The 72,089-nt window shown below is 43.4% G+C and overlaps 1 protein-coding gene across 1 annotated transcript; it reads left to right on the plus strand.

The window, feature by feature from the left end:
* Positions 1 to 14,061: 14,061 nt before the first annotated feature.
* SSPN (sarcospan) lies at positions 14,062 to 51,883 on the plus strand. The gene is made up of 3 exons (XM_014607321.3): positions 14,062 to 14,540; positions 33,979 to 34,065; positions 43,317 to 51,883. Exons 1-3 carry the CDS (start codon positions 14,067 to 14,069, stop codon positions 43,680 to 43,682), a joined length of 927 nt encoding a protein of 308 aa, XP_014462807.3. The 5' UTR covers positions 14,062 to 14,066; the 3' UTR covers positions 43,683 to 51,883.
* Positions 51,884 to 72,089: the final 20,206 nt, after the last annotated feature.

Genomic DNA, 72,089 nt, shown 5'->3' on the forward strand with positions numbered 1-72,089 from the left:
TACTCCTTTGCGTGAAGGGGCACCAGCTAAATGAGGATGCTTTGTATGGTAGAGTGCATCAAATCAGATCCATTCCCAGAGATGTAGGTATCTCTGGCTGAGGCACTTGAGCCTCACATTCTCTTCATGATAGAAGGGAGCACTTCTGTTGTCCCTGCCATTGCCAAGGTGGGCGGACCTCTGCTATCACTCCTGAGGGCAAACAAGCAGACTGTGTTACTATGTATCCCTCTCTGCCTCTGCCACTCTCACGGATTAATGACAAGAGCTGGGCTGAGGCTAGCGGGCATTGCCACTCTTACTAGATTGCTGGCATGAATATTTGGCCTTGCTCTTTGACTTGAAAGGAAAAAAAGATTTGCCTGCATACGGTCCAATCTCTTGAAAGGCTGGTTGTGGGCAGTCTAAAGGGGGTGTAACATATCCCCATCAGGAAAAAAAAAACACCAGGCTGAGGAGACAGGTAAAACAACAGCTGTTTCTGAAGATGTGTTGGCACGCACAGAACAGAATCCAGTGTGATAGAGGACAGGAGAGAGACTTGGCAGGTCTGCTGCCACCACTACCATGCCTCTGTATCAACTGTCTGCCTGAGCCTAGGCAGCAGCAGCAGCTTGGTGAATAATACTGCAGGCATGTGCTCTCTGCCAAACAGATTTCCAAAAGCTTCACAGTCCTACTCTCCAAGGCCTAATTCAATATACCCCTTAGAGACAGAAGGCATCTCCTACCCCTCTGGCTCTGGAAGCAAGGTGCTTTCTGGGACAGGACAAAAGTGGACATTCTGGGTGTAGTAAAGAATGGGAAACCTAGTGGTTTGGTAACTACTTCCCACTTGTGCTAAGGTCCATATGTACCATGAATACAGTGGCAATTTAGGGCAGCTCTAAGGGTTATCTTATCCTGTGCTTGGGGCCCAAGTGGAACCCAGCAATCCTTACAAATTCCTTAAACATGTAACAAGAAGACAGGCTGGAGCCTCCAATGCAGAATCTAGGTAGAATTTCTAGAGTAACACAGAGTGATACCTATCCTAGCATTAGGAATAAAGCTGCCACTTCTTTTGACCCAGCCAGTTAGTAGTAGTTAGTCAAAAACTCAGGGGGAGGGGAGAGAGAGACTTTTCCTTGAATCCTTGAATGTACAATATACAAACTCCCATTCCTGTTAAACAAAGGAAGAATCAGATAACAGGAGACAGTATTCTTCCAGACCCCTTCCTGACAGCATTCAAGCCCAAAAGCTCTGACCAGGCATTTACCTCAGGCCCATGCATGCAGTGTTTGTGTCAGGATCCAGAACGGAACTGGCAACTAGGCCTGTCCCAGAAATCAGAAATTTGCCTCAGGACAGAGGTTGATTATTCCACTGCTGAGCTGTCCTTCAGACTAGGGCCAGTCAGGCAAGCTGGTTAAACAGGCAGCCTGCTCAGTCCCAGTTGGGTCTGGCTAGCTCATCAGCAGGGATCCAGGTTTCCCACAGAAAAATGGAGAAAACTGTGGATTTTAACCTTTACTGGAGGCCAGTGCAGATTTCTCATTTTACTGGAGAAACCCACAGATTTTGCAGTTTTGTAGACATCTCTCTGCAAACAGGCAGAATTCCAGCCTGCAAGGGGCTGGGAGGGAACGGAAGGAGGGTGGTTAGGCAGGGGGCACCATGTGCATCCATATGCACATGGCTGCCAAGCAGCCTGGAGAGCAGCTCCAACAGGAATGGAACGGGTGGGGGGAATTGAGGCCACCATAGGGATGGAGTTGGGCAGGGCTGGGGCTGTTGCCCAACTGGGTAGTGTGTGGGGATTGGGGCCCAGGGCCACAATGTATGGCTGTAGGGCCCCAGTGGGGAGAAGGACAGGGTCACGGGCAGCCTGTCCAGAGGAGGGGGGGGGGGTACTGTCTCTCTGCCACTGCACACACTCCTGCAGTGGAGCACTGCAGCAGAGCACTCTCACGCCCCAGCCAGCCCCTCTGCAGCATGTTGAGCCCGGCTAGAGCAATCCTGAGCTGCCAGGCTGATCCCCCAGGGCCAGGCCTCAAGCCAGCCAGGACTGTTGTGACCCAGCTCAAAATGCTGCAGTCCCGGGTGCACATTCAAACAGTGTGCCCAGAAGCAATAAACTCTGGCATGATATGCACCAGAGTTTACTGCTTTGAATTAATCATGAACAGTAATCATGTTACCTCTCAACTTTCATTTTGCCAAGCTCTTTTAATCTCTTCTAATCAAATAGATTCCCCATTCTCCCCATCATTTGTACATGCACTAGTTGGAATTCATGATGCTGCTCATGATGGATTTCCTGGGGGATGGGGGGTTTAAATTTGTTAAAAAAAACTTAGGTAACTACATACCACATAAAATGAACATGATTCAGATTGCAAAGTCAAATACTTATAAGAGTAGAAATGTCAGAATTAAGGTGACAATATTGATATGTCCTTTGACTTTTTATCTCTTCCTGTGTGTCTGTATAGTGTCTAGCACATCCCTTTGCAGCAAAGACCTTGGCTAACCACTTCACTCTTCTGACATAATGGAACTCTTTACAGTAAGAGGAAAGTGAATGTGTGCAGGAAATGGAGTTCTCTTCAGTGCTTGTCATGACCTCAAGTGGAATGAACAGGAACAAAGGACCATCCAAACCTAGCCTCCTTCTGTTCTAAGTGCACAGTGAGTTCTTTACCTACTTTCTCTTAAATAAACATAGCATTATGTGTGTGTTTGCATATATTTTATTTAAAAGAATTCTAAAACCAAGTACTCCAAGGTGCACATCTTGAGAACAGAAGAATTAACATGTGATAGATGCCATATAATGTGCTACTGGAAGGTGCTCACATACTATAAGCACTAAGCATGAAGTACTTAGAATAAAATAAGGCCATGCTATAATATAAGTAGTAAAAGATGGTTAATAATTAAATTAATAACAAATTCCTGGGAAGCCAGGGTGAAGGGAGGTAGAGAACACAGCAAGAGGGACAGAGAATGAGGCAATTGCATCTATAAATGTGTTGATTTATGAGTTAAAAATTCAGCCTTGATTCATTAACATGGTTTTCTTTTTTTTTAATATACAATCCCCTGTGTTTCAGGGTTATTATATATTAATGTCTGAGGGATCTTTATGGGCAAAAAATCTGTGCATACAAATCTCTTAGGTGTAGCCAGTTTTGTGGGTAATATTGATGTGAAGTGAGAACAGTTTGAAACTAATTAAAATACATGCATGTTAAAAATCAGCTTCACAAATTACTAATATTTGGTGGCACTATTTTAACTGAGACATCTATGTTCCACAGGGATTTTAACCCTGTTAATTTCCCACTAATTCTCTAGGCACTTTTCAGCATATCAAAATGAGTGTAAAATTGAATAGGTCAGTCCTTCTACTTTGAAAATTAATTATTTCAGTAATACAGAAAAGGTTTTATACTTACAGGATCAAACTGAGGCCCTCTTCCTTTCCACCCCTCAGCTTGTTATATAGTAACAGGACATCTGCAGTGCTATTTTGTTCTCATACTCTGGTTTATCTGGAGTAGTGCAGGAGCCACTGTAATCTCCCTTCCAGGTTAGTTGTTCCTTCAACTCCAGTAATCCAAGTCTGTGAGAGTGTTCATCTGACCACAAAGGAAGTAGTTAGTGTAGTCTTATTTTCTCTTATGATCACTCTACAGCCATGTAAGGCTGGGCCAGAAACTGGCCCTCAGTGACTTTCTCTTGATTATAGAGTCAATAAGAGTCAAGATCAGAAGCCTGGTTTCTTAATTCCCAGCACTTTACATTCCCTGATAAACCACAGCTGCCCCCCCTTCACACACCAAATCAATGGCAGATACAGGAACATAACATAAGCATGTTTTTTAGCAGTCTTCCACTCCGTCTGACAAGCTACACTTCTCTTTTAAGATATACGTCTCTTAAAAACAACCACAATGATGGCAGAAAAGAAGAGACTTCTGTTTTAAACAAATGCCAAATACACTTACAGCCTCTCCACATTATCACTGTAATCCAGACATGCAAATAACATCAGTATCTGCAAGAAGAATTATGTTGCTATTCAGCAATAACAACTGTTGTAGCAAACTTATCTTCAAATCTGACTCTGCCAGTCAGTCATAAAAATTACACCAACATTCAATAGAAGCATTATCAAACTACACCAGTCATTTTTTTTAAACTGACAAGGAGTGTTCACCTCTTTCCTCTGTGGACAAATAATGTTCATATGAATCAAGAGTAGCCCTTATGTTTTATTCATTTACTTATTCATTATCCAAACTGATTTATCCCCAAAACTAGAGTCCTAATTATTCAGTCCTTTCATACATCACTGAACTTGATTCTAGGTTTTCTGTTCTCTCTGCACGACTAGCACTTGACACCTTATTTCTCACTGTCTTGCAATTCCACCCATTCCACAAATAGCTTCACACCCTTCTTCCCCTTGCTCCTCAAAAATAAATGGAACTCAGAATCCTTATGTCCCTGGTCTGCTAGTGACTTGCTCTGTCACCAGGTATAGTCACATAAACCCTTGCACCTCAAATCCATCCTTCCAGTAGACTTGTGAAATTACATTGAATACAGTGGGTTTTGTGAGTCTAGTAGCAAGCAAAAATGTATTCTTCTGCACCTGTTTCCAAGATGGTAAACTGAGCATCATAATAGGTGCCTAGATCAAAGGGATATAGTTTCATAGTTTCATAGTAGCTAGGGTGAGGAGGGACCTGAACAGATCATCTACACTGACCCCCTGCCACAGGCAGGAATGAATGCTGGGTTCACAAGACCCCAGACAGGTGATCATCCAACCTCCTCTTGAATTTGCCCAAGGTAGGGGCGAGGACCACTTCCCTGGGAAGTTTATTCCAGATTTTAGCCACCCCAAATGTAAAATATTGCCTTCTGATCCCTAACCTAAACCTTTTCTCCATCAGCTTATTACCATTGTTTCTCGTCACCCCAGGCAGTGCTGGGGAGAAAAGGGCTCTGCCTATTTGCTGTTGATCTCCCTTGATCAGCTTGTAGGCAGCCACCAGGTCCCTCCTCAGCCTCCTCTTGCTGAGTCTGAACAGGTTCAGGTCCTTTAGTCTCTCCTCGTAGGGCCTGTCCTGCTACCCTCTTACCAAGCGGGTGGCCCTCCTCTGAACCCACTCCAGGCTGGCCACTTCCCTTTTGAAGTGCAGTGCCCAGTACTGGACACAGTACTCCAGCTGCGGCCTGACCAAAGTCGCATAGAGGGGGAGTATCACCTCTCTGGACCAGCTTGAGATGCACCTTTGGATGCATGACAAGGTATGACTGGCCTTGCTGGCTGCAGTCTGGCATTGGAGGCTCATGTTCATCTCTGAGTCAATAATGACTCTGAGATCCCTTTCTGCCTCTCTGCTTTCAAGAAGGGAACTCCCCAGGTTGTATGTATGCTGTGGATTCCTTCTCCCTAGGTGCAGCACCCTGCATTTGTCTACGTTGAACCCCATCCTATTCTTGTCTGCCCACTTTTGTAGTCTGTCTAAATCTAGTTGCAGCCTCACTCTCCCTTCAAGTGTGTCCACCTTGCCCCACATCTTAGTGTCATCAACAAATTTGGACAGCATGCTTTCCACCCCCTCATCGAAGTTGCTGATGAAGACGTTAAACAGTGCGGGCCCGAGGACTGAGCCCTGAGGTACCCCACTGCTCACATCTCGCCAGGTTGAGTACAACCCGTCCACTACTACTCTCTGGGTGCACCCCATCAGCCAATTTTTTACCTATCCAACTGTGCAGGCATAAATGCCACAGTCGCTTAATTTATTGATGAGGATGGGGTGAGAGACAGTGTCAAAGGCCTCCTTAAAGTCTAGAAAGGCTACGTCCACAGTGACACCATCATCCAAGGATTTAGTTACTTGGTCATAAAAGGCAATCAGGTTGGTCTGGAAGGACCTGCCTTTGATGAACCCATGCTGATTGCCCCTGAGCATGATCTCCCCTGCAGACCCCCCACAGATGTGCTCCTTGATGATTCTCTCCAAGATCTTCCCAAGCACCGAGGTGAGGCTTATAGACCTATAGTTACTTGGGTCCTCCTTCCTCCCTGTCTTGAAAATTGGGACCACATTAGCCAGTTTCCAATCCCCCGGCACCTGGCCAGATGACCACGAATGCTTATACAGCCGGGCCAAGGGCTCCGCGATGACCCCTGCCAGCTCCCTCAACACCCTTGGGTGGAGGGCATCTGGACCTGCAGATTTAAAAATGTCTAACCCTTCCAGAAGATCCCTAACTACATCTGCACTGACTGAAGGCTTGATAGAGCTATCCCCAAGATTGTTCCTACCTCTGGTAGGTGGCATATCCAGGTCCCTGTTCAAGAAAACAGAGGCAAAGAAACTGCTAAAAATATCAGCTTTCTTGTCTGGTGTGGCCACAAGATTACCTTTTGTGTCTTGCAGGGGCCCTCCATTGCCTGGTGCTCTCTCCTTGCTCCCAATGTACTTGAAAAAGGACTTTTTGTTGTCCTTAATCCGGGACACTAGCCTGAGTTCCATCTCTACCTTGGCCTTCCTAATAGCCCTCCTACACTCCTGGGCCAAGGAGGAGTGCTTGCACCAAGGAGGTGGTGATAGCTCCACCCTTCCAGTGGTTGTACGCCCCACTTTTAGTCCTCAGGCATTCCTGAATGCCCTTGCTGAGCCTACACTAACATGGGATTGGATCAGTCACCTATGAGATCCCTTCTGTTCATGTTTCTCTCTTGGGTATGGTCCCAACATTCTTTCACCCATTATGAATAGGCTTCAGCAAGGCCTAATTCAACAATGAAAGAGGGAGGAATGCCAATCTTTTGCAGAGTTGCTTTATGGCTCAGCATTATCTAGCCCTTAATTTGCTCAGCATAATCTAGCCCTTAACTCTTATAGGGAAGAGTAAATACTTAATGTATATGAAGCACTTTGAAAGATGAAAGATGCTATATAAGTACAAAGTATTAACTTAAAAAAACAGTTACTACTGTAACACACTACTTGATTTAGGAAGAAATATATGAAATCCACTAACAAATTAAGGGCTAGATTGTGCTGAGCCATAAAGCAACTCTGCAAGTGACGGGCATTTCTCCCTCTTTGCATTGTTGAATTAGGCCTTGCTGAAGCCTATTCATAATGGGTGAAAGAATGTTGGCCTGGATGGAGGTAATCACAGGCATGTTTGTTGCTTGTCTGTCAGAGAAACAAGGGATTTGTGCCTCCTGGACTTCCACCCAACACCTTTTCTGAGCACTAGCTTTGTGTAACAAAGGGGGGTAGACTTGTGCCTTTAAAAGGCATTGGGGGTGGGGGGGTTCATGGGTCAGGAGCGCAGGGCACTGGAAGTGCCAGGGGGCTGCAGGTCAGGAGTGAGAGGCAGCAGTAGCAGGGACAGTAAGGCTGCAGGGTGGGAGTGAAGGGCACTAGCAGGGCCAGGGGGCTGTGGGTTGGGAGTGAAGTGTCCCCACAACAGGTGTCTTTCTTTTTGGAAATGGAATGATAATCCTAACCCCGGCCAGCCTCTCCACAGCAAGTTGAGCCAGGGGGACGCAGCCCTAGGATGGCAGGCTGACCCTCCAGGCCCCCTGCAAGCTGGGGTTGCTCTGATCTGACTCAATGTGCTGCAGTCCCAGGTGCCTGTGTAAATGCTGCACCTGGGAGCAATAAACTCTGGGGCAATAAGTTCCAGAGTTTATTGCTGCACATTAATTGCACATATAGATGCACCCAGAAACAGAGGAAAAAGAGAAGTGTCTATGTCATGGTAGAATGTTACATAAAAATTATGTTCTTCAGTGACTGGCTGAGATAGGAACTAGTTTGCTAAGCTTTCTTAGAAAAACAAGGTTTTACAATAGTAGCTACCGCAAAACCAACAGCATGGGAAAAAATGCGAGCATCTACTTTGTTCATGTATCATCAATCACAGTCATGTATCCTGACCTTAGTCTCCCTGCTGGGAACACTTCCATTGAAGCCAGCTGGAGCTCTCCCTGCATATGCAGGGCAGGTGTCAGTCCTAAGGCTAAAATTTTCTAAAAGACCAAGGGAGATAAGTATCCAACTGAGTTTTAGTGGAAGGGCAGCAAGTAACACCCATAAGCACCTTAGAAAATCTTCACCTAAGTTCTGCTTACACAGAACCTGGAGATGGAGATGCAGACCAAATGTACGGAGAGTAGCATCTGATTTTTAAGGCACTTGCTAAGTAAATAGATATTTAGGCATCTATTTAAAGATTAGAGGGATTCTTGATCCAGTAGACAGCCAAACAGCCATTATAGTCTGTCATGTAAATCCTTGTTAATTTTATTGATTTGAGTTTAAATCTGCTCACCTTATACAAATGGCCTTCCTGAAATCAATAGGACTGTATGCATGAATAAAGTTGGGGAATTTGGCCTCTTTAGAGGAGAATGCTCCAACTGTTTGGCATGAGCTCAAGTGCTAAAAATCTTACTGACATTCTCTTTGAAAAGTATCATTTCAGATCTGAGGCATAGGACTTGGGGAATGAGGAGAGCTACGACAAAGAAAAGGTGTTCTGTATTCTAGGTCCATATCTTCAGCCTATTGTGTTTTTCCACGTTGCTGTAAGAACTGGAGACTTCTAGTTTAGCCATCTTATTGCCACTACCTGCCCTGATAGAGATGGTATTGGAATAGGAGGGCTTATGATCAGAACACTGCTGTGTACCAGCCACTCCCAATAGCAGAAGTGCACTGTACAGGGTTGCTACCACATGGCCAAGTATCAGAGCTCCACTGAGTTGCTCTTCCCCGCTCTCCATGCAACAGAGATCAGAATGCAAAGGTGACTTAATGGTTCATTTGCTTTTACCCTTGACTCTTGCTAAGCCAATTGATGGCAGCTGAGAGACTAGAACTCAGAATACTCCTTGTACTGTGAGGCCAATGCCCCTTCAAAATTAAGCACAAGCAATTCACTACATATTGATATTATTCCTTTGCCTTGGACACAAAACTGGAAATCAGTAAAACCTGATTAGCTCCACCACCAACTCCTGGACTGCCCTTGGTAATGTCACTTAACCCTTCCATATCTTAGTCTCCCCATTTAGAAAATGCAGATGAATACAATGGCTCTCCTTTGTGAGTGCAAAATACAATTATAAAAAAACCCAGATCATGTTTATGAGGGACTGTCAAGAAGATGATATTAATGCTCAGCTATTCAGGAATAATATTCCCAGTTTTATTTCTGTTGTTTTCTTTTTAAATTAGTGTTTTAACTATACTTAATCTTCCACTTTTGAAAAAAAATGCAATTGATGTAATTTATAAGTTACGTACATGCACAGTATCTGAAATCACTTTTGTTTTATGCTCCTGAAATATAAATATCCAAAGAAGATATTGCTTAACCCATAACACAAAGTGACATCATAATTTATTAATACAGAAGACACTGTTTATTGCTGTTAAATGCCATAAGGAGCTGGAAGTAGCGTAGATTCTCAGAAGGTATTGCCAATATGTAAAAGGAAAGACTTCCTTGATGCAACCTCAGTATCTGTAAGATCCTCTTTGAGCATTTCAACATATTGTCTCCTGCACAACTTGGTATTGTTCAAAGACAGTTTTCTTTTCCTTTGGAATCTTTTCCTTCTATACCCCACTCCTACTTTCTAACGTTCTGGTCCCCATATTCTCGGCTTCTTCCTATCATTCATTCTAATAGATCACCTTCTTCTGAAAAAAAAGCTGATAGCTTGGCCAAATTCTTATTCCATTATTCCAGTGGAATCCCCATTCTTTTAAATCAGAATACTGCAAGTAGCTTATGCTGCCAAATGTTTGCTGGTGGCTCTCTAAGGAACAGGCCACTCCTGGCTGTACACAGGCACAGACTTAACTGCTTTGTTGACATGGGGCCAGGAGCACAGGATGAAAGTATTGGCCAAATTTTAGCTACATTTTTCAACTTTCTTTTTTTTTTTTTCTTTTATTCTTTCAACCAGGGTGGATGTGTCCAGCTTTGGCTTTGGCTTTCATGACCACAGCCCGCTCTTTGGCGAGAGAGGCAGTGAGCTGCTGGGAAGAGATGGTCTCCACCTCTCTCCCCTAGGGAGGAGGCTCTTCTCAGCCAGACTGGCTGACCTGCTCCACCGGGCTTTAAACTAAGCCCGCTGGGGGACGGGGGGACGACCGCCACTGCTGGCCTGCTGAGCAATCCTTGCAAAGCCAGCGGATCATGGCACTCAAGGGAGCCCGCCCCAGCCCCAGCCCTGGTAAAATCTGTGGGCAAGGAAGGAGCCCCCCAGGGGGCGCTTGCCTGCCTGTACACAAATGCCAGGAGCTTGGGGAATAAGCAGGAGGAGCTCATCCTCCTGCTCAGTGCAAACAATTACGATGTCATAGGGATCACGGAGACCTGGTGGGACTCCACCCATGACTGGACCACGGGGATAGATGGCTATACCCTGTACAGGAGGGATCGTGTAGAGAAAAGGGGCGGGGGTGTAGCTCTCTATGTTAAGGAAAGCTACGCGTCCCTGCAAGCCGATATTGGCGACCAGGGTGGACGGCTGGAGACCCTCTGGGTTAAAATCCGTGGGGAACACGGCACAGGGGACACAATGGTGGGAGTCTATTACAGACCTCCCACCCAAAGTCCTGAGCTAGACCAGGAGTTTGCCCAGGAACTAGCTGAGGCAGCTTGCTCCAGGACCATGGTTGTCATGGGTGACTTCAATTACCCGGACATCTCGTGGGAGGATCGCTCAGCAAAATCTGAGCGGTCGCAGAGCTTCCTCTCGTGCGTGGATGACCTCTACCTGACTCAAGAAGTCTATGGGCCAACGAGAGGCAAAGCGCTGCTCGACCTGGTGCTGGCTACTGGGGAGGACCTAGTCGGCGACCTAGTGATCGATGGGAAGCTGGGTGACAGCGACCACGAGCTGATCACCTTCACCATCCGCCGAAAAGCTGGCAAGTCGGTCAGCAATACGCAAGTCCTTGACTTCAGGAAAGCCGACTTTGACAAGCTCAGGAGGCTTGTCAGTGAGGCCCTAAGGGACTGTGACCGCAGGGAGAGGGGAGTTCAAGAAGAGTGGTTGCTCCTCAAGGGAGCGATCCTCAATGCACAAACTAAGTCTATTCCATCTCGGAGGAAAGGCAGCAAGAGGGCACAGCAGCCCCCCTGGCTCTCCAGGAACCTAGCAGACCTCCTGAGGCTAAAAAGAAAGGCCTACAAAGGATGGAGGATGGGAGTCACCTCCAAGGAGGATTATTCTGCACTGGTCCGGTCCTGTAGGGAGCAGACCAGGAAAGCCAAGGCTGCAACTGAACTCCAGCTAGCTTTGAGCATCAAGGACAATAAAAAGTCCTTTTTCAGATATGTGGGGAGCCGGAGGAAAAGCAGGGGCAACGTTGGACCCCTGCTGAACCAGATGGGGCAACTGACAACTGACGCCCAGGAAAAAGCCAACCTATTAAATAGGTACTTTGCGTCGGTCTTTCATCAGCCCCATGGGACGCCTGTGCCTGCTACAGGGCCGGGAAGTCCGGGTGAGGGTGATCCCCTGCCCTCCATTAATGCTGACTTTGTGAAGGAACATCTTGAGAAGCTGGATACCTTCAAGTCAGCCGGCCCTGACAATCTTCACCCCAGGGTACTCAAGGAGCTGGCGAGCATCATAGCCCAGCCTCTAGCGCGGATCTTTGAAAACTCTTGGCGCTCTGGTGTAGTGCCCGAAGACTGGAAGAAGGCCAACGTGGTGCCTATCTTCAAGAAAGGGAGGAAAGTGGATCCGGCTAACTATAGGCCCATCAGCCTGACTTCTATCCCGGGGAAGACCTTAGAAAAGTTTATTAAGGAGGCCATCCTTAATGGAATGGCCGACGCCAACATCTTAAGGGATAGCCAGCACGGGTTTGTTGCGGGTAGGTCTTGCTTGACCAATCTCATTTCCTTCTACGACCAGGTGACCTATCACCTGGACAAGGGAGATGAGATTGATGTCATATATCTTGACTTCAAAAAAGCCTTCGATCTGGTGTCCCATGATCGTCTCTTGGAGAAACTGGCCAATTGTCGCCTTGGGTCCCCCACGATCCACTGGCTGGAAAATTGGCTCCGGGGTCGGACCCAGAGGGTAGTAATTGATGGAAGTCACTCATCGTGGTGTCCTGTGACCAGTGGGGTCCCCCAGGGCTCTGTCCTTGGACCCATACTGTTCAACATCTTCATTAACGATGTGGACACTGGAGTCAGAAGCGGACTGGCCAAGTTCGCCGATGACACCAAACTTTGGGGCAAAGCATCCACGCCAGAAGACAGGCGGGTGATCCAGGCTGACCTGGACAGGCTCAGCAAGTGGGCGGATGAGAATCTGATGGTGTTCAACGCCGATAAATGCAAGGTTCTCCACCTTGGGAAGAAAAACCCGCAGCATCCTTATAGGCTCGGCAGTGCTATGTTGGTTAGCACTATGGAAGAAAGAGACTTGGGGGTCATCAGTGACCACAAGATGAACATGAGCCTGCAATGCGATGCTGAGGCTAGTAAAGTGACCAAAACGCTGGCTTGCATCCATAGATGCTTCTCAAGCAAATCCCGGGACGTCATTCTCCCCCTGTACTCGGCCTTAGTGAGGCCGCAGCTGGAGTACTGCGTCCAGTTTTGGGCTCCACAATTCAAAAAGGATGTGGAGAAGCTTGAGAGAGTCCAGAGAAGAGCCACGCGCATGATCAGGGGTCAGGGAAGCAGACCCTACGATGACAGGCTGAGAGCCCTGGGGCTCTTTAGCCTGGAAAAGCGCAGGCTCAGGGGTGATCTGATGGCCACCTACAAGTTTATCAGGGGTGATCACCAGTATCTAGGGGAACGTTTGTTCACCAAAGCGCCCCAAGGGATGACGAGGACGAATGGTCACAAACTACTACAAGATCGTTTCAGGCTGGACATAAGGAAGAATTTCTTTACTGTCCGAGCCCCCAAGGTCTGGAACAGCCTGCCGCCGGAGGTTGTTCAAGCGCCTTCATTGAACACCTTCAAGATGAAACTGGATGCTTATCTTGCTGGGATCCTATGACCCCAGCTGACGTCCTGCCCTTTGGGCGGGGGGCTGGACTCGATGATCTTCCGAGGTCCCTTCCAGCCCTAATGTCTATGAAAATCTATGAAATCTATGAAAATACTTCAAACTATGCTCAACTTTAAGGAGCTGAGTAATTCCAATGAAGTCAATTAAACATATATTTAAGTGCTTCCTGGTTCAGGACATTGGCTTGATACTTCTAGAATCATAGAATCAGAAAAATAGGGTTGGAAGGGACCTCAGAAGGTCACCTACTTCAACATGATGATGAAGTGTCCTTTCCTGGATTAATGAATAAGTAACGTCCACCTACTAATAATGAAGTTTGGCCCTAAGAAACTTTTCAAAGACCTTCAGCAAATCCTTCATGCTCTCTTGGTGTCTGCAAATAGCCTGTGGTGTCTTCCTTGCAAATGGTGTCTTCCTTGCATGCCTTAATGCCTGCAAAAGGAGTACATTTTTGCAGATTACTCCTAATGTGGTTATTTGTAAAACCCCTCTGCACCTCTCTTTGCTTTATGACTCTTGGACTATTCTGGGTTGCTCGAAACCCCAGAAACCTGGCTTTGAATTTTTTTCATATTAAATACATCCTTGTTATAGATCCTGTCTTCACCCACCTGAGCATGCACACAATCTGTATGCAAATTATGCTTGTGTGTATTATGTGCACAGCCACACGTGGATTTATTACCTGGGATTCTGCATGCCAATAACATACAGGATTATCACGTGGCAACAAGCATGTGCCTGTTACTGTTATAAGCACAAATAAAATCCATCCTAGGCACTGAGGCAGTCCCCAATTAAACAAAGATGTCCTGTGTAGCTAATTAATTTCACACCAGTAGTGAGGATCTTCTGCAGCCTGATTATAACACACAGACCTCATGTGCACAGCCAGCCCCAGCATAGGGAACTGGCTTCTTCATGTTGCTAGTTCACTACCCCCCTTGAATCCCCCTCTTCTCTGGGCTATATGTGGCATTTTGAAGCTCTGACAATCTGCTCCAAATGTTTTCCATATTTGTTCAGCCTCCTTGATTCAAATACCAGGAAAAACTCAGCCAGCACAAAGTCAAGCTTCGGGGGGCAAAAAAACTCCACACACCCATCAGAAAAAAAGTTCATCAACATGGGAAAAGAGGAGAAGACATCCCAGCATAACACGTCCCTTAATAACCAGAATCAGACAGGGAAGGCACCTGGAGGGGAGGAAAGCACCGATCCAGCCAAGAAGCAAGAGGCAGCAATGAAGAAGGACAAAGCCAAGGGGGATCCCAAAACAGGCCAGGAGGAGGAATCCCACACTTGCTGTGGCTGCCGTTTCCCGCTGCTGCTTTCACTGTTGCAGCTGGTGTTAGGCATCTCTATAACAGTGCTGGGCTTCATTATGGCAGGCATCAGCTCTTCTTTACTAGTCAGAGACACTCCATATTGGGCTGGGATAATTGTAAGCATAAAGTCTGTTTCTATGTAAAGTGCATTTGCCAACATTAATGCAAAGTGCATGATGCTGCACTTAAGACTAACCAACTGCATGTCCTACACAATATAGAAATTAAGATAATTGTAAATATTCCTGGGATGATATGTCTAATTTACTTTCCTGAGGAAACTGCAGTTGTAGTGTAATATAACCATTTTATATTCTTTCCTGCAACACCCCAAGAGACCTTGAATAAAGAAGGGGTGCTGTGCATCTGGTATCTATTACCTACTTGATTTGCAATTAAATAATGTTTAGTGATGCTGAAAAAATGTTTGCTGCTTATATTGTCTCCCCTCCCCCTCCAAAACTAGGTTTAAGAAGTGAAAACATAAGTATAAACTTCTGGTTCAGTGTATTTGCAAGAGTATCAGGCAAGAAATGGCTGCTCTTTAGCTTCCATGCAGCAATGAGTTCTAAAAAAGTCTGTTAACTTAACCCTTTTTTTCCCCCTTGTTCCAAGTTCTTTGCCACACATCACACCGTGTGTGGCTCTTGGGGCTAATGGGTTAACACAAAATGTAAAACAAGTAGGTGTGCAAAATCTTAAGGCTTGTGACACAAGCTGGCCAGAGATAGAAAATTCAAAGTTACAAGTGACATGAAAGTCCTGCACATTTGTGGGATGAGATCACAGGGGCAGGAGTAAAGGGTGGGGCTCCTGAGGAGTCTGTAGTGTAGCACAAATGAAGAACCAGCTGAGAAACAGGGTCCAAATCCTGAACACAAGCAGCTCCTATAGAAGTCAATAAGAGCTGTTGGTGTTCAGTGTCTCTTGTGTATTAGAAACATTTCTACATGCATATTTTTCTCTAAAGGAAAGATATACTCATTTATTAATACTAATTTTGAGTATTAGAATGCTAGATTTACTATTTAGGAACTGTAATAACAATAACAAAATCTAAATGCACTATGATACATAAACAGCCATTATGCTGAATCACATAAATGTAAATCCTCATTAGTTCAAGGATTATTTGACCTTCTGAACTCTTAGGGTTTTACTGCGTTAATCCAGCTGCTCCACATGGCTGGTGGGGCTAGCAATTGTTATGAAATACGTTGGGGCAGGGAAATGGGCCTGATCCTGCAAGAGATGAAATGATCTGAACGTAAATTTCCAAACTAAGTAACTGCTCATCCTAAAATGATCTCTTTCCCCGTCTCTCTCTCCCTCTAGTATATACATGATTCTGAAATGCACCCTATACCAATTCCACTTTTGCTTGCAGAAAAGAAAATCCATTAACGTTAGAGTGAAATGGGGGCCATGAATTAATCAGTTGCAGCATTTCCACTTTAGTATATAATTATATATTGAATTATAATTTTATAATATATATATATAATATATATGTATTATGTATGTATTATAATGTTATATATTATGTATGTATTATGTATTTATATAATGCATAATTAGATGGAAATGCCTCATGTGATTATATATCTAAGTTCACATGTCCAAAAATGTGTGCAACTGCAGGGGGTCAAATTATTTTCTCAGAGTAGCCTTATTGCTTTCCCAAATCTGCAACAGCCCTTTATTAGAAGGGCTGATAAACAGCCATAAAGATTTTGGGCCAGATCTCCAGCTGGAGTTAGTTGGCAGAGCTCCAAAGTTACAGCAGCAAAGAATAGCCCTTAAGCTACCTGCATTTGGCCATCATCAAACAAAAATGTGTAGGCCTGAGGATTTGCACATGAAGTAAAAGACAGCACTTTAAGTTAATTCAACATTCAAGTCAAACTCAGGCCTAAATCAAGTTTTTCAACCATCCTCTGTGATGTCAGAATAGCCACAGAGAGAAAGATCTTGCTTGTGGCATGTCTTACAGGAAATGGTTCTCAATGTAGTACAATCATTTTACCTTTCCAGCCACATAGAAGACCTGCAAATACAAAGGCTTGCCAATCTAAGAATATATAGAGCTTCATTAAGAAAAAAATTATCTTGTAGACTAGCCTTGCTGCTTTCATCTTACAGATTGTTGAGTCACCAGCAGGTTTGAGTTTACCTTTAGGCATGCATAAGTATGTTTTGGTGATTGATGCCCTGCTAACTGCCTGGTCTTAGAATGGATAGGGGGAATGTCAAGAGGAAATCTGCCTGAGACGTGTATCAAGAGGAAATCCAAAGGGAAAGAGGTATATGTTGTAGCCCATCACAGCAGTCTACTGAAGTGTAGAGATTAGAGGGGAGCATGGCAGTAGGAAAGAGAGTTGACATGAAGAACCTAGCCTTTCCCAGCAGGCAAGGAGCAACATGGTTTAGCTGGAGCTTCATCCATGTTAGGAGATCTGTGAAAACTAAAGCAAAGGATTATGAGATGTTGGATTATTACAGCCAAAAAGGGGAGTGGAGAAGTTCTGCTGTTGTTAGTTGCTTCTGTGTTGTAAAGCAATAATGGGTGCAGAGGGTGTTTATTGGGAAACTGTATGGAAGACGTTGAGAATCAGTGAGCTAGAGCAACTTTATTCATATGGGGTATCTACCAGTGGTCTGCAAAATGAAACATTCTGAGAATGGTGAAATGGAGAAAAAAAGAGAAGATGGTCCAGGAATTGGATCACCTGAGCTAGGATGTCTTGAATGTATATATTCCACTGTCTTGCTTTTGGGCTGACAACAGGGAAGCAAAACATTTGGAAGGAATACATATGGGTAAGGGCTGGTATGTGTCTTGTTCACAAAACAAATAAGCTCAGATTCTGTAGCAGAATGTGTATTTTTCTGGAACTCATTTATTAGTACATAAATGAGCAACTTTGCCTTGCTTGGCAGTGCAACACAGTGGAAAGATGTGGTATAAAATACTAAAATGTATTTGTCTTAGTAACAACCCACTCAAGTGCTCTTTTAAAGTATTTGATTAACATTCAGATTCACCAACTGTTTAAGAACTTTAAATTATATTATCAAGACCATTTTGGGAAAGATAGCAATGCTGGACTGAAAACTTTTCCCTTCTCTCTCTCTCTCTCGTGTATCTCCATTGCAGTTACATCAGCAGTGAAGTGGATTCCTTGGCTATTAATGTAGCATGAGAAAAAAAAGAAGAAAAATTGCTAATGCATTAACAGGCCTCGAGTGAGGAATTTTTTTATTTACTAGTGGCAAAACTATGTTGCTGAACCGTGCCAAAAACAATGCCATTACACATTAGCATTAAAGGATAGGAACTTATCAAGAGAAGCAAGTAGAGTAAAATGTTCTCTGTGAACATCAAATTATGCAGAATTGGTCTGAAATTTAGGTTTTATTACTTGCCCTCAATTTGTTGGGATTGTTGGGACTCACAGATTTATTGAATATGTCTGGGCTGTTTTATGGTGCTGCAGATCCAGTGATGTACCTACTACACCACTGGAGATCCTGAGCAGCACTAGGCTCTTATTCCCTGTGGACCAGATGCTAGAGGGGGAAATGACACTTTGTTACTGTTGGACCCAAGCTATTTCAACCTGAAGTCAGTTGCAACTGAATTTCATTTGAAATACAAGGGACCAAAAGAAAGCTTCATGGGCAAAGACCCCTAAGCTTAGTGCAGCTATGGGCACTTCTGGACTCCAAGTCTGCAATAGCAAGTTACCAGTCTCCTGATTAAGGCTGAATGACCTATTCCCTTTAAAAGCAGAATGAACCTATTGTACTCCTAGGGACAAACAAATCATTTCAAATGAAATAGGTGGAGATTTAAACCTGTGCCCCAAACTGAGCTCTTTGTGCAGCTTTAGTTTGGATAAACTTTCTGCCATCACAAGTGGGGCTGTCCAGGAGAGATGGCACTGAGCCAGAACCAGAGAGAGCTGAGTTGTTTTTTCTAGGTTCTGACCCTGCTCTGATAGTGCCCTTTGTTAAGTCACATAATTTCTCTACATCTGTTTTTTCTTCCGTAAACTGGGTCTCATGGTGGTTATTCATTCACCTTTGTTTTGAGATCTCTGATTGAGAAATGCTGTAGAAACCCTGTGTTTAGCTGTTATGCCATCTTGTTCATTTCCTTGTGGCCTTTCCATATCCAAAGGGTGCATTTTTTTCCATGAGAGCTTGTTCTAATAAGAGTTCTACCATAATCAAGAGTAGAAAGTATCCACAATCTTATAAGCAAGCAAGTTTCCTGAGTAATTTTAGCCTAGTTTTTTAGACTTAGGCAGTTAAGTTACAGGAAGGTCTGGATCTATTTCTGAAGCTTGTAACAACCGCCCACTGCAATTTGTAACTTTACAAACTTGTGCTTTCATTGTTTGGACTTCTTTTAACACAGTTGAAAATAATTCTATTTTCACTTACCTCACTACTACCCAAGCAACACCTTTGAATGTATCTCCTGTGAATTTTATTGTATAGTTTGGTTAAACAGTAAGAACTACTTACTACTACTTAGCTGTGCTGCCGCTGCCGCCAGGGCCGCTGAGGGGGCCGGGGCCGGGGCCGGGGCCGGGGCGGGCTGCACTGCCGCTGCTGCGGGGGCTGGGACCATGGAGGGCTGGGCTGCGTAGCCTCCCCGCTGGGCCCAGGCAGGCTGGGCTGTGCCGCCACTGCTGAGGCAGGCCGGGCTGCGCCGCCTCCCCGTGTATACGCCGCCACGGGGAATACATGGGTGCGGCGTATACATGGATTTATTTACAAAAATACAATTTCCCACGGGTTATACATGGGTGCGGCTTATACCCATGGGCAGGGTATATGCATGAAAATACGGTACTTTTTGGTTGTCCCAAACAGAATAGCTCTTTCTAGAGTTTGATCTGAAAACCTGATTTGGCTTTTGTTTATCATTCTAGTTATACCTCTGCTGTTCAGACACAGGAGAACTTTCCTTAATATTGGCTTTGTTTCTAGATTTCTAGGGTCTTTGAGTCTGAGGTTTCCCTCAGATGTAGGGCATTAAAGGGAGTCAGATCCACAAAGACTCCCAGACCAACTTCTCTGTGAAACCAAAGAGACTGTAGTTATATTAGTTCTCAAAAGTCATATCAGTTGACTTTGCCTGTCTTCATAATCTCTAGAAGTGAGAGAAACCCTGCAATTTGGGAGAGGAATAACTTTTCTGGGTATGGAACAAATCATGTACGTTATGTTTCCTGTGTACAGGGCAAAATCTTTTATTCACTTAGGACCAGATTTTCAAGTGTTTCAAGCAGATTTCCCAAACTGCTCAGCACCCAGCTGCGCCACTGTGACGTTTAAGGCAATGTTTTAAGGGCTTGGGAAAGGATGCACTCCGACGTTACTGCACAGTAGCGCCAATTACAGGACATTAAGTTATGGCACATTAATGCATGTGTGGACATGCCCACTGACTTGATAAAGTGAGCTTCAGCTCATGAAAGCTTGTGCTACATATGCAGGGGTACAATGGTGAACCCTCCTTTTGGTTCCTGTCTCACCCAAATTTTAAAACCAACTGCCTGGGAGAGCAACTGCCTTTCTATTCAGGCAGTCCTGTGAGAGTCAATTGACTCATGACTCATTATCACCTCCCTGGGTGTTTATAGAGTGCTCTGGGAGGTGGGGGAAGGGGCACTTTAATTAATCTGAAAGATGTGCTAATTAAAAGCACCCAGAGCATCACATGTATCAGCGTTCCTGCATTGAAAAATGGTGACGGGGCGCTTTGAACTAAAGCTCATCAAACACATCAGAATTCCAGAGCATCGGAGCAGCCTCGCTGCATGTGTATAGGAGTCCCAATTCCTGTTTCTTTTTCTCCACTCCACCGGTCTTAACAACCCTTTATCCTTTTTGATGGTTTTATGGTTTTACTACTCCAAATATCCTTTCTTCTACAATGTTGCTGTCTGTTTGCCATTCCTGGTAATGTGTGTCTTTTATTTCATAGCCATGCAGACTGTTTTTAGCTCTAGCTAAAAGCCTTAACTCAAGTGTAGAAATGACTGACAGCAAAATACTGGAGACACTGTCAAGACACTCAAGAAAGCTAGATTTTGTTTTGTGAATCTGAATGAGATTTATATTTAACTATAATGACTACAGAACTAGTGATATCTTTTGACTTTTTTGCCTAGTTTATTGTGTTTTTTAAAACTTTATATATACTCTAGCAAATGAGTATACATTCCAACAGCTATATTTGTTTTCTGTTGTGATCTTAGACTGGATAATATAGTGCTAGCCCCCTACCACATTAGTAAAGTTCTTAATTTCTCTTTAAAAGGAGAAAAATTTGCATGGTTATATGTGACGATGTGCCACACCATGTACACCCCCTTTTCAAAATCCTAGATTCACCCATGTACATCTCTCTCACTCCCTCTCTCCTTACTTTGGTTAATCTATAGGTGGAAGTCTACCACACCTTCTATTTTTCTTCAGACTAACACAGCTAACTGCATCTCTCTTCACTTTTGACTACTACTGTCACTCCCTCATTTCTTTCTTTCCAAGTTGGTCAAGCATTGTCCTTAGGTGGGCTAGACCAGAAGTTCTTAATTTTTTCCATCATTTATCTTCCTGTGTCATACAAGGACAACTCCCTGAAGTCCCAAAATGCACCCCTTTCCAGTCAGAATCCCTGACGTACTTAGCAGTATAATGATCATGGCTGACTGGTACCTGTCCACGATATCCACAGTGTGTCTAGTTTACATTCCCTACACTTCATTCATTTTAGGTCGGGGGATAACAGATCAAGGCTGATATGGGTGCGAAAGGTAGACAGACCTTCAATTAAAAGTATTTTAATTGAAGTGATTGATTTTCCTTTACATAGTGCCAGAAATAAAGATGACCCTTTATAAAAACCTTGATAGAATAAGACGCATCGTTTGCCTTCAGCAGCTCACAGTCTTAGAGAGACAAGATAAATAAAGACACAGCAAAGCCTGGGGCCAACAGTTCAGTAAAGGTGGTTGTGGATTTTTTTTTTTGAAGGGAAGCAAGGGAGCGATCATTTCTGAAAGAAATGGTTTTGTGGGAGGATTTGCAGGAGGGGGCACCTTGTAATGTAGAATCAGACAGCCGTGTGAGTCAACCTGGCCATATCACAGGGCTGGCAGAGGAGCTGGCTTGAAATGTTTTAGTCTTTCGATGTATAGTAAAAAAAAAACAGACACCAAATAAAAGGAACAGGCTCCCAGCACAGCATATTTCTGTAAGACTGGTGAATGGGATGCTTAATTGATGTTTCCGGTAGTTAAAGCAAAAGGGTCTGATTCAGACTTTGGGGATCTCATTTCTGGTTCTACTACTGACTTGCCTTGTTGTCAAGTTGTCAAATTTGGGTGCAAAAATCAATACTTAAGTAATTATATAAGTGTCCCAGTTTGCAAAGGGTTGAGTACCTGCAGCTCCCATTTCAGATGCACTTTTGAAAATCAGACCACTAACTCTTAACTTCTCTGTCTTGGAGTTCTGAAAGCTCAACCCTAAATGTGGCTGAATTAAGCATGGCTCCCTTTTGGAAGGATGGAGAAAACATGACATTACCTGCAGCCATTATACCCATTAAAACCCCTCTCTGAGATAACGCTGCTACCCACAGTTCTCAGGGAAGGCAGTGCGGTTCCCAGGTCAACTTCTGCTTCTGAAATACTGCAAAGTGACCTCACAAAGGAGATGAAGAGCAGGCCCTTCATCATCAAAAATTGATTCAGTGAGACTGACCAAACTCACAGGGGTGCTGTGAGGTCTCATTATTGGGAAAATGCTTTGAGATCCTTGAGCAAAAGGTTTCTAAAAGCATAAAATAGTATACAGGGGTCTGCAGTGAATAAGACACTCCTGTGCTATAAAACAATGTAAACTAAAAAATGGCCTTAAAAATGTCTTGCTCATTAGTTAGGACTGGCTAGACTGATGATGTAAATCATAATATTATGGACTGGAGAGACATGCGGTACCTTTAAGTGATCATATAACATGAATAATTTCCACAGTTACTCTTCATTAAGCTTTTTATGATTCCACTGTACATTATAGCGTTAACTGCTCCTCCATATGGATCAGCATCTGTATGCAGTCTCAGCCTGTTTTAAGACAATGAAAATTCATATGTTGAAACTATAGTCATTCCCTCTTACCCTTGCCCTTTCAGGGTCCCCATACTGGTGTAAGCAGAGCACTGACTGCTCAGTATGGGTCTTCCAAATTTTAGGCAGCCATATCATGGTCACAGAGAGGACAAAAATTGAGAAGTGTCAGACATTTGAGCAGGGGGACAGTTGATCCTATACTGTATTGATAGTGAGATATTAATATGACTTTAAAGTCAGTTAAATGTCTTACCTGTCAAAGACTGAGGGGAAAGAGAGACTTTCTACTTACTTCACCACCTATTTCTGGAGCAGAGAGGAGGTGGCATTCAGTCATGCTTCGCCTACCTTGCTAGGCTTTCAGCTTATACAACCTTGCTAGGCTTTCAGCTTTCACTTCTTATTAGAGAAACCAGTTTCAATCATTAATAAAAGGTGACATTTAAAAACTGGCACAGGCAAAGAAGCTAATGGAAATTAGAGTTATACAAACATTCTTTTTTTGTATACAGGCCAGCTTTCACTAGTCATGGGTGAACACCAAAAGTCTGGGTGGTTTGCCATTAGAGCAGCAACTTCAGCATTTACTTAACTGAACCTTCTGCAAACTGCTTGCACCTCTGACTGTGAGATATGAGACACATTTCTTAAAACAGACTCTTGTCAGATTTCTGACACTTCTTTGCAGTTCTATCTGTGTATACCAGAACCTCTCACAGCATACTGATTACCATTAAAAAGCTACATAATAATACAAGCCTTTGAAGCTGACACTAGAAAGTAGAGGTGTGCAAAGTGGGCTGTATTTGATTCAGATTTGGATTTGGCCTGAATCAGGGACAGTGATTCAATTCATTGATTTGGATCACTGTCCCTGATTCAATTTGTCCAAACCTGAATCTGCAGATTTGATGCTGACTCAGAGAATCAGCATTCAGACACAGACACAGACACAGCTTTAAATGTTTTTTTTACATACCTCTAGGTAGCAGGTGGCCTGTGAATGCTGCGATGCTGGGGCACATGGAGTGTCCCACAGAAGCGTGGGGTGCTCCCCAGCGTGCTCGGCAGCAGACCCGCAGCGTCTGCGTCCAAATCGCTGATCCTTTCTGAATCTCTCTGAGTAGATTCGGAGGGTTCCGAATTGATTTGGAGAGATTAAAGGGTCCTCTGATTTGGTTCAGATTCAGAGATTCAGCCATTGAATTGGGCCGAATTTCCACCGAATCAAATCAGGGACCAAAGCTTCACACAGCCCTACTAGAAAGTAAACCCTGCATTGAGAGAAATTATCGTTTCCATGCAGTGCAACAGCACCAGGAACAATTACAATGATAAATACACCAGGAACAATTACAGACAAATACTGTATCATTTAATGATAACTTTTCTGTAGGTTTCTGAACCAAGTTGTAGAATCTAATGGAGCCTCTATGCCTTATTATGGAGAATTATATGATTTCAAAAATTCATCATCATTGTTCCTGCAAAATCAAATTGACTTCTTCCCATAGAAATCTATGAAGGGACAGGGTAACAGAGTATTTAATCCTTTTGGCAGTCTTGACTTCTTTTGGTTGGTGAGATTGATGGGGACCTGCTGAGTAAGAACTGGTTAAAGGTACTAGTTAGATTGGTGTGAGGCACACATTTTTTTTCTGAAGTCTCCATAAACCTTACAAAAATGAACTGAAACAGTGTTCTCTGTTACATTTGTGTAAAATGGGTACTGAACCACTGACTTCATCAGGGTTGATCCAGCTTTGTAGTAGTGTAATCACAAGCCAAATCTGGCTCCACATGCAAAAGGCCTTTTCCATAATGCTTGCTAAAATATTGTTGTGGACAGCATGATTTTTCTGAATGTGTAGACAGGAATATATGTGACAAGACCAGTGATCTAGCAAGTCAGTTAACTCTTCTTGATTGGTAGCCAGTACCAGAGGGGTAAAAACCCTTCTATTGCCTGATAGTGGGCAATTACAAAATAACTTGGCCTAATGGGAATTTTCTTCCTGACTCCATTTGTTCATGGTTGACTCATTTCTTGAAGCTTAAGAGTTTATATTCCTACTTTAAAAGGAGCATTTTAACTAGTGTAACTGTATATTCTCATTACCCATATAAAAATGTAATCTTCTTCGCCTTGGTGATACCATGAGTTCCAAAGATGGTAAATCTGTTATCTTTTTCATTTTATTGGCTCATTTAACCCATATATTCCTGATAACTTGAACATATAAAAGAGCAGGCAAGTTAAGTTACTCTCTTGCCTAAGTGGTCACAGGGCACGTCTACACATGCACATTTACTGCACAGTAGCCAAAATTAGTGCACAGTATGGGCACGTGTCTACACATGCATGCCCATACTGCAAACTAAATATGGCAATTTATGCCTGCTTGAGCATAAATTTGATATCTGTATCATGCAAGTATAAAATTTATACCTGATTAGTTACTGCAAAGTAATGCATGTGTAGACGTCTTACTGTGAAGTAACACTGTGTGTGGACTGACTTGAGACTAAAGTTAGTCCCAAGTCAGTCCACACACAGCGTTAATGCACCTTGACACCTGCATGTGTAGACACTAGTCTATTCCTGCTTACTGCAGGGTAAATTTAAGCTACTGTAAATGCACGTGTCAACATGCCCACACTGTTTGTTATGTTTTGTGGTGTGGCTACTGCTCAAGATGCTTTTTTGGACCACATTTTCCTTTCTCAATGTCTTGTTGGATATTTTCCGCTCTCTTGTCTTCCCCAATTCACTATAAGTTTTCCAACATGTACCAGAAGTTTTTGGAAGAATATTTTACAAATATTTGCCCTAATTTAGGGGCAGATTTTGGTTTAAAAAAAAAGACAAAAGAGGACCCCCTCACAATATATTATAGAAAAAAAGGCAGTTTAAAGTAAATTGGGGTTTTGAAAGCTGTCAAAGAAGGCAATAAATTAACAGATCATTACCTAATGCAAGCCACCACTACAGATTATTAATTTGGGTTATTATTAATTTTTCTTACATTATCATATTTCTTCCTTTTATGTATATTCTATAGCCATGTTGGTCATTAGAGACCATCAGTTGTTACTCAGGCAGAACTTCATTGGGAGCTTTGTTGAAATAAGCTCCTCATGAATTTGTGCACTTACATTTGCATTGTGTATTTTTGCTTTTGGGGGATGATATTTTTTAAATCCTTAGTTTTCAGTTATTTCAATGAATGTAAGGAGTATGATGGATGAAAACCAGTCAAGCAGGGCAGGTGGATGTTCATGGTTCTGTTGCTTCTAGCCTGGGTATATTTTTGGAAAATGATCAATGTTTGTCCTTTGGAGACAGGTAGCAATGTTTGGCATGACTGAAAGCACCTTTATTTGAACAGTGTATTGCAGTAGCAAAATGATGTTGAGAGATTTCTGATATAGGAAGTTAGAGGTTCTTGTTTTGAGATATTCAAAAAATGAAAAGTCTCCCATATTTTGGGTGCTCGTATTTTGCCAGCCATCATATTCCTATTATTAATATTATCATTGTTATTATTATGTTTTAGGCCTTGGGGTACGTATATGGAATAGGCACACCATAGTGTTAGGCAGTATGCATGATGAAAAGACAGTTCCTTTCCCATAAATATAAGTGGTAGATTCTGGAAAGGAACCATTGTTGGTGCAGAATTCACCCAGGTGAATTTGCAAGATCTAACCTCACTAGATACTAATGGAGGGCCTGGCTCTGTTTTCCATGCAATCAGTGAAAGTTTACCTTAGTTGTCAATGGTAACAGGATTTAGCCTGTTTTGATAATGGTTTTGATAAAACTTTGATCACAAAGTCAAAATTTACATTCTAAAAAGCCCTTGACATTATGTCCATTTAATTTCCTGCTAAATGGAAATGATGTTAACATTTTTCTTTAATTTTATTTTTCATCCAGCTATTTTCATTTGAGTGTAAACTTTTGCCTATGATTGAGAATGTTGTACCAATATTAAATCTATAGCCTTCATAAACACATCTATATCACATTCAGGTCTTTTTCCAGACCTGAATGTGCCACACCTTTTCCATATTTAATTCATACCTTGGATAACTTTTCAAGCAACCATCTATTCAGTGAGGGTATACCAACCTATCTGGAAAATTCTGAAAAGGGAATTTGAAATAAACTCAAATAGAAATTTAGAGCATGTCTACATGTGCGTTTTAATACGCAGTAGCCTATTTTACTGTGCAGTAGAGCGTCAAGTCAAAACTGTGCTAATACGCTAATGCACAGTAAAATTAGGCTACTGCACATTAAGCATCACTGAAAAAGGGTTTCAGGCTCCCTGCTGGGTCCTGTGCTGCTCCTTGGCTTTATGTTAATTCCCTAACTGCTCCCTGGCTCAGCATAGGACCCTGCAGGGAGCCTGAAACCAGGGAGGGAGTCAGCATAGAGCCAAGGAGCAGCAGGACCCAGCAGTGCCTATAGGTACTGCATTATTACTTAATACTCTATTCTAAGACACAGCTTTGTTTCCCTCATGCTGAATGGGGGAGGGATGTGGGGGGGGGGGGGGATGGGAGTCATCTTGAAATTGAGTAAATATGATAATTCCACAATTTTCTATGAATCTATTCTAGTTTTACACCAGGATTTAGCTATTGTCCTTCAGAAAATGCTCTTAAAACTAGATCTTGAAGATACTTCTACCTAGATAGGACATTATCATATGAGTAGTCCCTGTGGCTTCATGGGATTCAGTTGAATCATGTATATAAATCATGTTCTCAGCCTGAGTTCCATTCTTTACCTCCTACCATTGCAAGGGGAGTTGATCATTTGGATATTCCTAGATGTCTTTTTTTTAAGATTTAATTTTATGTGGATACTAATTGAATTAAGACATTAATATATAGTCTAATGGAACAAGGACATGGGTGATTAATCCTGAGAAATAAATCACATTTGAGTCGCATAGAAGCACTGTTGCGGGGAGAGGGAGGGGAGGGAAAACCTTTGACAAGACCTTTGACAAGAAAGTTTGTTTTTCCCCCCCAACGGCCCTGTCAACTCTTTCTGTCAACAGTAAAAAAAAGAAAAATAAATTGGAGGTCATGGACAGTCATAGGACCAGTATATAAATACTCATGACACAGAAAGGAGTAAATAACACTGATGCTTTCTTTGCAAATGGTCTCAGGCAATACTTCCTATCCATATCTTACTGAAATGACATGAATAAAACTTTATGGGTAAATCTGTTATTGATTGCTCAGAATCTTTGAGAGATACCACTAACTGTGGATTTGAAAATGCTCCTCTCTTAAAGGGACATTGTCAAGTAGGTTATGTCCAAAATACAAACATAAAGGAAAACATGTTGTCCCTGTATTTTTCTCTTTCAATAAAAGGAATGCTTTCAATCAGTGCATGCTTTAAAATTATTGATGTTTTGGGGGTTTTTTTGCTTCAGACAACCCTCTGCACTGCAAAAGCTCAAACACAATCCATAGTGTGTTAAAACCTGATTGTGAAACTGACTGTCTAGAAATTTAGATCCTTAGCTAGTGGAAGCTGGCATAGTTCTACTGATTTTGGTGGAGTTATGCCAAGATGTGGCCCTGAGAAAGCCTCACCTAACAATCTAGGCACAGTGGGGAAGCAGAGAGATTACCCCCAGAAGCAAACAATAAAAATAAATTAGGGTCCAACTCCATTCCCATTGTAATTAATGGGAGTTTTACGATTACATTTTAGCAGGAGGAGGAATAGTCTTTTGATGCTTAATATCTATCCATTTGAATAAGCAAGATGCCGTCAGTAAAGTGTGTTAGGAATACCATGTAACACATCTACTCCTCGCTTAACATTGTAGTTATGTTCTTGAAAAATGCGACTTTAAGTGAAACGATGTTAAGCGAATCCAGTTACGTTACAGTAGTTACCTACTAGCAGGCAGCGGCCAAACAATGTTATAATCAAACATTGTGCGACTTTAAATGAGTATGTTCTCTAATAGATCAGCAACGTAATAATGAAACAACGTTAACCAGGACAACCTTAAGTGAGGAGTACCTGTACTTAATTGTTTTAGTGTATTTAGAAACATATTAATTAGTCTCATTTAACCGTAAAGTCCTCACCCAGTTTAATCAGATGCCGCCAATATGTTTTTAGAGCTGTAAAACACTGTGGTTTGAAATGATGTTTCAATGTATGCCCTTTAGAGCATATTCACTAATACAGTATTTTTGTAAAAACAAAAACACTTTGTCCCTAGTCTAGTCAGGATCTACTACTAGACTCACAACTCAACTTTTCCTTTAAAGTATTCTTCTGCAGCCCCTACAGATCTGGCTGACCTCCCTTATACCCCAGCCCTGCAATGGAATCCATGCAGCTCTGGAGACCCTTGCAGTTCTTTGCAGGCACTGAAGTTTGCCTACGTGCATCTCACTGTAGAGTTGGGGCCTTAATGCAGATCTTGATTTGTGATTCATGTCCCCCTGTTTTTCTCCTCACAGTTAGAAGGTAGGGCAGTGTGGCACCTTAGGGTAAAGTTACACATTACACTTAGACCATACTAAAGTTAGAATGTGCTGTGAACAGTTACATGTTAAGGGTTAATAACATTTCCACCCTCTATTGCTCTGAATTGCCACTAAAGGGCTTGCAAGCAGGGGTTTGGCTAAGAACCAGGACACCTGGGCTCTACCCATGCTCATGGTTGCAGGGTGGGGTGGGAAGTGGTGTTTCCTGTGATGCTGGAAGACTGCAAATTGTTCATTTTATCTCTGCAGAGCAAATGGAAGTTACACTAACATGAGCTAGGTAGCATGGCCCCGAGTTAAATCTTGCCTGAGGTGGCATAACTTTGAGATGCTCAGAGGGCTTAGCACTTACTGCTTAACGCAAGTTAATAAGCTTTAATGTATGGCTACTTGCATTTTAAATGCTCTCAGTGTGGTCTGTGTAACATGCAACTTTACCCTTAGGACGCCTATACACAAGCAGCAAGGTTGCTCTGACTTGCTATAATTATAGGATGTTGGAGCAAGCTCGATTAATCAAGTCTGCTAGAGTGTGGTAATTACCATTTATTACTCCAGCATCTTGTGTATCAGTGTCCTTATGCTTAAAAATGGTGGCGGGGGCGCTTTAACTAAAACTCAATGAATGAGCTTTAGTTAAAGTGACTCTGCTGCCATTTTTAAGCACGGGAACACTAATACATAAGACGCACCAGACGTTTTAATTAGAGTGGCTCTTGGAGCCCCTCTAATTAAAGCAACCGCTCCCCCAACACCCAGAGCACATGTATAAATGCCCTTAGAGACTAACTAGAGCCCAGAGAGACATGGGCTTTTGTAGGCAGAAACCTACTTTGTCAGTTGCTAGAAATGGATGCTAGGTTCATTAGATGGATTCCTAGCATCTGATGAAATAAATTGTTTCCTATGAAAGCTCATGCCTCTCTCAGTTAGGAGCGCTGCATTTCCAAGGTCCTAATTTGGAGATTAGATCCTGCTGGGGTAGAGACTGAATCTGGGATATACTTCTTCATAGTCCTGCTGCCTATTTACCTATCAACTTTCATTAAAAAAATGCATAAAGAAATTGCACTGGGGCCCACTGAACCCAATGAGACTTTGGCTTCATTGATAAAAACAAGCCCACAAGATGAAATACTAATTTCACATTTTTGGTGAAGGCAACTAAAAAGTAGGAGTTCTGTAATCAAACATAAAATGTTTCTTATTCCAGAGTCAATTTACTTAGTTTATCAGAGCAGAGAAACTAGACATTTTTTAATTTGGGAGCTGACCTGAGCCTAACTGAAGTTAGTAGAAAGCCTCCTATGGAGTTCAGTAGGACTTGGCACAGGTTCTTAAAAATATAGAACAGCAGGGGCTATCCTTTTTGGCAGACATGCCACAAATTAAGCCCTGAACTCTCCCTGAGTGCCACTCCAATAACCTTCCCCCACTCAATCTACTGCTCTGATTCCTGCTCCCTGCCTCTTCCTCCCCAGTCTGCTGCATGCCACACACAGAGGCTACCCATGCCACTTGTGACACATGTACCACAGGTTTATCACCCTTGATATAGAGGCCACCTTTGATATTGAGTTCTGTAGAACTAACAGATGATCCAGTACAATTCAGGTAGCACTGAGTGTGTGAAATGCCAGGGATAGCTTTTGGAGTATTGTTTAATAAAATTTAGAAAACAATTGTGCTTGCCAATGACCATTTCTTCCTCTGGGCTGAGACAGACGATGATGATATTTGAATGCTGACATGTTAAAGAACACCAATACGTTCTTCTTGAACACAAGGGCTGCAATGAACAACAGCAGTAGGAAGCTTAATTTTGGGGATATCAAAGTTCCAGAAAGGACATATCACTAACATGGGGCTTCTCTAGAAGTGCATTTTTTGATATCTTTAGTCCATTAGGTGGCTGTGAATTCTTAAAAAGTCGAAACTTTTCCCTTTCATCCATTTTTTAGTATTGTCAGAGGCAGAACAGTGCAGCTCCATGTCTAGGGCAGCTGTGCAGTGCCCAGGGCAGTACTGACTCTTGCTGTGCTAGTTGCTGTGGTATGATCAGCCACTGCTCCAACAATGGCTGCTTTTGAGTCAATGTTCCCCAGTCCTCCCTACAAAGTGACACCAGGCCCCTTCCTCCCCCCCCCCCCCCCCCCCCCCCCACTTTACATTACTGGGTATTATTAAAGTGTGAGGAGTCAATGGATTCTTGATAAATAGGTCAGCTACAGATTTCTTGTGGATTGATTTATCAAAGCTTTTCCAGTGCAGGGGGTATGTGTTCTGTGTGTTCATTGCAAAGTCTTTGGAAACATGATCTTAAAGATATTACTTACTTAAAACACCACATGGCAGATTCAGCACTCCCAGTAACTTTAATACTTATTTTCTGCAATTCCTGTCCATCTAATATCTCCAAACCCACTGATACCTTCCTCTCTGTGTGTCTCATTCACAGTTCATTATAGTCCCCAGCTGCCCAGACTTCCTCTTTAGCTTACACTATCAGAGACTCACACTTTTAACTCTGGAAGTCCCCAGCACACTCCCTAGCGTGGACAAATTCATGGCTGTCCTGCTGTTTTGAGACACTGGGGATATCCTGGGGGGTACCCCAAGCTGCTGAACTAGAGCATGCTGGCAAACCAGATCTTGAACAGTGCTAGGGGTGCCACTAGGTACCCCTGACCACTTAATTTTGAAGGCTGAGAGGCATGTGGTGCATGAGTGTTTTATGTTGCCACCTCAGTAACACCAAGCCCTATGCTACTACAGTGTAGACATACCCAAGGTTCCCAAACTGTGGTTTGTAGACTACCAGAGCTGTGGGAGCACAACCTGTTGTCCCTAGCCTGTGGTAAGTGCTACTGCAAATAAATCATAACCTCTATACTGAATAATAAAAGCAGCTACAGTATCTAAATATTTTCCTATTACTGTTCTGCAAAAGCAGTTGTTGCTTTTGCCACAGGGCTGCAATGCACTCACAAAAAGAAAGGGAGATGTCCTCTTTGTTAAGATTAAAAGGTTTGAAAGGCTCTACTTTATCCCATGCTGTAGGGGGAAACGTTGCCTACCACTTTTCAGCCGTGTTAATGATCTCAAGACTCTACAAACAGCATGTGATACATAGACTCATTGGTGCCCAGACTCATGATCCTACCCTATCCCTGTTGAGAGTTTTCTGTTGTTAGTGATAGTAGGAAAGTCAGAAGGGCACAGGAGGTCAGTGACCAAATGCTGTCCTCACAAAGGCCTTCACCCCTGGGGTTATCTGATGATGTAAGTGGTCACTGTTTCTCAGGATTTGTCTAATAAATATTGTCTGAGATGTTACAATGGGAGAAACACTTTCCCCCTGCCTTGTTAGTCACCTAAATGCAGCAGCAGTGGCTCAGGCATGAGACACAAAAAACAAAACAGGTTTAGGAAAGGTCTGTGTTTAATGGATTTAGCTAGAAGACAGTAAAGCAGTGCAACAATCTATGCTGATGTTTATAAAGCAGTCCAAACCAGGCTTCTATCAAATTTAGCTTATGCCAATTAGGGACAGGTTTAAGTTAAAACAATTAAGCCTTTCACAAACCAATGTAAGGCTGGCCAAGAAGGGAGGGGGGGGCAGGGGGGGGTTGATGTAAGTCAATCTGTTTAAAACTAATTTATATGAAACCCATGTATCTTGTGTGTGTAGACAAGCCCCTTAATGAAAAGACTGCAGTCTGGCCTTTCCCTCTGAAAGATCTCTGGGCACAGTAGCCAGATGAAGGGTCTCTGAGCCCTTGTGCTTGTACAGGACAAATAAGGAACAATGGCTCCACAGATCATCAGCGGGTTCACTCAGCAGCAGTCAGTAGCATTGCTTCAAGAACAAGAGGCTTGTGCTTGCCTGTACCTGGTACTGACAGATGTGCAGGGAAGATAGTGACATGGCTATGCCCCAACTTTGCTGGCCCCTCTGCTTATCTCTGTGGAGTATTGCTGGGCACTCTGGTTGGTGCATGCCAAATCTGGGGTTCTGTGCAGTGTCTTCTTTTTTCACTGCTCTGAAAAAGAGCTGTCAGGGGTCCCATCTGGCAAGCTACTCTGCGCTCTCTCTCTCTTTCTCTGATATGTTTGATGTGGCCTGTTTCGATAGCACCTTCCGTATATCCCCTAGAACAACAGCCAAGTTCTTGCTGGGCTTTCTGGAGACTCTAGCATGTCTCCCCTTTTTGGAGTACACAAGTTCTGCCTGGGGTTACTTTACACACAAACACACTCTCCAGTTATACTGGGTAAGCACACTGAAGTACCAAACACAAACAACAAGCATAAAAGGAAAAATATAAAAGTTCTGAAGCTCGAGTGCTTAAAGCAAGTATTAGCCAGGATTTAGCCAGTTGGAGAAGTGAATTAACTTGCAGAATTTCTGGAGCCAGCAGCTCCTGTTGATTCCAACTGGATGTGCAAGTTGTTGCAACCTCTGAAAATTGAGCCTCTAATTGTGATGCCTTATTATGGATCATGTGGCACCAATGGTTTCAAAATTAAGATTTCAAAATGGAAAGCTTTAAGAGGAAGGACAGCTTAGTGGTTAGGACGTGCTCTTTAGCAGATTTCTTGTTTCCTCTTGGGCAAGTCACTTGACTTTCTAGGGCCCGGTCCCATTCATAAAATTGAGATGATAGCATGTTCCCATCTCATGAAATATTGTGACACTACCTTAAAAGACAGGGAAGTGCTTGAATAATCTGTAAAGGTGGCCACATAAGTGCCATAGATATTTAAATCTTTTTCATTTTAAGAATTTAAAGTTTTGGTAATACAGGAGGGTATTTTTTTGGAAAAGTTTTATATCTTGACATTTAAATCTTCTTTACAGATTTGCATGGTGTCCTTAGTGGGACTTGTTATGCTTTGCATTTCATACCAACCTGATGAGAAGACATGTATGCAGTTTGCTGCAAAGGTACGTTTCCATTTATTTAATTATTTTATTGTGTCAAAAATATGGTAAGCTGGTTCTGTATTAAATAATTTCCAGCCTATAGAAAGGAAAGTCAGATTGTACCTGAAATGTGCAAAGATTAAATGCTTAGATTGGTGGCATTTTCCAGGATGGCAATTGTGGTGGGCCAGTGGGGGGGTTCTCCTGCGCTGAGCCATCCACCTCACTGTGCCCGGCCACCTTCCAGGCTCTGAGTGCCTCCCTGGGGGCGCCTCACGTCTGGCCAACCCCCTTCCTGGAACACACCCACTAGCCTGGGGATAGAGCTGCCACCACCCAGGGATGGGCTTGATTCTGGCACAATGTCCCCTGGGAAACACAGACCTAGTAGCCCTTGAGGATACTTGACTCACTTCAAGAACTTGGGATGCTTCCCTCAGTTAGAAGCACAAGTAGTGATCTCACTTAGTCAGCCGAACCAAGGGGACCCCAAGGCATAATCTAGACCCACTCCTAATCAGTCTCCCACACTAGGTACAAAGGAGAACTTTATTGGTTACAAGAAGTAGGGTTGAAATAGGGTACAGAGTCGAGTAGTATCAGAGAAATCCCATACAGCAAACAGTGGCTGGAGTAGCCTTTGATCATGCATCTGAGTTATTTCAAGCTATATATCTAGTTAGATCTCAGGTAGCTTACTCGCAAGTATCATCCAGAGGCAGGTGGAGATTCCCTCTGGAGGCAGGCAGTTCTTTGATCATGGGTTTTAGATGATCTAGCTCTTCTCTCTCTCTGAGTTTTTATCATGGCTACTGCCCCCTCCTCCTGGGCAGTCCTTAACTTATATAGCTTTTATGACCTCATTTACCTGGTCCAATGGAGGCCAGTACCTGTTGGCTGTCAGCCAACCAATTTGAAATGCATCACTGGTTGCTGGGCAGACTGGCAGTCTGTAGCCCACCAGGGAGCCCAAGCCCCTCACTCAGGTATGTGATGCCAGTCACGTAGGCAGAGGAAGCAGGTTTTCCTCCCTACCTCAGGAATGTATCTAGCTCAGGTTACCTAAAGAGATAGGGTAAGGTGGGTACCCTCTGCAGGGCCCATCTTAACCAAATTGTCACAGAGCAGAGTTTTGGGGGAGAAACAGAGGTGGCCTTCTGCCACATTAATCAGTTGAATGCTAGGAGGACTTATACTTCATGCCCTGTACATCTGCAGTGCATTAAGGGGAAACTCTAGGTGAAGATGTGATAATCAATACCAAAAAAACAAAACAAGAGCCCATTTTATCTAGCACTATTTGGGAATATCGCAGATAAGCAATGGTGGAATAGTTTGGCCTGAGTTCAGAAAATGATAGGGGATGCTGGGTAGTTGGGGATATCACAGATCTGCAGAAGAAATCATTTCAGATAAAATAGGCAAATGAGGTTGTGCTGTATTTATCTCTGGCATTTGTGATCTAGTAAACAAAACCTTTTCATGTCACAGTAGTGCACAGCTGGCTCTTCGTGCACACACAGGTTAAAAAACCTTAGCAGGAAAAGCCTCCTGGCTCACCCACATACCAAGAAAACCTATCTGAACTTAGGTAGTATTATTTTGTATCATTCAAGTATCACAGTCATAGGAAAAGAATTAATGGTGTGGGGCAAATTGTGCCACCTGGGGCAAAATAACCCTGCCTGGCTCCTCCTGGATCTGCAGCCAGGGGGAGCTAGAGCCCGGGGCCAGCACTAGCAGTATAAAAAGCTGCACTATCCGGGCCCCATTGGTACAAAAAGCTGCCCTATCAAGTAGCTCAGGGCTACTCACTCTCAGGAGCTTCTGGGGCCCAGCCAATTGGTACCTGGGGACACTACCCCTTGTGCCAGCTGGACTGCTGAGGCAGCCCTGAGAGTTCCCTGCACCCTTTACCCACTGCAGCAGTCTGGCAGTGGGGGCTGCCGCCTGACTGTGACCTGCTGTGTACCTGCTAGACCCAGATGGGGACTGCAGAGCCAGTAGAGGCATCTGCCCCTCTGAGCCAGCTGCCAGTGGGCTGTGGCTGCAAAGTTGGCCTTTGCGCAGCACTACTGCCATGTGTACCCCCTAGCTGCCTGGAAAATGTTCTGGGTGTGGTGGCCTGCTTTGAACTGTCAAAGCTTGTCCTCCTGGCCCCAACTGGCTAGAAGGTCAGCCATCTCCATCTGAGTCCAAGGTGCTAGCTCTGAGCAGGCAGAGTCCTAAAGTGAATTCTAAATACCTATATGTTTTGCTGCCCCCCACAGGGGCCACACCTCCCCCACAGGGGTTACAGTCCCCCCAACAGGGGCCAAGTGGCTCCCACAGGGGCTACCACCCCCCTCCCCCCCCCAGGGCCCACATGCCTCATTCCCGCTTGTTCCCCCAGACCTTCAGATTGCTGCCCTGCCTGGCCCTATCCCCCACTGGCTCCCCCAGCCCCCCCAATGGCTGCCCCACCTGACCCCATCCCTTGCTTGCACCCCTAGCCCCCCGATGGCTTCCCCCTGCAACCCCAGCCTCCAGCACTTAAAAAAAAAAAAAAAAAAAGCCTCTACTCACCGCAGGAGCAGGGGCTGCAGGGGGCTGTGGGGCCTCCTCACAGAGCCCCCCAGGGAGAGCAGGGCAGCAGGGGGCAGCAGGTCCCGGGCTGGGGCCACTGGGGCTGCCACCTGGCCCCATGCCGTGCGGGGCGGGGCCCAGTGACCCTGATGGCAGCTGCTAGTGCCGGTGAGTGCAGGGTGGTTTGGGTTTTATTTTTTAATTGTGGGGATACTGGGGTGGGGGGGGCAGCAATTGGGGGGGGCTCATGGAGCTGGGGGGGATGGGGCCAAGTGGGGCAGTGATGGGGGGCTCGGGGGGCAGGTGGGGCAGTGATCCCGGGGGGCTGGAGGAGTGGGTGGGGCTGGTGCGGGTCCCCCCATGGTCCCCTCCCCCGTCCTCCAGCACCCCCACTCCCTACGTACGAGCACTGGAGCCTGGGCCCAGCTCCCTGCAGCTGGCACGCTGCCTGCCCTGCACAGGCAGGCAGCATGCTTCAGCACCAGGGTGAGGGCCAGCCATAGAGATGCTCTGGCTGCTACCAGAGCACCTCTGTGGAGGACCCAGCCTCCCGTTGCCTCAGGGCATGGTCCAGGACCGTGCCCTGCCCCGCTTTTTTCACTCCAGTTTTTTTTGACCCCTGAATATCCCCTGGAACCTTTTCTTGTTTCTGCACGTGCCTCTTGGAGCATCTCAAAGACGTTTAGACCTGACATTGACTCAGTGATAGGTTTCACTTCAAGTAAAAAAGCACTACATTTTCTTGCCCTAGTGGAAATGCTATAATGCAGGGATAGACAACCCATGGCACACAATGCCAGAATGTGGCACACAAAGGCATTTTGCTTGGCACTTGAGCCTCAAGGAAGGGGCCGGGCTTGTGCTGCCACAACAAGGATTAGGCCCCTCATGGCTCCCCTGCTGCTGGCCCAAGCATGCCAACGTCTTCCAAGTTGAGGTTGCGTGTGTTTTTGGCATTTGACCCCTGGTATAGTACTATTTTTCTGGACTTTATGGCTGGCTATAGACATGCTTATTCATGTTCTAACTAAAACTCAAATGAACAAACTTGATTAATCAAGTCTGCTCTGCATTCTAATTAGAACGCTCCAGCATCACATGTATTAAGCCCTCCTGTGTTTCAAAATGGCCACAGGGGTGCTTTAACTTAACCTCATCAAATGAGCTTTAGTTAAAGCGTCCTATGGCCATTTTTAAATGTGCAGGGGCTTAATATACATGATTGTGAGGTGTTTTAATTAAAGCAGCTCTCCAGGAACTGCTCTAATTAAAATGCCCCATTCCTCCACCCCCAAGCATGTGTAAAGGCAGCCTATTTGTTTATTTGTTACTATGGCTCTTACTGTTCCACTGAAATATTCTAACAAGTGCAAAAATAATCTGGAAAAAGACAAGAAATGAAATATGGAGAGAGAAGAGATTTGGAAAGGCCTATGAGTTAGGAACCCAACTTTCAGAGAAAAATCAGGTGCTTGGTTGCCTCATATGCTTTTGATAATCTTCCCCTGCCTTTATAAATGTAAGGGGAGAACAAAAAACAATTACTCCATAGTGAGCACTGCTAGATCAGGCATTTTTATCACTTGTCATGCAGCACTGAATTGAGTTTAGCATCTAAACAACGAAGGTGCCTACTAACTTCAATCATTGTCACCCCTTGTAGGTGTACACCGGGATGTTTCAGGCACTGAAAAAATGCACTCAGTTTTAGAGGCATTACCAAGTCCTGCAGTATTTTCTTAAAATAGGGAAAATGGCTAAAAATTTCTTCATATTTCTGGAACCAAAATAATGGGTCAACTTAGTATAATTCATAATGAGCCCTCAGAATTGAAACAAGGGTCTGCATAAAAATGTTCTGACTCATTCAGCAACATATGTGCAATTCCTTACGTAAAGTACTCTTTCCTTCCTCCACAAAAATCTACTAATCCAATGCTCACTATTGCACATAAGAATCCTTTGCTTACTATTTCTTTACCCCAAACAGGACTTCCATCCATACCACTCTCATTCTACCATTCTTCCCCACCATTGTATGCTGGTTTGTTTGGGTTTTTTACTAGGTATTCTGAACAGTGTCCACAGTAGTGGCACACAGATCTGAAGCAACCTGCTGTGAAGTCATCAGTAAAGCCCTAGGTTCCTTTTGGTTCCTGAAGGTCTATGCTGATTGCTGGTGGTTTCCCCTAGTTGGGTGAGGGTCCAAGTCTCTCATGGTAGTGGAGGACCAGGGATCAGAAGAACAGGAGTCCAAGCTCCTGTCCAGTATTAGTTCTTAAAAGTCCTCTATTTCCTTGATCAAGCTGGGAATGCACCAGCCATGTGATGCTGCTACTGGACTCTCGGTTGCAGAAACACCCTCATCTCAATGCCATTTCTCCTCATTGTCATCTTATGTGTAGCTCACCTACTATTAGAGAGTCCAGTGAAGGAACTTTCTGTCACAACAGTTAATTCTCACCATAGAAATGGTAAGCTTCCTGTAGCACAGCAGCTGCTTGACTCAACAGTGGGCCAGTTCAGTCTTTACCTCAGAAGGCAAAGAACTTGAGGAAGCAGAGCCATCCTGAGTAATTTTGTAACACAAATATTCACCACTTTCAGGCCCACAAAAGTGGTTTGTTCTTGTGCACCTCCATTATACCAGTCAGCGAGAGACCGGGTTCCCATCAGACACTTGCTGCAGAAGGGGAACCCAGATGCTTGTTCCTTCTAGCCCTGCTGAAAGCCTCTACCATTTGTTATCACTTTACAATTGCAAGGCTCTCTTTGCAAGGGAACAGGCTAGAAAGCTATGGGTTTGTTTTGGGTTTTTTTTTAACAAAGTAAAAGCTGAGACTCTTCTACCCCCGGACCCAAACGCTGGCTTTGTTCATGTGAGGCTTATTGGAACCTCCAGGAGCTGCCTTCAGCTCATCTATATTGATTACCAATTAGAGCCATATCTGAACAAAGATATACAGTTCAGAAACAGGGTTGGATTTTGATCTAAATTTTTCAGTTCTTTGGTTCTGTACAAATACTATGGGAGTTGGTTGTAAAATTTACATTCCAGAGTTCGTGTGTGTGCAGATCCACAGATCAGGCCTCTTTCCATAAGAAAGTAAACCTGAACCAGTTCTACAGGACTTGGTTCTGTACTCAAGTCTTGGTGTAACCATGGTGACCTAAGCCCAATGGTGCCTAACAGGGCTTCTAGTCACAAGTTAGCAAGAGACTCTTGGCTAAGACTAAACTTCTCTAAACTGCAATGGAAGTTCTAGTTCATGATATCTTGCATAACCCAAAGCTAAATTGGACTAGGGGCCATACATCTCCTTGGGCAATGTAAGACCTGGAGGGTGATGCCATGGAATTCCAAGAGTCACTTACTTGGTGTGGGAAATGTGGCAAGACTGGCTTTGCTTTAGATCATTTTGTAATGGTACTCCAAGTTTTGATCCTTCTTAACAATTGATTTCTTATTTCTCACATGACTTGCATGGAGCTTAGGGTCTTCTAACTTAAAGGTGCAATGATAGACACCCAGAAAATTCCATTTGCCTTGTGCAGGTATTAGCAACAGCTCCTATCTCGATCAGATGGGATGTGTTTGGGAGAACACATTACATAAAGAACTCATTACATAAAGAACTCAGTGTTTGAGAGAATCTTTGTCTCACATTATTCACAGAGACACTGGTAAATTCCAGGAGAGACTTCCTGCCTTCCCCTTCCTTCAACAGGAGATACTTTCTTCAGCTTGTCAAAACTCATATCAGAAGGTTAACTCATACTCTTATTGAAGGCCATTTAGAACCAAAAGAAAAACTAAACATGTTCCACATGTTTTCCAGGCCATCCAATATGGCCAATTATTCTCCCTAATTCAGAGCTCTCTTGACTGGTTATAAACTATTGAGAACTTGGCTGTTCAGCTTCTTGCATGTGGGTACTTAAGTAATTCCACATACAACCCGGATAACTGATCCAGGTAGAACAAAAATGTAATAATCTTACCAGTAAATATTTTAGGGCCCTTTTTTTCCTTTGCATGATGAACTTGAAGGAGGATGTAGGTGTAGTGCCATTCTCTCTACCTCACATAATGTATCACTTTCCTTCCCCCATTCTCTTTCTATTTAGACAGCAATCATAGGGCCTATATATCTCAAGCCATTGCAAAACACTTTTCCAGTGGCAAATTCTAAGCCCTTGGCAAGACTCCCTAAGCAGTAATATTTGTAATTTTGGAGCTGCCTCTGGGTCTGTCACGTGATTAATCTGCTGACGGGATCTTAGCACTCACTGCCTTGTGCTCCTACCCAGACAGTATTTTATTTTGATGTTTAGAAATGCATTCACTTTTATCTCTTTGAAAAGAAATTCCTCTGCAAACCTCAGATGAGAGTAATAGCTATTTGGAAATTGTACTGTTCTCCCCCCTTCCCCCCAGATCTCTGGGTGTCTCTGAGGATTGCAGTAAGGACTGCCTATATAGCTTACTTTTTTTAAAGGAAGCCTCAGATTTCCTGCATGCCTGGCTTCATGCCTGGCCCACCCTTTTGGGAGGGTGGGTTCATAACAGGCCAGTCCTGGTCCCAAAGCATAGTTTAGGGCAGCAATCCTCAAGTTAGGGGTGGCAGCACTTAATAACTGGGGTCTGAAGCCCAATAGAAATTCAGTTGTAGCAGTAGGGCTTAGACCAGAAGGGTGGGATCATGAGTTAACTGAAAGATGGTTTGCAAGCCTGGAAATGGGGTAGCCTCAGACAAACATCAGGCACTAATGCTCTAGAGTACCTTTTGGTTTATTGACCTTTTGCAACATGCGTTCTGCATTGGCCTTGATAACTACATACATTGTAATTTGCTAGAAAGTCAGACCCACACCACACCCTCAATTTAAAAAAATCCAGTGTCTTATGTCATGTTCTACTCTGTTTTGATATAAATCCAGACTAATTCTATTGTCTAGCTGAGATACCACAGAATACAGCAGCATAAAATGTGTCCCCTAGTGAAGACCACGAGTCAGGCATGTATCTGTTGTTAACAGGCTTTTCCTATTCAAAAATAGCTGCATCATCTTTCAGAATTTTGTCACGTGTTCATAACTTTTCAAATACCCTTGTTTAGCAGGTGCCCTTAATTAGTAGCAGCCCTGTTATCATACAGTTTATTATAGGAGCTGCCCTTATTTTCTAATTTCACCTTTGCCATGAAAGGGTATAGTAATTAAAGGTAATAAAAGCCACCATCCTTTTGAAGCAGCCCTCGGTTTAAGGCTACAGGGGAAGTAATTAAATTTAATAATAGATGGGCCTTCTAAATGAAGATCAAGACATCAAAATTCAGTTATTTTAAAGAGAGAATGGATTTACTGCTTTAATGTCTCAAATAAGCCCTACTATTTTTTTTTCAAACTGACATGAATGGGAAGATTGATTCACACTGTAGATATAAGACAAATACACCCAGAGTGTGAATTTTATCAAGACATACATTCCGGTAGTTTCAAGGTCATAAATAATGCTTCATATATTGACAGTTTGCCCATGGTGTGGAGGTAAAAAAAGAAGACTGATTTAAAATAACAGATTCCAAACTACTCCATGTTGTTGCTGACAGAAGAAGTAGGAAGCCAAGAAAAATGAATGCTTCCACAATGCTCAGCAAAGCCAGAATGATCCTCAAACTAATCACATATTGTATACTCACAAAACCCCCCAGTGTCAATGCAAAACAGAAATTGACAGATTCAGCATTCAAGTCATGAAATTCCATAGATTGTAATAATCTAAGGACCAGTCTTCCAGTCCCAGATCATCATGGCTCTGAATTACTGAAGAAACCATCCACATGGATTGGATTGTAAGACCACATCCCAAATAATTACATTTCCCCCTGGATTCTAAAGGAGCCCTACCCTTTCTATGTCAAGCAAGTTGTAAAGTTAGGGGTGACTGAAGTTTAACTCCCCTTTGTGCCTTTGAAAATCATCTGCTTCACCTTCACGTGCCAGATTTTCAAAGGTATTTTTGCAGGATTCAAGTTTACTTATGGAAGTTTGTGTCCCTGGTTTGTCATAGTCAAGTTTTTGCACATGGAACTTCAGAAGTGTGCAAGCCAACAGCTCTCACATCTCTGATTGGTTAATTAGACATCTAACTGCCCAGTTTGCATATGTAAATCTAAGTTTTTGTGTGGGCAGAACAGAACCATGAGCAAATGTATGTACAATGTTATTTTCAGAGACTCTTTACAGCAGCACTTTTAAAACCACTCCAGCCTGTCATTTTGTATTTGGGGCCAGAGTTTCAATTGATGTAAGGTAGTGTAGTTCTATCCCAACTGAAGATCTGTCAGCTGCCATGCCAATCCAAACTGCCCATACAATCCCATAAAAACTTATTCTGTCCATTAGGCCTCTAGCTTGTAAAAAGGTTGTGTTCCTGATGGTACTTTTTAGCAGCTGCGTTCTGAAAATTATAAATCAGCACTCAGATTAGATAAATACAGTGTGGAGGGCTGATGTACTGCTTTTGGTTCCCAGAGGTCTGCAGAATTTACATATTTATTGCAAGTCACAAGCAGAAAATGTATAAAGTGTATCTTGAATGCATGCATGCCCTAGAAAATATATATATGTGCACATATTGGTTATATATGTCCCATTCTCTGTGTATCTGGAAAAGAGTGGGTTTTTTTTTTGCTTTCTTTCAGCTGATGTACTTTCTCCTCAGCACCATGGGTCTGATTACCTGTGTTTTGGCAGTGGCTTTTGCTGCACATCATTATTTACAAATTACACAGTTTACCTGTGATACCATCCTCAATACCTGCCAGTGCAAACTGGACACTTCAGATCCCCTCAGCAGGACCTTCATTTACCAAGATGTATCTGACTGTACCAGTGTCACCAGCGCTTTCAACCTGTATTTACTCCTGCAGATGGTTCTTAATCTGATTGCAGCTATTGTATGTTTGGTGGTGTGCTTTGTGATGTGGAAACACAGATACCAGGTCTTTTATGTGGGCACTCGGTTATACTCATTAACTTCTACTGAAATCCAGCAACAGAAAGTGTAGGATTTTTGTGAAGAGGGAATGAAAAGGTTCAGTTTGGTACCATGTAGACACCACAAATGGGTTAATGTTTATAAAAAATTTTGACAAGGAAAAGCATTGACGAATACCGAATGAATAAATTTATATTTTTCAGTAATTTTAAGAAAAATTCTTATGGCAGCTACAGCAAAGGTCCCTTTTGGGAATATCTAGCTCAAGATGCATCATAAAGACCTGAAGATGTAGCTTTACAAATACCCTTCAAAAAGCATCTTTAATATAGTTTTCAAGGGCGACTAGAGGGTAACCCAAGTTTGAGGTACCTGACTTGATGCTCGTTAAAGTAGGATGATTTTTAGAGAGCAGAAACCCCATGCTTTCTGAAAATAAAACCAGTTCCAGGTAACTCAAATTAGTCTCCACAAAACTGAGGAACACACGCCACCCTGGAAATCATGTATTGAAATGATCAGTACTCATAAAACTGCTGTTTATCCAGTTACACTAGTATTTGTTTATCCAGAGCACTAAAGGCCAAACTCATTTTTGGCATAGCTTCTCCAGAAACAATAGATATATACCAGGGGAGCATTAGGCACAACAACCTTCAAAGACACATTACTCCATAAAGAAATGGGCAAGTTAAGTAGGTATGCCTGATTTTCTAAGAATATAATCTGTTCCCAATGAGTACATGACCATAATGACTTCTAATTATGATATAACAATCCTGTTTTTCCTCCTAAGGTTCCCAGTTGGGAGTCTGATTTTCTTTCAATTTGGCCCTTCTGTAGGTAATGTGCACTAGTGCAAAGTAGACACCAGATCTTTGGGGGTGAATGAGGAATTCTGATTTGGTAGTGCTGTGCATGGATGATACTGACTCCAAAAGGGCAAAGCTTTGGAGAGTCAACCCTGTATAATAAGGGATTCCTTATCATCCACTGAAGTCACTCCACTCGAGATGGAATAGAACAGCCATCATGTACCAGCAAGACTGTTCAACAACAGGGTCCTCTGGCATTCCATAGTGCTCCTCTCTCCTCCCTTCTCCCTGCCCCCAGCAAGGGGAGGGGGAGAAAGAGCAGAGCAGACCATCAATAAGTGCTCTTCTGCCACTCTACCTCTGCTTTCCAGTGAACTTGCGTAGATCCCTGGGCCCTCCTGGCTGCTGCTTCCCTCCTGCCTAGAGTGCCAGGAGTGGCAACACCAACAGCTACCAGAGTGCTGTGGTTCCTGACAGCTGGGGAGCTCCTCCCAGCCATTCTCAGCACATGAGACCCCCATGCCTCCAGACATTGGTGCCACTACCCCACCTCTCTATCCACCGGTCTCCATGAACTTCTCTGGTTCCAGTGGTGGGGAGGGGCATGAGGTCTCTTGTCCCCCTGTTTTGGTGGGAATGGAGCTGAGGCAAGAGGCAGGAGAGCATCCACCAACATCAGGTCCACTCCAGGAGATGGGGCTACGGAGTGGTACTGACAATCCTCTCTTCTCCTCTGGTCCTTTGGTGGGGGAGTGGACCTGCTGGTCATTGCAGCCAATATTAAGGGGGAGTAAAAAAGGCATCTACCCCCAGACTTTGGTGGGGTGGGGCAGAATAATTGCAGCCACCACCACTGCCCCATGCACTGCCACTGCTCAGGCTGCAAAACTGCCTAACTACACCTCTGGCTGCACCCTCCTGTAGTACCCAGTGGCTGGAGAACACACTGCTATAGGCAGCCCCAGTGATTTTGAAGCAGTCTTGCTGGGGGCTATGACAGGGTCTATAAATGCATCCAGCAGCTCATAATGTTGTGTTTTGAAATGTTTTCCAGCTTATTACACTTGGAAACATTTCAAATGATAAGTCTATACCCTTTGTGTCCACCAAATTACAGGCACAAGCAGTTTTTCACCTGAAGCTGTTTGCCTGTCTTGTCAGTGTTACCCAAGTGGACACTCTGATTCCAAAATAGTCTTATACAATTTGAGGTGACAAAGAGTTCTGAAAGAAGCTGGGTGCAGTGGAATTCAATTATAGCATTGATTCAAGACTTACAACTGCCACCATCACTACCATTTTAGGGACTGAAGTCTCCCATTGACTTCAGTAGGAGTTCATTGATTATTACATCTGAATAGTCTCTACTTGGAGGAGTATTTAGCTCCTTAAATGAAATGTACATAGACATAACCTTTTCATCTTTCAAGAACTGTTGGGCATGTCTACATGTTCAATTAATGTGCCTTAGGTAATGCACATTAAATCTAGTACCTACATTATGAGGAACTGGGAAAATGCACATTAACCTTTTTTAATGCACATTAGCTAAAGAGCACAGGGGTTTTTTTGTGGTGCTTTAATGTGCATTAAAATAAGCTAATGCGCATTAAAGCACACATGTACATATGCATAGCCTGTAGGTAGTTCAACCCTCAAAGGAAGGGGATCCAGGGAAGATAGGCATAGGCAACACGTAGGGAGGCTACAAGGGGGCATGTGCCCCCCCTGAAATTAGCCCTTGCCAGCTGGAGAGTTGGGGTGCTGAGAGAAGTGCCAGCCAGTCCCGTCCCCCCCCCCCCCCCCCAAGATTGGTGCCGGCTGGGGAGTGGGGGCACTGAGAGAAGCGCCAGAGGCACTTCCAGTTTTGCCTGCAGCACTTCTGGTTTTGCTGCTGGCGCTTCTGGGGTCAGCAATCAGCCGCTGGTGCCCCCAGACTCAGGAGGCACCAGTTGCCCATTAGGATGGGGATATCTGTGCCTAACAGTTCCTTCTCAGGGTTGCTTCATTCCAGCTGTGCTAACAGTAATTCCCAGGTGTAGGTCTATGCCAGGTTCTGTGGTATCTTTTCAGGATAATGGTCTACAGAAGGGAATGATGTGCATTCCACCTAGTTCCTCTCATCTGTTCACTCATCCCCTCTGGCCCAACAAGTTATATTCCCATTCCCAGGACAGACCTTATATGCATAAAGTGGACTCTTCCAGGCCCAGAACTTGGGGGCATTGGTGTTGCACAGGGGACCACACTCCCTTTAGCACAACAACTGAGAAAGCGGCATATGACAGCACCCAGTATATATGGAAGAAGGAGGCTATTAAATTGTCTGGGTTTTAGGGCTTGATCCTGTATCACTGAAGTCAGTAGGATTCAGGGCCAAATTTTCCTAGGTGACCTGGAAAGCTAAGCCCCATTTCCAAACATGACTTGGGGAAGGTCACTGCTACCTAGTGGGTGGGTCTGGGAGTGGCCCTAACTCAAATATGCTGACCATCCACAGAGATGCCAAGGATGAATCACTATAGGTATGCCCTGTTAATATGCCCTCCCTCTGAAGCTTCTATTACTACTAGATATACCCTTAGGCACTCTGTGGCCTCTACCTTATAAGGCGACTTGGGCTTCCCAGTTCCTTTTGTTGTTTCTTTGGGAAGTTTCACCCACCATTTTTGGTTGTAAATGCAAGTAGTTTAACACCATTATTTAAACAGTACCTTTGTCTGAACTTGTTTCCTTCCTAGCACCAAGGGGATTAGTAGTAGTATTAGTGATAAGAATGAGTGAGTCATTTTAGTTTTGTAAAATGAGTTTTGCTAAATGTTTTTAAAGGGAAAGTTTGAAATAATGAGGGCCACCCACCACTAAAGCTCATGCCATTTGGCATTTCTAGCAGTATCAGTGGAAGGCTGAGCATCAAATGGAAAAAGAGACTGAACTACCCTCCTACCAAAGTCATGAGGCTGATTGGCAGGACAGCATGGTGAAGTTTGATCTGCAATTGCTTGTACTGTATTTCCGCTCAGGCTGATTATTTACAAATGTTAATCCTCTGACCTTCATCTCTTTCCCCTTTTTTCAGTCTTTCTTCTCCATAATCTGTTAGGTCCTGGGCCACATGCCACCTCTCTCTTCTTAGAGGTAGGCTTTGACTTTCTTAGTGGCCTCTGGCTTGCAGGAAGTTTAAATTGACTTTAACTAGGCTTTCAGCAACAATAAATATATTATCATGATGAACATAGATTTGTCATGAAAGATTTCAGAGTGGCAGTGTTGATACTGGTGAGATACCCGTCCCTAGAAATACGTGTATTCTAGTTACAGCACATCTTTGCTTTTAAACTATGTTGCAGAATTCTCAACACTAAACAGTCCAGTGCAGCTTAACTTTGTGTTCTGGAAGGGAAAAGAAAGCAATATTCATTGTATATTATTCAAATATGTGAGGTTTAAATACATGGGAGATTTTGAACGAGCAAAGAATAACTTCTACATTTCCTCTTTATATGTCTCAAGAGCATAAAACCAAAACAGAGAAGACGACTACCAGGAAACAGACATGGTAGCTATTTTGAACCAGTGTTCTTCTGGCCATGGTTTTATAACATACTTTTTTTCATATGTGAAATCTCGAAAGCTTTAATTAAAGAAATAGTTAATTTCATTCTATCAACATATTCAAAGTGTGTCCACACTTGCCCCAATGGAAGTGAATGTCCAAATTCACACAGAATCCAGTGGAAGAATGATTGAGACCTAAAGTTCTAGAAAAGTATCAGAGATGTAAAGGATAAAAAAAAATTTATTCCTAGAAATGTATCTTCATTAAAAGTTCTATGGAACTTGACAAAGCTTAAACAACACGAGTCATATAGAAGTTAAGAAGGGTCTATCCAAGTTAGTCTCAAATGCTAGGTATGATTCACATCTACCCTATAGCCATTTAACACTGGTCTGGTAGGGCCAGGATGCCTTAAAGAGGGCATAAATTACATTTCCACCCACTTTATGGTCTCTTTACACTGCTAAAAGGGCTTTAGTGTAAATGAGAATTAAGGACTTTGAGAACTTGACTGAGAATAAAATTGTTTCTAGAGACTGTTTTAGACCGTCTTGTTGAACTCTATATCTGGGATAAAATTCTTCACTGAATTTTATAACCTGTCTTAAGATCATCATTTTCTATTAAATCCTGATCCATAAGACTTTTCCAAGCAGGCCAAAGCCTGCTTCTATAATCCCTTAGTCATGAGTAGAGTAGTCCCACTGAACACACACAAACAGTGATGTTGCATGAGTAATATTACAGAAAAAGGAAAGAAAAAAAAGCAGCAGCTTTGCTCTGGGTTTGAGGAATTTTGATGTTGTGTTATGCAAATATTGAAGTTACAATAATGGCAACAAAAGAGGAACTGAGATACACAACATTACACTTAGCAAAATGTCATAGTCTAAAACTGTCAATGAGCCAAGGCAGTGACTGTTTCTTATAAGCCATTTGCACAACCCTCCTCCTCCACTAGTACTAAATGAAACAAGACTCGGAAGGAAGGGGAACTGCTGGGATTTGGCTCTGCGCGAGAGATGAGGAACACAGCAGCCGAGACATACAGGCTTTGTAAGCAAGCCCACACTTTCAGACTGTGCCTTCACGTGATCACCATCTGTGCCTTCCCAGCTCTGTCCAGCTCTGTGTGGGCAGCTCCTTGGAGCTTTGCCTAAAAACTCAAGCTACACTAGAGCTCTGGAGACTGTAATCAAATAACAGGACTAATGTTTTCTCTTACTGTGTCTACTAAATTGTGCAATGTTTTCTTGAGGCTTCTTAAAAACAGAGACCACTGTGTTTTGTGTCAGAGAAGCCACTGTGCACATGTTCTATATTTAGGTTCCCAGGATGCCAGGCCCTCTTGAAATTTTCATACTCCCCATGCCCCACCCACCCACACATGTACACATGCTTATATCTGGAAAATGTTTTTAGATATTAGTAAAGGGTGTGGGCAGGGGGTATACAAGGGAGGCATGGAGGAACAACAGTAAAGGGGTATTTAGGCACAAAGCTTAAAACCTCCTTGAGGAGGCAGATCACTGTTACTATAATGTACCTTGTGGCTTCCTATAATTCTTATAGTATATATGAAGTGAGAGTCAGATTATCAGCTATGGCAAAACAATGCAGCTTTGCTGCCTTGAAGACTCTGGCTCTGTGTCTTTCTGTAGTAAAAATCAGGAGAGGACACCATGTTTTTACTCAGTTAATCAAAGAGGTCTGACGTACTTACTGGTTTGTATTCTTTATTGAGCTAACCCTTTTCTGAGGTCGTTTTTACAAAGCTGTACCTCTTGTAAATACAGGCTCACCATAACCTTAGTGCTTGTAGCCAGCTATCTGGTAATATTCATTTTGGTGCTTCCTTGTGTTCAAGTCTATGCACTTCTTCTCTTAGGGATGTTTGTGTTCTGATTTTTCTCCTTCCCCTGCTCTCCCCAGAGTTATCTGCATTGGCAAATCAATGAGATTTATCCACCCGTTAAACACCTTCTGCAGTTTGAAAATTGGACTAAACAATATAAACAAGAACAACAATAACAAATGTTGGGTTTTTTCTGGTTTGTGTTTGGCATGTGTGATTTTTATGCCTTTGCAGAAACAGCCATATGATACACTTAAACTTAAAATATTTTGTTTTTTTTAAGGGCATATGTATAGTGCACACTTCATTTGTTAACATAATGCTTTCATATGCCACGAAGCCACCTGCATGCGAGCATAGCTATTAAAGCTTTTGTAAAATAACGGACTGGAGCTAGTGTCTAAGCTGAGATGCATCAAAACTCACAAATTAGCATCTCCTTCACAACCTGGCTTCTCAGCAGACAAGAGTTAATGCTTGTTTGCTCTCCTAGATTCCTGCCACTGCCTCCGAGTTAGTACATTGCACAAATGTCAGAAGGCTGGGTTGCTAATGTGCAGACAAATGGGAACCTCATTCAGTCAGGTATATTATGACTGACAAGGACTGGGCTGACCTCAAGTTAGTGGATATATAAAGAGTGACACTGATTAAACCAGGGCACTGCATAAGAGCCCTAATGATTCTGGAAATGAAATATTCTAGGAAGCCATGGTTTTTTAACCCAGTTTCACTTTGTGGTTGGGGAAAGAAAACCCTCTCTTAAAATGTTCCAAAGTTAATTGAACAAAGCTAATCAGCATAAGACACCTCTTTGGCCAAAATTATAATGAGAAGAAACTGATACCAGATATATTCCCCATATGCAGCAGGAATGGAAGCAACAGTGATTTCTTCCTCAGAAAAGCCTGTCATTTGTGGATATTATTCTGCATTGGATGGGTACTCATGGCCCCCATTGATTTCACTAGAAGCCTTGCTTAGACCTGAGGATAGAATTTGGCCCATCTGGAGAAAAGAGGAGTAGCATTTGCATCTCTTCTTACCTGATTGTGCCCTGAAGTCTGTTGCAGATCCTAACTAAGAGGCCAAACCAAGCTCTCGAAGCTTGTGTAACTCTTGTTGAATTAAGTTGGAGTTGCATGTATGCAGAGAAGTGTAGAACTGAGTATTTTCTAGCTCATTACAGTCAAACCAACTGACAACAATATTAAAGGGACAAAGTCAAGTCTGCTACACTCTAAATTTAGTGTGTTAAACCAAAAAATAGATGAGGGAGGCAAGTTATAAAATGTAAATGGGCCTTTACTAGGAGCTGCAAATGTTCAGTACCTCTTGGGATTTGTCCCCACAAGAGTGTAAAGGCTAGGTCCTCAGTTAGTATAAACCCATTGACTTCAGCAGAGCTACTCCAATTCATGCCAGCTGGGGGTCTAGCCTGAGGTGGTTTCATAGAATTACTTAAAATATATAGCAATGAAAATGTGTTTTTAAAAATGTTTAAACATTCTCCCCCAACATTGCAAAACTAAACCTAACAGTTTTGGATTAGAATTTTGAGAACTGGATAAGACACCTGACAGGAGAAAGATATTTTCTGGTTTCATGTCACAATCCAAATCTGTTAAAGCTTTGAAAAACAAAGCAGCAACATAAATGGTAAAAGAGTAAATCTATACAATTCTTGCAGTTTTAATTACCTAAGGTGTGAGCAGAAGAGGAGAAAGGATCTAAAAATGCATTTATATTGGGCCAGATTCTTAGTTGCAGATCAGTGTAGTTCTAACAGAGCTCTCAGGACAATCTGGTCTATGAACTTTAGTTGCTAATTTCCTTCAATATTGTATCAAGAATAAAGCTTTATAATCTAGTTTTGTCTGTTTTTATTACATTTATATATATCTTGTTGAGGTAAGAATATCCAACTTTGGAAAATAGCTCTTGTGTTTTAAATAAACTGTTAAGATTTCTAGTAGCAAAATGTATATCTCTGACAGACTTTTATCTTTATTGCATTTCTAATAAAAACATCTTTTCATTTGTCCAGTTAGCTGTTTGTGTTTTGCTTTTCTCTCTGTCTCCCAAGACAGTTGGACTTTATGTCTGCTTATCATGCAGTGGCCTATTTCACTATCACTATGAGCAATGTTAAAAGAGAGAAGAAGGCAATTGATTTTGTAAGGTCAGGCACACTTTTAGCAGGCAGAGAAGAGTTACAGGACTGCAAACTATCCCAAGAGAATCCCCTAAGCTTCCCTGTGAATGTGAAACTTTCCTGTGAATTACACTATTGGTCCTAATAAATTGTCAAATAAAAGAAAACCATTGCTTGCAAATCATGCAGCCCTGTAGGCAAATTGTGCACTACACTACAAGGTTTCCTTTATTGAAGCACAATGTGGAGTGCTGCACAGCCTTTATTAAAACAAAGGACAGGAACCTACAGTCTATACTCAAGGATGGGAAGTCAATGGAAGTTTCACCTGTATAAGCAAGCATATGGGTGGGGGCCTGAAATGTTTAAGCTGGGTTGCCATAGTCATGACAGTGTTATAAAACTCCTCTGGCAAAGCTCAGAGTCAACACATCAGATATGTATGCAACAGTGAGTTCAGAAAGGGAGAATTCATGCAGAGCACACACTCCCACCACTGCCAAATCCCATGAGCATTAGTTGTGACAAATCACTATGGCATCAAGGCTGACTAACTTCTGCAAGACCTCACAGCTTCTGAATTCATCCCACACAAAGTAACCATGGACACTTGCTTCGCTTTCTGGTTATGTTCGTCAGTAGGGTGAAGATGTGTCAGTGAGTGGGAATGAAAAGGAAAAAAAACCCACTATCACTAAACTCACTGAAATGCTGGCATACTAGAGGTGATAATAATACTATTTCCTGGAACAAATTTTTTAAAACTCAGGATTTACCTGAGTAGCTCATCAGTAATAGTATTAAATTAAGTCCTACTTCCTTTTTGCAAAACGTTCTTGGTGACTTGTGATGGCCAGGGTCACACACATGAAGTCTGGGTCCAACAAGGGTTACAGTGCCCTTACTTTCAGTCTTTGTCTCTCACCAGAATATCGTACCACCACCTGAACTGCACACAAATTGCACTCTGAAGTGCCAATTGTAAGACTTCTCAGCCAACATCATCTTGTATGAGAGTATGCTCATGTTTGTGCATGGGGGACAAGGGAGGGAAAATATAGGAGTTCATATTTTTACACACACAAAAACACACTATTATTGAAGGACAGTACTCATTTATATGTATGCTTGTATTTCTTTACACTCATTTAATAAAAAAAAAATCTGTGTCTGGATACATATGTTTATGAGGGTCATGAAGGTTTATGGTCAAATTTTAAAATTCAGGTCCATACTCTAAAGAAATAGGCCCACAATTTACCATGAGGAAAAGAAGATGGGGTATTAGCACACATCTGTTGCTCTGTGGTAACTGCCCGTGTGTGATCTTACTTCGTGATAAATCAAGACGCAAGATTTCTTAGGGTCTTTCTTTTACTGGACCAACTATGTAGCTGGGATAAAGTTAAATAAGCTTTTGAATGGAAGATGTTCTTCCTTGGGTCTCTGATCACAGGAAGCCAAGGACAGAATAGCAGAAAACAGCGGAGGGGAGGAGGTGAGAAAAATTGTCAGGTGTAGGGGGCACACAATTAGCAGAAGAAAAGAAGCTGAATACTGGGAGATCAAGGCCTACCAAAGGGAGGAGGGTCATTCTAACCTTTCCTGTGTGGAAAGAATTCAGGAGTTGGGTAAGATATTATGTGCCATTACCCCAAAATCAATGTTTAGTCCTTGGTTCTTAGTGTCCATTCATGATAAATGAAAGCTAGCCTACAGTATCACTTCTCTCTTTCACTGAGCGCTAACCTAGCTCTGATTAATCTTGAACTACCACAGTGTAAGAATTTGCACATGAAAACTTTCTGCAGAGCATTTAATGCACATTAAAGCCACACTTTTCCTTACCTTGTGATAAACTGTGTGTGTGTCCACAACCTAAAGAATTTAGAAAGTAATGCTCCAATCCAGCAAAATGGATTAAGGAACGTGTAGTTCCATCACAGGGAATGTGTCCTCTCAGCACTTCCCATGGAGAGACTACTCATAGTTTCATAGTTGGTAGGGTCGGAAGGGACGTGAGCAGGTCATCAAGTCTGACCCCCTGCCATGGCAGGAAAGAGTACTGGGGTTAAACGACCCCGGCAAGGTGTTCATCCAGCCTCCTCTTAAAGACCCCCAGGGTAGGAGTGGGCACCACTTCTCTTGGAAGTTGGTTCCAGATCCTAGCCGCCCTGATTGTGAAGTAGCGCCTCCTGATATCTAGCCTGAATCTACCCTCTACTCCTTTGAGCAGTTGACCCAAAATAAATTACTAATCTCTACAAGTACAGATTCTCAATCTTGGCCATGTGTTAAAATACAAAGCCTTGTGATAAGCTTCATTTAACATATACTTTCTGAGAAACTTATTTCTAATATCCCAAACCTCTGACCAACTTCAAAGAGCTGTATAATTTTTGTAAACAACTTACCAGAGAAATGCACCCTTTTTTCCCCTCACCAAAAAATGAATTTCTCTCTATAAAAACACACTAACTTGAGGCCCTGAAGGGATAAGATTTGCTTCTTCACTGGTGTCAAGTGACTGACATCCCTTAGCTATCATAGCTAGAAGTGGGAGATTTTTACCATTGGAAAGGGTTGATCTCAAAATTTGAAGGTTTGAGGGAAAAATTCTAATTTATAAGACTTGGAGAGGAACAAAGACTTGTGTGGATTCTTTTCTCTAAGATTATGGCTCATTTCAGGATGATTTATTTTCTACTGAAATGAACATTCTTGATGATTTTCCTTTTCATGAGGCAATAAGGCCTTAATTCAATGCCTACTGAAATCAGCAGTCTTATATTTTGTTACTGGCCTTAGACTTGATCCTATTGGAAGGTTGAGCTAAATCCCATCTAGTTATGGCTATAACTAGTATTCCCAGTACCTAGTACCAAGCATTATTAACACTTCCATATCATATTAGCATGTTGAGCATATTGATAAAAAATGAAAGAAAGCTTGGATTTGATTACAGGGCAGTCTTGAAGACTAAAAATAAATAGAAAAGTAATAGTCAATGCAAGGTGACAGGTTAAACAAGATCAGTTACTACCACAAATCCCTGGACGTGGCGGTCTGTGTACTGGTCTGGACTGAAATGCATTTATTTTGGACAGATTTAGCTAACACAAACTATGTGTTGGCAGGAAGAAGATAAGGAAGGAGTATAGGCCCAAACCTGATCCAAACCCTATTGAATCAATGTATTTACTTGACTGGGGCTTAGATGAGGTCCCAGGGGAACTGGTTTGAGTTAAAATAGATTAGTTTCAGTTAAATATATGCTTTGTTCTGGCTATATATATATCTCTCTCCAGATATATAGATATCCAAGAGTTTCTATAGTATTTGTTTTGTCATGTATGAGCTTCTGTAGTATTTGTCATTGGCAAAAAAATATATTGATTCCTGTTTGTAGCTAACAACTATTATTTGATTAAAAAAAAAAAAAAAACTGGCTCAAGGACAGTCCAGTGGTTAGGAGAAAACAGCACAGGTCCAAAATTAACTTGTTCCATTGGGCTGGCTGTCACTCAATAAGCTCTATTCAAAGAAAGGTAAAGATAATGACATGAAGAACCAGAAGCTTTCTTTCAACAAACCTTAAGCAAATTAAGAAGGAAATTGGATAGGAAAGTCTGTATGGTTATATGAGCAGTCCAGAAGCACCTGGTACAATCTTTTTTGGAGTGAGGAGGGAGTTTGTTTAAACCACCTTTGTGCTGCTGTTCCTCTCTACCCCTGTATTGTGATAATCTGGGCAGCTCAGCACACATTCAAGTGGATGGGATATGTACTGAAAAGCAAACAAATGAAACAAGATACTTGGGTTATGGAGGAGAGAAAGAAGAGGAAGTTGGATTTTTAACATACCTTTGCAGTGTTGGAGACCTTTCTTGAATAGAATCAGGGGAGCCAGGCTCTCAGCTGTATGAAACAGCAGAACTCCTTTAACATCAGAAAAACCATGCTGATTGACACCAATAGAGGAACTGGCCCAGAGGGCGCAAGCAGCCAACTTGTTTTCAGCATTCAGTTACAGAGACCCAGCAACAATGGTGAAAAGTGAGCTAGAGCTTTAAAATCCTGTCTGCCCTACTCCCAGTGCTAATAACATAAGTAGTTTTAAGTAACAGAGATATGGAATTAGACAGGTACCTATTACTTTTATTCAGAGAAGAACTAAATCACTGCTAAGTGTGAATCTGAATACCTGAGCATTCAAATGAGGAAGATCTGCTGGACTAGGCCCTTTGTTCTTTAAATGCATTGATTTTCTGCTTATAACATCCTATTAGCAAGCAGTAAAGAAATGCTGACCGCCATTTTGTTGTGGTCAAGCCAAATGTTAACTTCTGAGACCCAGATCCTTGTTTGAGTCATTGACCACATAGGTTAGGGTAAATGATACATGAGAACTGGCATACGCATGTGTGGTCACATTCTCTAATAGAAATAAAGCAATGCTATATGTGTTGACACTGATGACACTGCTAGTTTCTCCAGAATATAAATGGGTGACCAAATGCTTATTTCCAAGTGAAATGAATGTGAAATGCACCCTGACAGATCAGTTCAATTTCAGTGATCATGATAAATTTTAATAACAAGGAATTTAAAACAACTTTGTGTTTAATTAAATAGTAAGTGGAGAGGCTGATTGATGACTGATAGCACCAGGCAGTATTACTCTACCTTTTCTTCTGACTTTTTCTACCAACCACAGGGCTAGTAGTAAACACTGAAGTAAGGAAATGGAGCACAAAGAAATAGAGCAAGACTATTAGTTTTATCCAAATGCTATAGCCCAACTTTGTAATATTTCCTGCAGTATGCCACAAAAGGTAAGAGAAGAAACAGTTGTTCAGCTGGTGTCCTGAGATAGCTAACATAGGTTTCATGACAGTGACCAATCCAAATAATAGACCAATCATTCATGAGATGACAGTGATAGTGTGACAGCTACATTATCCTGGAGCCCTATCCTGCTGTAGATGTGAGTTGCCATTGCTTTCAGTAGGAGATGCTTGTGTACAGTGCTAACAAGACTGGGTGTTGGATGTTCTTATTGCAACTGAACTATACAATTGCTTACAGTTGAGATGATATATCACAAAATTCCTGGAGTTAATTTCCAAAAGTAACTAGTGATTTTCAGCTCCCAAACTGGGACAATTTAGAGAAGGTCAGGTCAATTTTCAGAGAAGGCGCACTCAGCAGTTTCTAAGAATCAGATCTCTTCCAAATTGTTGCAAGCTGAGGCACTTCAAACTTGAAGTACATAGAATTGCTAACCAGTTTTGAAAATATCAAAGTCTTAGGATCTACTAAACCCTTAGGATACCATTCCTTGCCTAATACATGTTGACCAAGATCTTATACAGGTGAGAAGAGCACACTTCTGCTTGTGGACCTATTCTCTAGTCCAGGTGTAGGCAACGCTTTTTGGCTGGAGTGCCGAAAAAAACCACAATGTCTACCTTGGAAGGTGCTGGAGTGTCGACATGCTAGAGCCCAGAGCAGCTGTTTGCAGCCTCCTGGCTTCAGCCAGTGCACAGAGCCCGGTCTGCTTGCAGCAGGGCTTGCAGCCTCCCAGCCACCTGCTGGAAGCAGTCTGGGCTCTGTGGCTGGCAGCAGCTGCTTAGAGCCTGGGCTGGAGGCGGTTTGTCGAGCAAAATGGCCTTGCATACCATGCTCGGCGCACATGCCGGGGGGTGCTGACCCCTGCTCTAGTCCCTGAGTTATTTTATTAGATAAGATGCTCTTAATGGAACAAATATTAAAGAATGGAACAATTATAGTTTGTAATAGATACAGAAAAGTTAAGTAACATTTAAAAAAGAGAACACATATATAGAGCTTGGACCTCTTCTACCATTACAATCATAAGAGATGTATAGTCACCATACGGGATGAGAGACCAATTGTTAAGGTATGTTGGTAGTTCACCTCACATAACAAATATCTCAATATATGGTGCAGCATATATAGGACCTTAGGAAAGTAGGGCTGGGAGGGACTTCACACAGTCATCTATCCAGCCCCCTGTTCAAGGCAGGATGACTAAACCATCCCAGCCAAACATCTGTCCAACCTCCTTTTGAAAATTTCTAGAGATGGCAATTCTACAATTTCTCTAGGTAGCCTGTTCCAGTGCTTGTCCACCTTCATATTATCATTAGGAAGCTTATTGGAGCTTGAACACATGTTTTTGAAAATGTGAACATTTGAGGCTTAAGCCAAGCTTCCTCTCTGGCTTCACTATAAAAATGAAGTGCACATACTGAAACTTCCATTACTTTGATGTCAACATTGTAAATTACTGTACTCACTCCAGTGCAGTTTACCACTTGAAAGAATTAATTAAAGTTCACTTTTTCATGCGAAGGACTGAAATGTGTATTTAGAAATGAGATCATCTATTCATAGTGGTCACAGTTTATATGTGTGTGTGTATGTATGTTGTAGTCTCAAAAACTGCTCTGTATAAAGCAAGCACCTTTAAAAAAATGGAAAAAAGGAGGAACTGGGGGATTATAGACAGGTCAGTAAGCCTGTGCGAAGCGGTTAGTATTTGCTTTGGATAAAGCCTGTTCGGGGGACAGTGATTTGATTCAGTGATTTGAATCACTGTCCCAATTCAATTCAGCTGAATCTCTGAATCAGGCAGGCCCATCCCTCGCCCCTCTACCAGCCGTCAATGGCTGCCCCACCTGCCCCAGCTCCCATCAATTGTTAAAAAAAAGCCCTGACTCAGTGGGTGCTGCCGGGCGGGGGGTGATTGCTGCTGCCCCCTATTGCCTCACGCTGAATGAGGGGCTCTGCATGAGCCCCCTGAACCTCCCCTCACTCCCCCAGTCCCCCCATGGGTGCCTCACCTGGACCAGCTCTGGCCCTTTAAGAAGAAAAAAACAAACAAATGAGAACACCCCTGGACTCACCACTCCTGCTGGCAGGGGGTGATCCCTGCTGCCCCGCACCACATGGGGGGCTCTGCGCAAGCCCCTGAAGCCCCAAGGCCACTTGGTGAGTCCCAAGGCTTTTCTTGGCTTTGTTTTTCTTAAAGGGCTGGAGCTGGCCTATGCGGGGCACTCATGGGGGGGGGGGCTGGGGGAGCAAGGTGGAGGGTTGGGGGGTTCATGCAGAGCCCCCCATGCAGTGGGGGGCAGTGGGGGGCAGCTGGGGATCACCCCCCCACCTGGAAACACCCAGTGAGCCAGGGCGTTTTTTAAAATTCGGAGAGCTTTGAATTGATTCGGACCTTTAAACTGGACCCCTGATTTGATTCAGCTTTGGAAATTCAGCCACCGAATCAAGCCGAATCTCCTCAAAATCAAATCACCACCCGAAGCTTTGCACAGCCCTACTGGTCAGCCTAATTTTGATTCCTGGAAAAGTTATAAACAAATGATTAAACAATAGAACATCCACAAGACAACAAATTGATTGAAAAAAAACAGGCAACATGGGTGTATCAAGAACAGGTCATGTCAAACCAAGCTACTTTCCTTTTTTGACAGGGTAACTGACCTTGAGGATCAGGAGGTGTGTCTTCAGTTTACTAAGGCTTTTGACATTATCCACTATAAAATTCTTATAAGCTAGGTATAATCAATCATTTCAAAGAGAGGTACAACTGGTTGAAAAACCCTTTTCAAAGAGTAGATATGAAAATTCACTGCCAAACTGGGAGGATACTTCTGCTATTCTATAGTAATTTTTAACAAGTGCTTTAAAGATATCCAAACTAGAGATGGGCTGACAATGGATCCTGCTATTCAAGTCTCAAAATGCCCCTAAATTAGCAAGGGATCAAAGGCTTTGGACTTTGAAGGAGGGACAGGATGCTGCTACGTAGACAACGGAACACTTATACCAGAGTGTATAATCCTGGTCTTTCTGCACGTTTAATAAAACTGTGGTTCCTACAAATCCCTGCTGCCATGTCGCTTAGTGCCAATGAAACAGATCCTGCAAAATGATCATTCATATACAGGTCTTGCTTTGCTCTCCTGAGTAGCACCAATGACATCAGCGAGATTACTCATATGAAAAATATTTCGTGTAAGGGCTTGCTGGTTTGTAAACCTGGTTTGGATGCCAATTAAATAGTTCAAGAACAGCCACTTTCTAAACCAAAGAAGATACACAGAAGAGCACATAGGAATGACTGGTCAGCTAAAAGGACTGCATATTCAAAGTCTTTGCATTTGAGTGACTAGAGCAACGATGACAAAACTCTATGCAAGGCATTAGCATTTGCTACACTAGTTTAGTCATAATATTATGTAACACAATGAGGAAACTGCCTCTGACTGACCCTTTGTAATCCTGCAAATGCACCCGTTATGTGGTTTTACCTGGGCATGCAAGTTTGGCTTGGGGATGACTTCACTTCTCTTTACCTGGCATTTAAACCTGGGTGCTCTCACCTAGTGCAACACAGCAAGAGATGACTTCAGATCCATTTGGTAGGGATGTGTGAGAGTTTATTACTAACAGTGCCTAGTCATGAGGTGGAGAATTATATATTTAGTCTGATGTAGAGCTAGAGTGCCAGCTCCATAGAGATTCCCTCAGAGACCACACTTTTTTGTGAGTTCCTTTTCTACATGTTCCATATTGCCAGGGTGTTTGATGAAGGAGGACTGATTTGCTCCTGGCAGGGGATTCCACTTGAAAAGTGTTCAGCCTCGCTCCAAGAACCAGCTGCAGGCCTCCTCCCCCTTATGTAATGGATGTCTGCAACCTAAATGAGCGTGTGGTGTCCTTTGGATGGCAAGCTGAATACTTAGTCATTGTCAAATTGGCCAACAGAAACAGCAAGCTCATCCTCACAAGGACCCTTACTGAAGATGGCCTATGAGCTTAAATACAGCTGAATAAGCCCTATCTACCAGTGAACAGTTTTCACATTTGTACTGGTGAAAGAAATATTGTCAGAATGATTAAGCTGTTCCTTTACCCACCCACAAACCAGATCAGCTTCAAAGCCATGTGAGTTATTTCCTTTCTTCCTTTTGAGTTTAGAAAGTTTAAGTGCCCAGGATTTTCTTCACAATCTGGAAGGCTAGAGACTAATTTGAATGGCAGCTGAGTTCTCATGCAATCCCATGACTCTATGAGCTGAGAGACTTTAGAAAACACTAAATATTGTGAAACTGCCAAGAGTTGATGAAACTGTGTAAGCCTAATTCGCTCCAGTGCAACTTTCCCTTAGGCAGAGATTGCCTTAGAAACAACACCCCAGATCCGAATCTTCTCTGGGTTGGAATCCAGCCTCTGAATTCCACATTTCTGAATGCTACCATGAACTGAACATAACGCTGAGATCCCTAGATAAAATACAGTTTAAATTTGCATCTCAGGTCTGCCTTTCAGTTAGTGAAACATTGAACAGAACTGTGCTATCTGTTTGTGCAGCAGAATGAGGGCCCAATCCTGCTTGGGGTCATTATGAACTGTATTATTACAAATAATAAATACATTACAATACAGCATAGCTCCACTGCCATCAATACGGCTTAGCTAACATGCACCTGCTGAGCATCCAGATCCTTCAACAGATCATAGATTCATAGAGTTCATAGATTTTTCATGTTGGAAGGGACCTCAGTAGACCATTGAGTCTGACCCCCTGCCCTGGGCAGGAAAGCGTGCTGGGGTCAGATGAACCCAGCCAAGTGCCAATCTCCTTTTAAAGACTTCCAGGGTAGGGGAGAGCATCACCTTCCTTGGAAGCCCATTTCAGATTCTGGTAACCCTTACCATGAAGAAGTTCTTCCTGATGTCCAATCTAAATCTGCTCTGTCAGTTTGTGGCCATTGTTTCTAGTTACCTCAAGGGGTGCCATGGTAAACAGAGCATCTCCTATTTCTTGCTGCCCCCCACTCCCCCCAGTGAATTTGTACATGGCCACAAGATCACTTCTCAGCCTTCTCTTGCAGAAGCAGAAGAGACCCAGGCTCTTCAATCTCTCCTTGTAGGGCCTTACCTGCAGGTCCCTAACCATAGGAGTAGCCCTTCTCTGGACCCTCTCAAGGTTATCCACATCCTTCTTGAAGTGCGGCACCCAAAACTGGATGCAGTACTCCAACTGCTGCCTCACCAATACCGCATAGAAAGGAAGTATCACCTCCTTAGACCTGTTTGCGATGCATCTGCTAATGCATGATAGAGTGCAGTTAGCTTTACTTATCACTTCGTCACATTGTTCATCTTGGAGTCTACTATGACTGAGATCCCTTTCTGCCACTCTGCTACCTAGAGGGTCATCTGCCAATCTGTATGTATATTGACAATTCTTTCTCCCTAGGTGCAGCATTTTGCACTTATCTTGTTAAACTGCATCCTGTTCTGTTCTGCCCATTTTTCCAACCTGTCCAAATCCACCTGAATCTGTTCCCTGACACCTGTGTATTTACTTTGCCCCAGATTATTCAAATAGATGCTGTTATTTATTTATTTGTTTGTCTGATTTTATTTGCTTCCCCACACTCCCCCCTTTTTAGGAGAAAAATGTTATTGTGTTGCTGTCTAGTACCCCAGGCACCATGGCAGAGTGGAGTGGGTGGGGGGTGGTTTAAACAGGAAATGACAATGCTTTGTGAATTGTCAGCTATCATTTAGTGATTCTCCCCTTCTTATCCTAGATTTCACTTTACCACAAAAAGAATAGGGACACGAGTAGTTTGTATTTCTTTCAGAGCATTGTCTCATGCATGAAATATGGGACATACTGCAACAGAAGGGCCCCAGTCCCACAGGTGGATCCATGGTGGGGTTCTAGATGGGTGTAGGAAGCTGGCTGCAGGTACTCAGTTGGCAGGGTTGGGAGCAAAGAAAAATAGTAGAATGGGCAAGGAGACGAGGACAACAATTCTGAACACTTACACCAGGGCTAGCACCCGGGGCGACATACCCAGCGGGCCACACCAGAGGGCCACCAGGCCCTGGGCCACCAGGCCATGCTCTGTGTGGCTGCTCTTAGCACCTATATGGCACCCTGGCATGTGCATGATCTGCCCACTTCCAACCCCAGCCTGCAGAGCCCCAATTCCCACCAATTCCACCTGCACAGCCTGTGGAGCAATGGTGGGAAACGGTGACTGAGTGAGAGCTTGGGGGCCACAACTTAACCCCTCATAGGCTGCATGCAGCACTTGGGCCAGTAGCTGAACAGCCCTGACTTACACCATGGTTGCAGGCAAATAGGAAATTGAAATAAAGCATTGAGAGCAGAATTTGGTTCTGAGAAGAAGGCCTGCATAGGGCCCTGTGCAGCAGTTACATTTCACCAAGACCCTGCAACTGAAACTCTGAAATTGACTATAGGGCCATGCAGAAAGGTGAATTTCCCCTAAATGACAGAAAAACTTGTTAGGTTCAAGAGAGTTATTTGCACATAGGTTTCCTCTACAGGAGAATTTCTCATCCTGGAAATCACAACTCATGACAGAGCATCCCAATCACCCTAGGCAGTACAGGAGAAAGTCATTACACTGAAGAGGAACTATGCAAATAACCTGCACTTACACTTTGTATTAAGAGCTTCAGCGGAATGTACAGAACTTGCAAAAGACCCTGATACAAGCTGACTGTCTCAGGGTGGTCTTTGTCCTCTGAAAGAATGAAAAAAGACCCCCGGTGTGATATTACCATCCATTACCTGCCCCTATGCCATGACTCATGTGATATGTCCATGATCTTAACTTATTTCCCCGTGTCCAAACAACCACATTACTGAAATAACATGCAATTGGGACTTTTGTGAGCAGTCTCACTGGAAAGGCCAAGACCCAACAAGACTGTACAGGCCTCTCCATTAACATTATTAATTGCTTCCATGATAATAGACCTTAGAAGTCAGTTATCAAGGAAAATGGGTATACTTTGCTAAGCAAGGTATAAATGAGTGATAAGGCCCTGCCAGTGATAGAGCTCACAGTATAGGTATATGATATACTGCAAGAGGTAAAAGAAACAAATGAGAGGGAGGGGAGGACAAGTTACTAGTGGTATGGGTGCATTTTGCATCCAAGGTATTCATTTACAGTCATGTAATAGGGGAAACAGAGATGTCAAAGTTGGCTGCATGGCAGGAAACATAGAATAAGGGTCAGAGGTGAAGAGCCAGCAGGAGGAGATTTGAAAGAGGAATTTGACAGGAAAAGGGGATGGTGATTTCAGAAGAGAGATGGTTCCAGGCCACAGATACATAGAAGCCAATGGAAAGAGAGCAAGGAAGCATCAAAATAAGGTGCACCAAAAGAACCAATGAGACAAAAATCTGTCTTGCAATGTTGGAGATAGATGGGATGAGATGGCTGGACTGGTTGATAACATTTAAAGGGAGCAAAGGAAGGGCTTTGAGTCTGGATGACATGGAAAAGAAAATCATCTCAATGGGAAGGGATAATTGTAGGTCATCATAGGCAGGGCTGTGCTAAGGATTTAAGTAGCTACTGCTTGCAATGGTCTATCTTTTATAGGTAAAAAGGGATATATAGTCACCATCCATCTGCCACCTCTCCTTTTCATTTAATTCACTTAGAACATTTTTTTTAAAATCAACTTTCTTGTTAATCACCTTCCAGTGATGTATAAATGCTCTGACAGATAATTATCTGCAGTATTGATTCTAACTAGGGCAGAAAATGAACAGGTAATTGTGAAATACAGAGTTATTTATAAAGAAGTAATTGAAACATAATCTATCCCAAAGGCTTGGGAAGTTAAAGAGGAAAAAAAAATATTAACAGCATCATGTCTTCACTGATACAAAGGAAGTTTCCTTAGGAGCGAAAAAAAGATTTTTTTTAAATCTAATTAGTAATATAATGATTGATGCGGACACTCTCACGCCCACTTAGAAGGGATGAAGGAGCACCAGCTGCCTCCACAGCTGGCCTGGCCTCTGATACCACTGCTTCACTGAATGCAAACCCTGGCTGTTATGCTTTGGGGTCTAATATTTCAGAATGCAATGGTCTCCACTCCTATGGGAGTGATTCATGCCTACAGGAGGGACCCTACATACTCTGTCCTTGCTGATTCATCATTTACACTGTCCTCCCAGGTTAAACTCCCACCTGTGCTTAAACATAGGACTGGAAAGGGTCTCCTAGGCTAATGAGACCAGTTCCTTGCTTACAGAAAGGAAAACTAGGCTTTAACAGTAAATAGCTCTCTCTTCTGCAGAGTGCTTCTCAAGCTAACTCTGTGGCAACTCGGTTGTCCCAAATGACTTTTGAGGCTTCATTTCTATGTGCATGGGTAAGTATTTTCAAAATCAGAATCATAATTTGTATTACATTTCCAATATAAAGGCAGATGTTTTAACTAACTGATATTTTTAAAGGTATTTATGTAACTTCCACCACTTTTTCTAAAAGTTCCTGGTGAAATCCACTGCATTTCAGTGAGGCCATTTCTCATCAAAGCTCGCCTGCCTCAGTTAAGCATTGGGAATCATAATTTGTTAATCATCCTTTAAATTAGAGGGAAGAATGCAGAAGTTTTAAACTATGCCCCTAAGGCTCCAGAGGCAGAAGTTCTGGACTCATGCCAAAGGCTGTCCCCAGGTAACCCAGCTGCAAATTATATCTGGTCATTCACCCTGGGGCATGAAACAGAGCCAGATATGATAGAACTTAGCAGGAAAGAGTTGTTGAAGGAATCCCTTCAAAAGATTTTGCATACATCAAGAGACCATGCTTAGTCAAAAAAAAAAAAAAGTTCTCTTGGGTCTGGGCTAGGTTAAAGTACACAGCAGGGCTTGGGAACAGTTGAAGATAGGTATGAAAAATCAACAGGTAGAGGTGCCCTCAGGGCCAGTTCACAGCAGCAGGTTACGACATGCTGTTTAAGAATCCAAGCAGCAGAGGTGATAGCTGCCTCACAGCCATGGGGGGGCTGCCTGATGGCTAGCCCCCCACTGAAGCACCCTCGTGCCCCAGCCAGCCCCTCTCAAGCACATTGAACCAAGGCAGAGCAGCCCCCAGGCTGGCAAGCTGACCTTCTGCATCCCCTGCCAACTAGGGTTGCTTCAATTCAACTCAGTGTCCTGCAGTCCCAGGCAAACGTGTAAATGCAGCACCCAGGAGCAATAAGCTCCAGTGCAATATACAGGGTTTAGGGGGTTTAGGACCTAACTTACACACCCTTTCCACATCGTTTCATATTGGCAAACTTCGGCAACACCAGTGGTATAAGGCAATCAGAGCAGATACCATGGGCGCCAACTTGTGTGGGAGGGGGAAAGAGGGATGGGAAAAAAATGGCTGCCATTGCTGCACAGTCACACTAGTGGTGTGGCAGCTAATGGAAGTGGCCATTGTCCCTAAGTAGCAGCAGCCCCAGGTGCCCAGCTGTCATTATACCTCTAGGTGACATTCCAGTCAACCTACACATGCCGAACTCTCCCGGAACACCATATATGAGGAACCTAGAGACAAATTCAAGGCAATAGATTCTAATAGGCAACTAAATGACTCAAAATCAGGCACTGCAGCTTTCACCATTGCTGTGTTTAAGCAATCCTGTTTGCATACCTAACTCACTGGGGCAAAGCTTGTTGAATCAAGCTCATTGAATGAACATTCATGTCCAGCCTAAAATAATTGATGTTGAAAGCTGATAGGGCTGTGCGAAACAGCACCATTCTGTTTCTACTTGTGTTTCAACATTTCGACAGAACAGTGTTTCATTTGAATTTCATTTCAATTCAAAACCGCTGTTCCATTTCGTTTCGTTGAAACAGTTCTGCTGTTTCAATGCTATTTTGATGTTTCGCCCATAGGCTATAATGGGGAAGAACAAAACAGCCTATACTTTGTCATTTCATGCCTGATTTGGATTAAACTTGCAGGGATGGTAGCCCCTTCTGAGGGCATGAAGCCTGCCAAGCTTCAAGAAGACAGGTGCAGGGGTTTCTGGGAAACAGCACCTCTGGCTGCTGACAAGCAAAACTCATGACATGAGTGACAGAGTGTGTGTGTTAAGGCACAGGGGGGTGAAAACTGCTGGGATGGTAGGCCCTGCTGAGGCCATGGACTTTCGAAGTTTAAAAAAGATAGGTGCAGCAGGTTCTGAGTTCTGGGACCCTGCACCTCAGGCTGCTGACAGGCAAAACTCGTGACATGGGTGGGTGACACTGTGTTAAGGTGTGCCCTCACTGGTGCTAGGGCATCTACACAACATGATAGTGTGCCCAAATGAGGATTCTTCCTCCCCTACTGCTTTAGTCCGGTCCACCACTTTAAATGGCACCAGGTAAAATAACTTAGTGACTGAGCACTAGCACAGTAGCACCAGCAGCCTCTCAGGTAGCCAAACTGTGAGAAAGCCCTTTCTTTCCGCTCAAGTAGGAGCTGCTTCTTCTCCAGCATATCTGTTAGGGTGCACCCTCACTATGTGACATTCTGTGTGCGTGTGCGTATTTATCTTAAGGTGCACCTTCACTGGCGCTGGAGTCTCCACACAACATGGTAGTGTATCCAATGAGGTCTCCTCCTCCCCTACAGATTCACTCTGGTCCACCACTTTAAATGGCAACAGGTAAGACAATCTGGTGTCTTTTTACTAGGCCAAATGTATAGTTAAAGAAATATATCTTAGCAAGCCTTTGGGTTGAAAAACCCTTTGTCAGGCTGAGTCGGGCCTTGGTGGCCTTGAGGAAGGGCTTGAGGACCACCAAGATTTGGGAGATGGTACTCCACTGAGCTCTGTTCAGGGGGCCACTGATCCCAATCTCCCCAAGCAAAGCCATCTTATGGATGGCCTTCTGTTGATCCACCAGCCTCTTGAGCATCAGGTATGTGGAGTTCCACCAAGTCTCTACATCCTGCATGATTTTGTGCTGCAGGATGTGTAGCTTTGTTTGTTTGTCCCAGAGCATCTTGCCCTCCTTGGTGCTCCAAATGGAAGCAGCCTGCCACCTTCCTGCATTTTGAAATGAGCTTGTTGGTGGTGCTGGCACTATCACCGGCAGCCCTGTCCCCCTCCAAGGCATCCCGGACAACAAGGTGCAACTTGTGTGCCACACAGTGGATGCCAACAAAGTTGGCACCATGGACTGCCTTGACCATATTGGCCCCATTGTCATTGACCATGAACCCTGCCCAACAAGCCACCCCTGCACCAAGTGGTTCATGGCCCCTCTGATCTCTGTTGCCATGTGGGACTTATTCATCACCTCAGCTTGAAGAAGAGCCCACCGATGGCCCTTTGAGGGAGAGGTAGATGTGATCGTCACCCCGGCTGCTCTAGATGTCTGAGGTGAAGTGTAAGGCCACCTGCAGACCTACCTTTTGCAGCTCCTCCTTCAATTACTCACTGCATGCCTCATACAGGGAGGGTACCACCATTTTGCTGACGGTGTTGCATGCAGGCACTTGGTATTATGGGGCCACGAGTGCCATGAGCCACCTGAACCCTGGCCGCTCAACTAAGGAGAAGGGCTGGCCATCGATAGCAAGCATCCCCAAATTGCTCTGGGTAATCTTGCTTGCACTTGCAATGTGCCTTGCTTTCTGTCTGCCTTTCCCCCACTGTTCCAGGGTGGCCTGCCTCTGCTTTGGGGGGGATAGGAGCTTTTGAGTGAGAGGGGGACTTCCCTTTGGGGATGCTCCCACTGGTGCCAGGCTAAGGATGAGCAAGGGCAAGGTGCCTGTGGAGATTCATCATCATCCCCATGGTGCTCATATGTTTTGTTCCCTTGCCCCGGCTGGTTTTGGCTTGGCAGTACAGGCAGATAGCATACATGGGATCATCTGCCAGCTCAAAATGATCCCAGACCACACTACCTGCTTGCTTCTGGGGTTGGGGTCCATGTGTGGACGTGCTGCACCTTACTGCTCCTCAGCAGGCAGAGGCACAGCAAGAAGAGGAGCGGACTTAGTGAGTCATTTGCCTCCACCTGTATGTCAACCTCCTCTGAAGTGCCTTCTGGGGAAGGAGATCTGGCTCTAGGGAAAACTTGAGGGGTGTCAAGTACAAAATCAGCTGATTCCCCCTCCTTCCCCTGAATTTCCCTTGCTAGGGCACTAAGATCCAGATCCAGCACCAGCTCTTCCTCTGGCACTGGAAGGCTCAGCATGGGAAGGGAAACAGGGATGAAATAGGTTGCCATGCTTGGGCTGGTGCTACTGCTTGTTGTTGTTGTCATGGTGGTGGGAGGGGGGTTATGGCTGGTGCTCATGGAGGGGATGCAGTCTTGGTCACAGGCAGTGTCACTGGCACTGCTCCCCTCTCCTTGCTGCTTGTAACAGCCTCATCCCTTCTAGCTGGAAGAAAGAGGCTGCATCTCAGTTTGGTGGGAGGCGGGGAACTTACAGCTCTCCTTCTACCCCCTCTTCCTCCCCTCCCTGAAGGCTAACCACCTGCCTTTCCACCACGCTTCATGGTGTGTGTCTTGTCTTCCCTTTCTACAAGTATATAAATGTATTTGTGTTTCTATATAAATTAAAAAATGAATGTGTGGCACAGTGAAGAAATGTATTAAACTGATAAAACTACGTCTTTCTCCCAATATAACTTCAAACATGAAGGTGTAATGCACTGAAGAAATGTATAAAACCAATAGAAATAGGACTGTCTTCCTATATAACTTCAAAAACGAAGGTGTGGTACAGTGAAGAAATGTATACAAACAAATAGAAATCTCTCTTTCTCCCTATATAAATTAAAAAATGTAGGTGTGGTGCAAAGAATTAATGTATAAAAACAAATATAAATATATCTTTCTTCCTACATAAGTTCTATAATGTATGATGTATGCTGCAAAGCTTTAAATGTATAGAAATAAAATATAAATGCATTTCCCTTCCTATATAAATTAAATTCTATAGTAACCCTATCCAATATAGGTATAAAATTCAAAAGAATAAATCAATGAATAATAATAATAAAATAAAAGCACCTAAAAGAAAAAGGTATTCTGAAATCCCTTTTGCTAGAATATCCTAGCCTAGCAAGTAGGGGATCATTTACAAGATCAGTGCTGCTAGCTGTAGTTATCTGATGCTGAGCTGCTGGAACACACAGTTCAGGAAGTGACACCAAGGCAGAAAGCAGGGCAGTTCAAACAATGCTGCCTTTTATGCTGTTTTTATATCCCGCCCCCAGAGTACTGGGATTGGAAGGGACCTCAGGGAAGGATGACACTCACTGGCCAGCTACACAGTCAATAATGAGAGCAGTCCTTCCCCGCCCCCTCTCCTTACATTCCATGTCCCTGCCGGCAAGCCCAGCTTCAGCTTCAAAACTCGAAACGTTTTGAAATGTTTCAAAACTTTTGAAATATTTCAACTGGCCTGGTTTTGTTTCATGGCTGTTTCGAAGCCCTCTATTTACTTTTGATTTCTCTGTTTCAAGCTCAAAACGAGTTGAAACAGTGTCAAAATGAAAGTCAGTGAAATTTCACACAGCCCTAAAACTTGAAGGTCTGGCCTCATATGAAATGAGTAACCAGTCTCAGTGCAGTTTCCAATGGACAAGGGTTCACATCCCAAAAGGTACTACTGTTGTTAGACTCCAGTTTCAAAGATTCCAAGAATGGCAGCATTCTGGATTTCCTCTCGCCTCTGGGAGAAGCCCCTGTTGAACATGGTGGAGATGTATCAGTTGGATGCCTTCTTTTCCATTGCCTGTGTTATACCTGTCCTGGGCATAACAAGGACTTCAGGGGTTGTCAACCTTTGATGAACATTGAAAATAAAATAACGTTTTATAACTAGATGTGGTACCTATCTTATGCAGTCAATGTTCCTCGGAGCAGACATCAGCTGTGGAAAACTTTTTGAACCTTTCTACAGTGCAGCTTTCCCTAGGCTTGTAAGTAAACACTTTCTAAAGGAATGAGTAGGAGTGTACAGTGGAGTCTCATCTTACATGGGGGTTAGGTTCTGAAGTCAGCGCGTAAGGCGAAAATCAGTGACTATACACAGGGTGGGAGGGGGGGTGGGGCTTGAGTTTGCACACAGTGCTGCTGCTTACTTGGAGGCCCATTATGGTGGTGACAGCCACTGCCTCCAAAACCTCCCGCCACCACCGCAGAGCCGTGCTTAGAGCTGTGTGGCCAGCAGTGGCGGTGCAGTGTGGGGTGGTGGTGGGGATGGCTGCGTGCTGCCCAGCCACCACCACGCTGCCGCTGCCATCCGGGAGCTGGCCACACAGCTCCAGGCATGACTCCATGGCAACAGCGGGAGGTTTTGGAGGCAGTGGTCGTCACCGCCATAATGGGCCTCCAGGTAAGCGGCAGCACCACGTGCAAACTCAAGCCCTGCCCCCCCACCCCGCGTATAGTTGAATTCGCATAAGTTAAATGTGCGTATGATGCAACTGACCTGTATAGCTTCAGTATAACTCTTTCAGAGGAGGTTGGATGGCTCTCTCTATCTTGACATGTTCTCTACTTGAAACAACATCACTTTGTCAAGTTTTGTGGCTTTTTATGTGGAACAACATTAGCTCATCCAAGTTTGTGGTTTATTTGAAAATGAAATTCCGGTAAGCTTTTGTACCATCTGGCAGCATCCAGCTGAACCAGATTTAACAACCCCTCCCCCCCCCCCCCAAAAAAAAAAACAACCCACAGCACATGTGCAAACACACACATACATACTCCAAAAAGCTCTGCAATGAGAAATCACAGGGAAATTGACTTTGTCAGAACGTCAGAGGAAATGCTAATGCCTAAATATTCTTTAAATCATCATTTCTGTGTGGGGATTTGGTTTCTTCCAGCAGAGGGCAGTTGCCAAGCCTCCACCTATGCTCCATTTCTACGTGTTCTTTGAAAGTTCATTTAAAACAAATTTCCAGATACAACCAGATAAAATTCAAACATATCCATATGCAATTCAGAGAAACCAGGCAGGGCCAAATTCTCAAAAGGTGTCAACTGGAAAAACTCCACTGACATCAAAGGAACTATGCTGATTTATACCAGCTGAGGATCTGATCTGAAATGTTTATATGAGTGGCTGAATCATTTAAGATAATTCATGGGCTAAGCTGAGGCTCTTTTTCTACTACTTTTAATCAGAGGATAAAGAGGGAAAATGCCCCAGTGGGAAATCCTGGTGAAATGTTTTTGAGCC

Source organism: Alligator mississippiensis, chromosome 4 (genome assembly GCF_030867095.1).
Source record: "Alligator mississippiensis isolate rAllMis1 chromosome 4, rAllMis1, whole genome shotgun sequence".
Taxonomy (NCBI): domain Eukaryota; kingdom Metazoa; phylum Chordata; order Crocodylia; family Alligatoridae; genus Alligator; species Alligator mississippiensis.

Excerpts from the sequence above, each read along its gene's own strand:
- SSPN (XM_014607321.3), top strand. The coding sequence starts at position 14,067 with ATGTGGCATTTTGAAGCTCTGACAATCTGCTCCAAATGTTTTCCATAT. Across the intron at positions 14,541-33,978 it reads CATATTGGGCTGGGATAATT|ATTTGCATGGTGTCCTTAGT; the intron begins GTAAGCATAAAG and ends TCTTCTTTACAG. Across the intron at positions 34,066-43,316 it reads GTATGCAGTTTGCTGCAAAG|CTGATGTACTTTCTCCTCAG; the intron begins GTACGTTTCCAT and ends GCTTTCTTTCAG.